The sequence below is a fragment of the Hippoglossus hippoglossus genome, chromosome 14 (genome assembly GCF_009819705.1).
Source record: "Hippoglossus hippoglossus isolate fHipHip1 chromosome 14, fHipHip1.pri, whole genome shotgun sequence".
Lineage (NCBI taxonomy): Eukaryota > Metazoa > Chordata > Actinopteri > Pleuronectiformes > Pleuronectidae > Hippoglossus > Hippoglossus hippoglossus.
Genome location: NC_047164.1, coordinates 16,625,819 through 16,697,907, shown reverse-complemented (window position 1 = coordinate 16,697,907; position 72,089 = coordinate 16,625,819). Strand labels below are relative to the sequence as shown.

The 72,089-nt window shown below is 41.4% G+C and overlaps 2 protein-coding genes across 12 annotated transcripts; both read left to right on the top strand.

The window, feature by feature from the left end:
- Positions 1-14,603: 14,603 nt before the first annotated feature.
- LOC117774481 (T-box transcription factor TBX2b-like) lies at positions 14,604-20,407 on the top strand. The gene is made up of 7 exons (XM_034606946.1): positions 14,604-15,299; positions 16,170-16,437; positions 16,605-16,751; positions 17,010-17,086; positions 17,166-17,329; positions 18,703-19,244; positions 19,812-20,407. The coding sequence occupies exons 1-7, from the start codon at positions 14,932-14,934 to the stop codon at positions 20,202-20,204; spliced, it is 1,959 nt and encodes a 652-aa protein (XP_034462837.1). The 5' UTR covers positions 14,604-14,931; the 3' UTR covers positions 20,205-20,407.
- Positions 20,408-27,623: 7,216 nt separating this feature from the next.
- acaca (acetyl-CoA carboxylase alpha) lies at positions 27,624-60,939 on the top strand. 11 transcript variants are annotated; one of them, XM_034606922.1, is made up of 54 exons: positions 27,624-27,818; positions 29,181-29,439; positions 31,287-31,413; positions 31,803-31,941; positions 32,257-32,448; positions 32,551-32,649; positions 32,891-32,997; positions 33,101-33,211; positions 33,363-33,572; positions 33,671-33,841; positions 34,847-35,008; positions 35,229-35,392; positions 35,515-35,665; positions 35,901-36,004; positions 36,095-36,322; positions 36,418-36,568; positions 36,693-36,827; positions 37,893-38,039; positions 38,137-38,307; positions 39,008-39,108; positions 39,281-39,369; positions 39,946-40,070; positions 40,451-40,564; positions 41,121-41,234; positions 41,328-41,417; positions 41,567-41,685; positions 43,423-43,446; positions 43,862-44,011; positions 44,309-44,452; positions 44,558-44,660; positions 45,358-45,465; positions 45,566-45,622; positions 45,902-45,946; positions 47,081-47,122; positions 47,771-47,986; positions 48,528-48,683; positions 48,769-48,993; positions 49,700-49,855; positions 49,955-50,101; positions 50,539-50,808; positions 51,347-51,444; positions 51,639-51,759; positions 51,878-51,988; positions 54,449-54,592; positions 54,703-54,823; positions 55,707-55,803; positions 56,393-56,489; positions 56,575-56,710; positions 56,799-56,976; positions 57,062-57,174; positions 57,761-57,915; positions 58,488-58,658; positions 60,469-60,605; positions 60,721-60,939. In XM_034606922.1, exons 2-54 carry the CDS (start codon positions 29,210-29,212, stop codon positions 60,860-60,862), a joined length of 7,215 nt encoding a protein of 2,404 aa, XP_034462813.1. In that variant the 5' UTR covers positions 27,624-27,818; positions 29,181-29,209; the 3' UTR covers positions 60,863-60,939. The 11 variants fall into 11 exon arrangements, with proteins under 11 accessions (XP_034462813.1, XP_034462814.1, XP_034462812.1 ...); XM_034606923.1 differs by having other exon boundaries at positions 31,281-31,413; positions 48,769-48,972; XM_034606921.1 differs by having other exon boundaries at positions 31,281-31,413.
- Positions 60,940-72,089: the final 11,150 nt, after the last annotated feature.

Sequence of the window (72,089 nt, the reverse complement as noted above, 5' to 3'; positions counted from 1 at the left end):
GCTCTTTTGGGATTCTCTACTTTCCAGGAATGAGTGAACAGAAAAGGTTGTCTGCTGATCACTAAATCCAATCACTAAATCCATTTAATTCTGAAACAGGAGAGCATTTTCCATCCAGGCAGTTGCACGGCCGGTCCGCAGCCAGTGCCTGTTCTGGAACCAGTTCTTTGTGTTTCATTGGCCAAATAACTGGGGGCGGGATTATCATGACCAAGAAGACCAAAAAGAGAAAATTAAACTGGTTCTTAGAAGGATTGCAGGTTGAACCAGCCCTGAACCAGCACTTAGTTCATTTAGATGGAAAGGGTATCAAAGCCACTACCCAGGGGTTGAATTACATCTTGTAATGTGGGGTGATGGGCTATGCGCTAAACAATGTTTGTGTCTGTTTAAAATTAAACAGAGCCTTTTCCTTACAGGGCAAAGACTAAGAGCTAGTTCCTTTTCATTAATTAACCTTTAAATTAACCATTTGTCTCTCTGAACCTTTCCATCCACCTCAGTCAGCCTTCTGTCTGACTGACTGACACGTATCTGACTAACATTGGCTAATGTCTGCTTTTAGGGAAACCCCTTTAAACATTACATTGAAAAACCATGTCACAGGTCCAACTTTTACATGGTCTGACACCTCATTTATATTCTTACAGTCACAAAGTAAATGTGCTTTAATAATTGTTTTAATTATTGAGTATGAGAAAAATGCAAGAAGATATACAGTTTTCTTGTTTAGCTCTCAAAAAATGTATTACTCCAGTGAATATTGGCCTCCAAGATTATATTTTGACAAACCATCATCTCTGAAAAGCTCAATTTTAAATTTTTAAAAGAAAATTCAATCATGTAAATTCAATTCACATACCAAATACGTGTCGCATCTCTGTTTATGACTTCATCTGTATGCCAAAACAATGGACTCCTCAAGTAGCATGTGTAAGAAATAATGTCCAACAACACATTATACTGATATTTTTCCCCTTCAAAACTTCCACTGTAAGAAAAAGTCTTACACAAGCTCGGAGCAGGTTGTGTGTACGTGATGTTGTGAGAATGAGCGCTTGTTGTTCGAGTGAGAGAGATCCCCCAAGATTGTATGCTCTCATTTTGGAGCTGGATTTAGAGGTTTGATGGGGTTAAGATTCTTATCTGTCTCTAAATCCTGTGGTTGTATCCGTGCAAAATCTATTTCACCTCACACACACACACACACGGGGCGTGGTCAAGGCAGATTTATGGGTCCAGGTGTAAGGATGGATCAATTAATCCGCCAACGTCTGCGAGAAACATTTGTTCGCACAAATCTCACACGTTTTTAGTGAATTGAGACAATGACCATAATGATCCATTAAAGTTCTTTATATCTGGTATGTTGGTATCCAGTTAATATTGAACAAATAATATGAAAGAATATTTAAAAAATAATGGTGTATAATAATCGTAAAAATCTTTACAAATTGCATCACAGACATAAAAACCTAAAATGTTAGATTTTTCAAGAGAGAAAAAAAGAACATTTGTCGGAATTGTAATCTTAGTTGCTATAGATGTTGTTGTTTTCTTGTTTTGTTATCTTAGAACTATGCTAATTATATGATTAATTGTTGTTTTCAAATATACAAAAATAAGCTATAAAACTAGATTTCATTTCGGATACAGAAAAAGTCAATATGTTTTGTCAGGTTTTGGGGGGAACTGCATTATAGCGTGTGATAAGCAAAGAGCACGGCATAGTTTGCAAGTGTCGGAGTAAATGGGATCACGAAAAAGACTTTTGTGAGGCGGTGATTAGTTGCCCAGAGGTGACCTACTGAGCAGTTTATGGTGTGTGAAGCCAGTACATTGTCATTGCCGTTTTGTGAGCATATGTAACTATGGCAGAAAATTGTGTTTAATCCGCCGCTAATGTGTGCTGCCGGGCCACGCTCTCTGCACCCATCTGACCTCCCATAGCTTATAAAGCTCTTACTCTGATCAAAGCTCTAAAGCCTGGATTATAATCAGAGGGTCATCATAGCGAACATTAGGTGAGAAGAACGATTCCGCCCGACACCCTTGTTGTGTGAAAGAGTATTTTAGTAATCTCAGTGCCCTGATTAAACAGTGTGCAGACCTTAATCTCATGAATCAGTGGCACCGCGTTTCATGTGTCAAGAGGAGACAACGAGCTATTGGAAATTCTGAACGCTGGCGAACTTTGACTGTGAAAATATCTCAAACAAACAGTGTGGAAGAAAAGAGACATGCGAGTGGCGCTCAAATGCAAAGGCTCAAAAACATCTAAATGAACTAGATTTTATTATATAATAGGACTCAAAACAGATAAAGCAGCAGCTTCAAGTCCAGGGCATCCAGGCAGCTCGTGTCTGTATGGGTCCTAAAAAGAATGCATTTGCCAAGATGTCGCCAAGCGGAACCCCGGTTTCGGCTCAGACGAAATACTGGGTCGACAAGGGCCTGACATTGACTCTGAAACTGTTGAAACATGTGGGTCACGTCCACAGCTGTTTCACTTGTTCAAGACACTGAGCGGCAACTTCTGTCGCCCCTCAGGCAAAAAGAAGCTCAGGACAACAAGGGGGGGTTCTCTAAGACCAGAGAAACAATGCAGTGTGCACCTGTGTGTGTGTGTGTGTGTGTGTGTGTGTGTGTGTGTGTGTGTGTGTGTGTGTGTGTGTGTGTGTGTGTGTGGGTGTGTGTGTGGGTGTGTGTGTGTGGGTGTGTCACTGTGCTCATGTAAAATACTTCAGGTAAGTCTTTTATTTCTATGATTTATTTAAAGTCATTTCAATCCAAAAAATCAACACAGTACCCTCGCACAAAAACAAATATACAAAAATCAACAAACAAGAAATGTTACATGAAGTTGTATAAATATGAATAGCAGTTAAATAAACAGAATAGAAGACAAAGAAACAGTAACATATTTTAGACAGACAGTATCGGGCATAGACATTTCTAAGGGTTAGTCAGTGATTCATTTTAATGCTTATTATTATGTTATTGATATATGCTAGACAATATGTAGATTGCAGTGAATGAGGACTGCTGGTGGTGTGTACAGTTGGTTGTGTTAGCAGTGATGCAGAAATATATTGTCGGCTGTTTATCTGTTAATGTGTTTATTGTGACGTCCAACGTTCGGGGACAGAAAGACACAATGAAGATAAATTGTGTAATGGAATCAGTTAATGTATGTTTGTTGAGGTGATACATGATTCAGCAGTATCACCATGGTCAGTGTTAAGTTGGTTGGTTGTGCTGTGGATATGTGGTTACTGGGAGACGAAAAAGGGGCTGACAAGTTTAATCAATACCAGGTTTAAATTAACCTTCTTCTTGAAACTTTTTACATGGCCATGGATCAGGTCGACTTAACCGACCATCAACCTTTTAAAAAAGTCTGGTTCAACCATCCTGCTCAGCCATATTGGGTCATAGTGATATTTAAGAACTGCCATTTTCAGATCATGTTAGCTGCGGATTATTTGCAATGGTGCCATGATTTCTACTAACAAGGTGATGCAAACATAAAATAAATAGAAATAGTTTAAAGTATAATGCTGTGTGTTGTCTTTCATTGACATCAGAGGCAACTAAATTGAATTTGCAGCACTTGGTGATCAGGAAAAAAGGGAATATTCAAAAAATTTGAAAATGTAAGCCGACTCTTCAAAGTATTAATGAACGGTGAAACATCTCTTAATGAAAAATCAAATAAGATTGTGAGTGAAGGTGAAATCATAATTATAAATCTGACAGGAAAGAGACAAATGCTCATTTTATTTCAAGTCCTACAGCATAAAGAACCCATCGGATAATACAGGAGTGTCTGATCTTCCTTGATGCTGCTGTTTGTCCTTTACAGTTTGTGTCACTGTTCCAAGTCTGGGTACGTGCACAAACACCCAGACTCTCACAGATGCAAAAAAACCCACATAGGACAGAGTGTTGAAAAGAAACAGTTGAGTCATCTCATTCCTGATTCCCTGCTGGCGATGGGGGCAGCTCTCAAGTCCCTGAAATTGTATCAATAGCATGTGTTGTCTCTTCAGTTTGGATTAAGGTGTCGATGAAGGCAGGGGGGATGCGCTGGAAGCCTGGGAGCTCCTGTGTCACCGCCAGAGCGTCTGCCGCTTTTGACGCCAACACTTTCACGTACTCGACACAACACCGAGGATGCATTCACAACACACACACACACACACACACACACACACACACACACACACACACACACACACACACACACACACACACACACACACACACACACACACACACTCAGCTAACCTCAAAGACCACGAAGCAGCCTTTTTGCAGAGTAGCCCCAGATTTAGTGGCAGGGTGCAACTGAATGTGGACTGCAGTCTGGTGCCCTCACACAAGATCTTGTTACAGTGTTGGATTATAAAAGATGACAGGGACATGGGACATGTGGATGACATAATTCTCTGATGTGCACAGAAAAAACAATTGATATCTAAAAGAACGTATTTTTATCAGGAGTAGGAACAGCCTTGAGAGTTGATAATGATACAAATAAATGTGTGCTATTTGTGGGAAATATATGGTGGCCCCTAAGGACAAAACACACAAAAGAGGGAAAAGCACAAGCATTAAGAGAGCGCACCAAAAACACAACATGTATGAGAACACACACAATACTGAATTGTTGCGTTTCACTCAGAACCACAGATGTCCTCATGTCATGGCAGCTTCTGAGCAAAAGTCATGGGATCACATTAGTCGTCAGAGTTTCTCCTGCCAGCCCCCAAGTAAAACCTGCTACAGGATTCGCAGGATGATGAGCGTGTGGGTGTGTTGATGATGTTTCTAACATGCAAATATTTCAGGATGAAAATACGGTGTCAAGACACCGATGTCAAGAGAGGTTATAGTGATAAGGGCTGATGCTGGTGTTGATGTGCTGTAAACAAAAACAAGGGATTTCTTTAGCCTCATTAATACGTTACATCATGCCTATGACCTGAACACGATGTGAACACGTGAACACACAAAAAGTCTAATACTGTATATGTGTGAAAGACAAACTCCGGAGAAAATCTGCATGGCAATCCAATAAATAAAGAAGAATTGAGATGAATCTCAATTTGACAGGTATTCAATTTGGTGGCTGGAAAAAAATAAAAAAGATAACCTCTAATTGCTTACAAATTACAGTAAATTTTTTAAACATCAACCGACAACATAGTTGCAAATTTAGTAAACAGATGGGTGTGTCTGATTTTGGCGAATCCAACCAATTATGGACAAAACAATTCAGGATTCTTTATTAGATTTGTGCATGAAAATCAGGCTCACGGACTGGACCTAAGCACGATCACATGCAGTGGGCTGGTTTAACCCCCAAAGATGACAGCAACAGATTTTAACAGAACCTTTGGGTCAGATTGGTTGATGGTTGTACGGTACTCCATTTTGAGTTAGTACTACATTTGGATTGTGTCCCTTCTGATATAATAAGGCTTTCATCAGCATGTACGAAAAGCTTGGTCCTGCTGTTCTGTTGTTGTGCTAGCGTGTTTGGGAAATCCTCCGCCTCCTCACAGGTGTTAAATAGTTATATATTGTGAGAATCTTTAGGTTAATCTTGTTGGGGGTACAGGGTCATTGGTGGTCAATCCCCCGAGCACGGGTGTCACCTGAAACGTGGAACAAAGTTAAGAAGGGTGATTGTAGGTCTCCGATTAGGTGACACGAATAATCTGATGCTGCGCTACAAGCAGTAGAGGTCACACTGGGAACATATGCGGTCAACTCCTCGTGGACAGAGGAAGATAAGTCATCGAAAACAACAAATGAGGACGAGTCCTTTGAATCTCTGAGGTCTTTTGAGTTTATTGAGCTCGTGCACTTTAGGAAGACATCTAATATTTATTACTTGTGTAAAGTGTAAAGGAATAAATCTTCTTCAATAACCCCCAAATGTAATATATGTACATACAGTGAACTTCCATGTATGGGATATAACTACATATGAAGTAAAAATAAAAATATATACATAATATGTACAAATTATATACAAATCTTTTAGAAATTGGGATAATTTAATATATTGACATATATGGGGGCCATGTTAATATGTATGTGTATCTATGTATAATACATACTTTTACAAAATGTATATATCATGTATAAATAATTTATACATATCACATAAATTATTTGTATAGATGTGCAATAACAAAGTACACATACATAGGTAGTACACCTTTACATGTATGTGTGTTATGTAAATGTTAGTTATATGTGTGTAGTACAGTCTTGACATTTCAAGAATTTAAATATTTATATCCAATATATGATTTTGCTCAATTTACATTTTCCTCAGATATGTGTTTACAACAAACATACATGTTTTACATTCAAGCGTATATTTTTATTTATACGTATATATATATATATATCTGCTTATATTATAGACATATGTATAACATACATATATCCATCCCAAGTCCTATCAAAATAGGTTCATATTAGATTGGAAAATACAAAAGATAGACATGTATGTTTCAAGAAAATCAAATCGGCAAATAGATTTTTTGTAAATGCAGTTTGAATAAACTCTATATAATTAAATATGTATAATTAACGGATGGTCATAACACGTAATACCATAAAAAATATAACGGCACAGATATTTTGAATATATGCACAAATACAATTGCTTTTGGTATTTTATATATGTTATAAACTTTAATCTTCATCTACAGGGGTGTATATATGTGATGATAATTTATCACCCTCTAGGTAACATATATGGCAGCATCACTCTTGTTATAAGGAAATTATTTTTATGTCATATATTACATTTCTCTATAGGCTAACTTCCTACTACACCTTGGTTAAGAAGATGATGGTCTAATAACCATCGTCAACTCTGGTGTTTATATAAAAAAAAGGATAAAAAAAGTTAGTTGCACTTACATGATTCTTGCCATTCTGGATTTGTACCCTCATGGTTGAATGCACTTATTGTAAGTCGCTTTGGATAAAAGTGTTATCTAAATGATATATGTAATGTAATGCTCTACTTTGTGATATCTAAACAGCTCTATTTGGTCAAATGAATGAAGGAAAGCCAATGGAGGCCCATAGTCAACCTCTAAACAACCTCTGCACTTACTTCGTTTTATCCAGCCAAACACTTAAAACACACATGCACAGATACACATCAGTCAGTTTTGCCATCTCGTACTGATACTGATACCAAAGAAACGCCATCACTTAAACATCCTCAATGATGCCAAGAGCGTAACAGTCTTAACAGAGCGTAAGCCAGAAAGAGGTATCAGAGAATTAAGCAGATCTGTTTTAATTGAAATTTAAGGAATGACTAAATTGTCTCAGGTAAACATTGACACGCTGGGATAGCGTGAAACCTTTGCTGTATGACTGTGGGTTGTATCTTAACTGTTGTTTGCTTCACGGTGGTTCGCAGTTCCGCGAGGCTCTCAGATATAGGTAAGATAAGACGGACAGGAGGCAAGAGCGGGGGGGATGAGTTGTACAAGAACTGGCTCTGGTCCAAAACATAAAGCAGACAAGCCCCCTTCTGTGAAATCCAATCCTCTAACTAATACAGTTGCGTGCCATGACTCCGATGTCAAAGTCCAATGTCCATATTCCCTCTACTGTGGTTTAATCTCTTTGTCTGATTTGACTCCTTTAGTCGGATTTGTAGGTGACGCCTGAAACATCTCCGCAGATTAAGAATTGTTACGAGATTCTGCGTAGAACAGATTTATTATATATGTATACAAACACACACACACACACTTTTATATCATCCGAGCACGTCGTCTGTGGGCCATCTTTAAAAGGCCCAGAATGCTGCAGGAGTGATGCTGACCAGATCCGGCAAGATGACCCACTTCACATCTTAAATTCCTGACAATGGCTTCCCAGTACGTTCAGGATCCAGTTCAATGTTCTTATTCTAACATACAGAGCTCCAAATGGTCAGCCACCTCTGTACATCTCTTATCCGCCTCAACTGTAAATTAACAGCAGGGCACTTAGGTCTCTTGACAAGAGCTTAAGGGGATTAAAACACTAAAGGTGAAGTATTGGCTTCAACACCGTGGAATGCCCCTATAAGCCTGCACATAAGAACTCTTGTCTCTGTTGACAAATTTAAAAAGCAGCTGAAAAGTCATGTATTCAAAGTGACTTTAACTGGTTTTCCTAAGTTTGTGCTCATGTTTTATTGTTTGGTTCTTTTCAGCCAATCAGCATCTGTCCCAAAAATCCAGTAAAAATCATCACAATAAACTTTATTTTTAAAACAAAGTTACAAGGTGCTTTACAAGTTAAAAATGAAACATTGAAGACAAACAATAGCTATTTGAAGATCACACGACATAAGAGCACAGATACAGAAATATTAAAATGCTACAGATGAGAAAAGAGTAAAAAGAAGATAAAATAAAACATAATGAAATGAGAAAAATCCAAGAATCGATTTGGTTTGACTTCGTACATGATTTATTAATGATATACATCAAATAATTACTATTGTATGAAGGAATTTGACAATTTCTGCATCATTGTTTTATAATTTTAATAAAAACAATCCATTTCATGTATTTTCTTATCTGCAAATGAGTTAATAATGTAATTGAATTAAGAAAGGATTTGAGAAAATCATCTTGAATGCGACAGCATTAAAAAGTATTTTGTCTCAAAGCGTCAGAGTTGAGCGCCACACGCGGTCGTCAGTTACCGTTCAGACGGTCCGTCTATCGGAAAGCCTGCTAAATGAATTTGTAGCAAAACACTTCTTCCTGTAAATCCAATAAATCTAAACAAACAAAGTCATAGCGGTGCGACAGTGGCTTAACGGGCAGTCAACTCTATTAAACATTAAACTCATTTCCAACATGAAAAGTCCGTCTGCCATGCCAATGAGTCAAACGCTTAACTTGTTTAGGAAGTAAAAATATTTCTTAATTCCATTAAGCGGAAAAAATATGTTTTTTTTTCATGAGCCGTTGGACATTTTGTGGGCAATGCCACTTTGCACTGGGAGTTCGCGAGGCTTTAAAATGGTTAGAATTGACTGGCGTCTTTTACAGCGTGTCTATTAGGCCCTGATTTAATTTGAGACTATATATTTATAGTCCCTGCAGCAAGAACAGTGACTTGGCCCCTCTCTTTGTAATTAGTTGTGTCTCTGCCTCTGTGTCATTAGATTAGGTCGGAATCCCAGACGCTCAGACTCTGTACTTTAAACACCACCGCAAATGGGTTAATGCAACCCAAAATTCATTACTACAGCATTAGTTTTATCTGGTAGACGAAGCGTCTCTCTCTCTCGTTCTTGTTCTCTCTGTCACACGGGTCAGTGGACACACACACACACACGCACACACAGACACACACACAGACACACACACACAGATACATACACACACACACACACACACACACACACACACACACACACACACACACACACACACACAAGACATTTGCACTACATTTCACATAAAGTCAAATGCTGTAAGAGTCATGTTGCTCTCTCCTTCTTTGTGTCTGACTAAACTTCTGGGCTCAAAGCTGTATTTTATAGGAAAATGGTAAAAACAAAAACTACTTTTGATAAGATTATGAATTGAGGTACAGTTCCTATTTTTTAAATTCAGACTATAGATGCCAATAAACACATGTGTTGGAAGTGCATGTAAAGACTGCAGTTGCCCTCACTTGACTCAACTGACTTGTGGTGTTCAACAAAGCTGCTTGGATGAATTTGATCATTTCTATCCACTATGTTTAATTGCTGTACAGAAGAATATTACACCTGTTGGGGAGCAATGAATCACTATGAATTATAACACAATAGCACTTCAACAGACATAAACTTACTAAGAGGCCACATTTTCGGATATGCGTGTTCAGTTGTTTTACCACAGATTTTGTGGAAATACTGTCGACTAATTTCTAACATTGTCCACCTAATTATGTGCCAGAGCAACAATGATAAAGCAAGATCACGAGATTGGAAGTAAATGGTAAATGTCTGTATTTATATCGTTTTTCTCTTCTTGATGACCACCTCAGCTGTCAGGGTAAGTATCAGTATCTTGCCCGAGGACACTTCGGCACACAGAATAGGGGAGACGAAAATCGAACAGCCATCCTTCTGGTTCGTGGACGACCCGCTCTACATCCTCAGCCACAGAAGCTAAGGTTCGCTAAGGTTATTTGGGTGTGTGTGAAACCGGGCCTTATGAATCAGCTGGACTTGAATGCAGAACACAGAGACAGAGGTGGGCAAAGTTTTAAGGGATTTATTGTAAAACTTGCAGAATGGGAGCAGGTTGACTGATTCCAGAAGTCGGGACAGGTGAGGGCTCCAGCCGTCAGAATCCAGATCCAATAGCCCCAGCACACAGACGGTGATGTTGTGGCAAGAACCGCTCTTTATGTACCGCAGCAGGCTGGATGAGTTGATTGTAGAGTGATGCTCAGGCGTTTAGTTGGTGGGAAAATGGGAAACACCTACATTCTAAAAACAGCAGGGGAAACGGAGTCAACACAAAAGAACACGTCAGTCTCATACTTTGTTGTATTTTCTGTATTTACTGCAGTTATTTACATTACATTTATTGCATGTAGTGTTGTATCTGTATGTAATGTGGTTTAAATTACTAGAATTGAAGGCCAATTCTATAAACGAGACTTAGAACAAGAGTAATACTGTTATCACACCAAAATTTGTGGGTATATGCATGTTTTTTAAATGCAGGTAAAGCCGCTAAAAAGGTGATTGGCATTGCCAGCCGAGGAGTTTGCCCCCACCATCATGTTTAATGTCACAAGCTCACCGGAAACCAACACGTCGTCAACCAGTGCCTGAAGCAGGAATCCATTCCCATCGCCGACAATAGCCAGATGTTAGTGGGTGTTGGTGGGTTTTTTTTGACCAATGGGAAGGGAGATTTAAAGATGTCCATGAAGACATTTATCTCATGGTGATAAATCTGAGATGGACATTTAGGACGGGTACAGGGAAAGGAAATGTCCCTATCATCTTACAATATGTCTGTCATGGACAAGTTCTGTTTTTACTCCTTATAGTTTATGTCCCCCTGTATGTTAAGAAAACATAGTTTAATTAACCATGCATTTGTCGTGATGTCATTCTACGATAAATCTTCAGAGAGAGAGTTTCTCCGTCGTGCCTTTTAATGTAAATAATAAATTATTTGTTTGTAGCCTCATTGTATACATGTTGAATACATGAAAGTGCAATGTCTGGAAATAAAAGATAGTAGACAAGTTGAATGGAAATTGCAGAAAAAGCTGCTGAAATAAAGTGTGGACATTCCCATGTTTCCACACACATGTCGAATCATCTGTCATATGTATTATTGAAAAGACACGGTTAGATATGCCTGCAGGAAATGTATCCTCGTGGATTGAGTTCACCCTTTTTGTGGTGTCTCCGCCTCCTTGTTTCCGAGCAAGGACAATCCCAGCATCTACATCTCACAGGCAAGATAAACAGATCCATATGTTGTGTCTATTAAATTACCAATATGATGTCAGGGTTAAAAAACAGGATACCACAGAGCCAAGAGCACGCTTGAGGAGCCGGGTCCTAACAGACTCTCTGCTCCGCCTTAAATCCAGAGAATCAGCTTCCTGTCCTCTTCTTCTTCTTCCTCCTTGTCATGGACAACCTTCACATGTACTTGACTTGCTTGTCCTCTGCATGACCTGTCAGGAACCCTCAGTGGCCCAACATTCTTCTGCATTTGTCCCAGGTGTGACCAGGGAGGTGAAATTCATGCACCATCACTCACATTGATCGTCTCCTTCCTGTTCTGCATCTTCTCTCGTGCTGTCTGTAGGAGAGGGAAACAAATGGTGGAGTGTGTCACATTATATCTCATATTATAGCGCTGATTGAGGAAAAGCAGACCCAACCATCACTGTCACTCTCCTCTCTGACCCCAAACCTTAAAGAGCAGCCACATGGCAACCTCATGCGTGCAAAGAAAAGGAGGGGAAGAGAAATACACTGATGCTCGCCCTTGTTCTTCTCCCCAATCATGCTTCTCTGTTCATGTCCTACGGCTCTGATTACAACTTATTACCCTTCACTATCTTGGGAAGCGTTCATCTTTATGTGAGAACTTAGATCACTTCCTGTCCTGAGGGTTCCAGATCACAAACCTTTCAGCTGTTTGCGCCTGTATTACCTGATTTATCAGGTAATTCAGGTTTATGTTTCTAATACAGTATTTACAGTATTTGTTCATATTTTATATCATTTAAAGCTGTTTATATATACATATATACATATATACAGCACTGCAAGAGCTAGTGGAGCAAGTCTAAGAGATGGATTTAATTGATAATGTATCTGTATAGCAGCGTATAGTGCTTTATTTACACACTCATTTCTCATTTGGAAACATTGCAAGTAAATTACATCACTGATTACATTACATTACAGTCCACACAAAGAAAATAAAAATCCATCTTAACGGTGCAAAGCTAAAGTAAAAAGATAACAATAAACATCTAATAATTTATAATTAGCTTAATAATGTAATATGGTTTATAATTCAGAATGCGAGAGTGCGAGAGGGTGGAGAGAGCTAAAGCCACAGTGGCGCTCAGACTTTGCATCCAATGCATCTGTGATTCTCTGTTTCAGTTTCATGAACCAGAAAAACCACCCAGATGTTTATGTACTATAGCTGTAAAGTCAGAGTTTAAATTAAACCCTAAACTCTGACTTTCCATTCATGTACAAAGTCACACGTGTGTGCCACGATTTTCCTGTTTATTACCATTCTATACGGATTTCCAGTTCAATTAAAGGAAAATAAATTTGTTTGGTAAATGTCACGTTGGGTCATAGACATATCCCATCTTATTTTAAAATAATAAAGAGAAAAGGAAAGTTACAAGAAAATAAAAAATAGCATGTTTTCTCATATTTTGCAGTTATTCCAAAATGCAATCAGGAAATGAAAGATGTGGAGGTTTTACAAACACTTATCTTTTTTATAAAAATAGATGTTTTTAATTCAACTCTGATTAAGAAAACTCAAACTTTTGTAGAATTTAAATTGTATGTGTTTATTATTTTATTCTAAAATAATAATATTTTACTCTAATTAACAGTTAATTAAACATTGAAAAACCTTGCACATTTCACCAACTCAGTTTAATGAATAATCTCATGGTCTATAACAATAAGGGAGATTTTTTTGTAATAATAATCCACTGCAAAAAACGGGGGTTATTTGTCCATGACTTTTCTCCATGTCTGCTGCTCCATCCTGTGCATTCGTGGATGTGCACCGTTCATTATTGATAAAGTCTCTCTCTCCCCTGGTCCGCAGAGCCCACAGCAGCGTGGCTCGTCGGCTGCACCGGGAGGAAAAGTGGAACAGGCAACATGAGGATTTGGAGAGTTGCTCAAATGTGAAGTGACAGGTTGGAGAGCCCCCTCGGCTCTTTGTGGGACGCCAGCAAAGCGGCGCCAAATCCGCCTCAATTAACACGCCCCTGCGCGCTCACCTCATCGAACACACATATAGGCCTATATATATATATATTTAAATGTTTTGTATATATTTACTACACAGTTTCAAATTATGTCAGTTTCTCTAAATGTAAGTGGAATCAGGCTGTTTTTTATTATTTCGATTGTAGTAAATTCAACAATCCAATCCAATTTTCTTAAAATTAGGGGGTAAATTATGATCATATATAGGATTATCACCTAATAATAATAATAACAAAAATTTGAAAAAGTTATAAAAAGATAGGCTAAAAATCTAGATTGTTGCCTGTGTTGAAAACCAAAAAAATCGTAAATGAAATACTTATAATAATAATATATATCAATATGTCTACTGTTGTGGCACAGTGATCGCTAATAATTAATTATATTGGAAGCCTGATGTTATAAATGAATGAAAAATGAAATTGGCTTATATGTATTACATTTATAACGTTGTGGTACAGTGGCAATTAATGTGTGTATTGTTAGCTCTATAAAACGTTATAAATAAACGAAATTACTTCAGATATATTTGTTAGGAGTCGCAAAGATGTTGTTTTCACCCTGGGCGTGGGTGCGTCAGGTGCGTGCACGCGTGTGGCCGTGTGTGCCATCCGGATAAACTGTGGTCCTGCAGACTTGTGGTTTTGAGTGTTTGGTTGGTGCCGGTCCGTCCGTGCAGAATCTGTCTCTAAAACTTACAGATGCAGTCACTTAACCTTACAGATGTAGGAAAAGACAATCAAGGTATAGCTATAGATGTGGCCCCCCCCGCCCATTAGAGCTCATGGTGTAGCCTGGAGACATACTGGAAGCTTCTCGTGGGTCAGAACGTCAACATGTTGACAAGTGTCGCAGGGTGGTCACCAGTTCATTCATTCATGCTGTGCTATTAGACTACTTGCGCGCCCTGTCCCCACCTGATCCTCAAATCCCTCTGTCGCCCTCTAGCCTGAGCGCTGCAAACCACGCCCAGCGCCTCTGAAATTGAAAAAAAAAGAGAGGAAAGAGCTGATGAGGGAAACTTCGTTGCTTCAGTGTGTGTCCGTGCATGTGCCGGGATGGACCGAAGTGTGACAGAGTGAACACCATCCCGTTTCCTCTCTCTCTCTGTGCGCACTCCCTGCAGCTTGGCACAAGGTTCCAAAGTGCGCATCCCTCTCCTCGGTCGTACCAGCGAATATGTTGAGGATTATTCTTGCTTTTGCTCCAGTATCTTTCCTCTCATCACCTCTTTACCATGCAAAACTCAGAAACTCCTAAAGCACTTTGGATTTAGACGCGTGCGCTCCGCAGCAGCAGCAGCAGCAGCAGCAGCAGCAGCAGCAGCAAGTGGGGCTGAGACCTGACCATGACCACCTGTCTGCTCGGATGCCCCGATGAGAGATCCAGTTGACAACCAGCGGGCTGCAATGGCGTACAATCCTTTCCAAGCTCGTCGACCCGGTGGTGCCTTGCCCCTGTCAGCCTTCCTGACCGCCGCCCAGCCCTCCTTTTTCACCGCGCTGGCTTTCCCCGACGTGTCCTCTCTGCCCGAGCCCGTCCCGGAGCAGGCTGCCTCTGACGCGGGGCTGCGCGCGGCTCTGCTCCGCCAGCATCCGAGCCTCCACCCGCGGTCCACGACGAGCCTGCAGCCAGAGGCGGCGGCGGCGCCGGATGATGACCCGAGCGTCACTCTGGATTCGAACTGTCTATGGAATGAATTTCACAAAATGGGAACTGAGATGGTCATTACGAAGTCAGGAAGGTAGGCTCAGCAAACCCCCTGTTCATTCAATCCAGAGAAAGTGCCACAATGGGACCTTGAAGTTAGATTTTTTATTTCTACGTTCAAAAGTGTCATCACCACTGGGGCTGCTCGATAAATGATATACCAATAATTATCCCAATATAGTTTTCATCAATAGCAATACAGCAAAGGTTAAATTATCCTAATGTATATATATTTAAAAGGGACAATGCACATTCATTGACATGCACACTCAAGTTCAACATGTAAATGTGCCAGATTTATCCAGGCTAGTTTTCATCTGCAGTCCCTGGCAGGGTGGTGGTAAAATCGTACCAATAACAAATTGTCATTTCTATAAAAACACAAAAGATCAGTAGAAATATATTTCTTGGCATTGTGCAAGCACATTGATGAGATACGATACATAACTGTTTTTAATACTCCACCTCTGATTTGTAGAATATTTAGCTGTTTATCAAGTGTTTGTCATTATCGGCCTTCACTCAGGAACAAAAATAATGTATTACTCATCAATGATTTATCGTGATAATTATTGATATGGACTAATATGAACATTTTTATTTATAACACTTTTTGACCAATCTAGTCGACGCATATTTTGTTTAAATCATTGTGCTGTGGGATCAGATTTCTTGCCATTATCTCCCAAATAAAACCTGTAAGACTTATTTTAAAGGGCACATGACACAAAACATATATAGGAATAGTGAAAAAAGTTACAGTACAATGTTAAATTTCCCTTTGATCCGGCCTCTTAAATCCTCCACTTTCTACAATAGGATTTATGATAAATCCCAAATTACACAAAGTCTGAATTATTTCCAACACAACCCATCAGTTTCATGGTTGATTCTCTGCCCCCAGGAGGATGTTCCCGCCTTTCAAAGTGAGGGTGCAGGGGCTCGACGAAGCAGCCAAGTACATCCTGCTGATGGACATCATCGCCGTCGACGACTGCCGCTACAAGTTCCACAACTCCCGCTGGACGGTGGCCGGGAAGGCCGACCCAGAGATGCCAAAGCGCATGTACATCCACCCAGACAGCCCGTCCAAAGGGGAGCAGTGGATGAGCAAGCCCGTCGCTTTCCATAAACTCAAACTCACCAATAATATTTCGGATAAGCACGGATTTGTAAGTTGCATGGCCTACTAATTGAAATTTGAATTGCTGCGGCTTATGGGACTTTTATTCTAGTAGAAATCTCAATGTTGATTAGCTTGTTCCCCTATTTTTTCCGGGCATTATATCACGAACCTATAATAATTTGAATCATGTGTCTTGTCTCTTTGACTTTTCAGACAATTTTGAACTCGATGCATAAATACCAGCTCAGGTTTCACATCGTCAGGGCCAACGACATAATGAAGCTTCCCTACAGCACCTTCCGGACTTATGCTTTCCCTGAGACAGAGTTCATAGCTGTCACTGCCTATCAGAATGAAAAGGTAAACCCCCGCCCTCCCCCGTGTCCTCCCCACCATCCTTTCCCCTCCCCTGCCCCTTCACACGCACGCCCGCACACAGTCACAGCCGACCTGATCTATTGTTGCACGCGGTCAGAACACACGAGTCAAGAGTCCTTTGGAGCACATTGGGAAAATGGGCCTTCACTGGCTTCACATATGTGGATACTAATGCTTCACTCAGTCTGTCAGCTTGTTTTTGCAATGACTAACTTTCAGCGTCGTCTTTTTCTCTGTTAGATTACGCAGCTGAAGATCGACCATAACCCCTTTGCCAAAGGGTTCCGAGCCACTGGGAATGGGAAGCGAGAAAAGAGGTGATTGCTTTGCCTCCACAAAGCACATACAGCACCTGCATACGAGGCCCAATTTAACATAGATGTGTGTACTCCGCAGGAATAATCAGCTGAACGCGTCTTTGCTGCATGAGAGCCAAAGCAAAGTGGACCGGGACAGTGCAGATTCCGAGGACTCGTGTGAGCCGCCCTGTACCAGTGATCCCTTCTGTTCCCCTCTGGAGCTGGTGAGCAGCCCCCTGATGTCCACCCCAACCTGCTTCGGTGGGTGAACCTACAGTATTTAATCACATTCTTAAGCCTGAATAGGAGCGTGTCTGTGATCCCAAATGACTTTATAGGAATGTGTTGCTTCAATATATTTTAAATGACACTGTAATATTATGCTTCACAAACAATTTGCAATGTTACATTTTAATAAATATATTTTTCAAGTATTTAATATTCAAGGGGTGTACATAAAAACACTGGGGGGGGGGGGGTAGGTGGGTTTAATTTAATATTTTTTTAATTGAATTAATATAAGAAATTGTTTTCAGCAACAACATTTAGTGTGATAGAAAAATCAATGAAACGCACCATTTTAATTTACCATATGCGCATTAAAAACATAATTTGTGACAATTTGATTCCTTTATCTAAATTAATCTCAAACGGGAATGCGGAAAATTTTAATTTCAGATAATAAAAATGTAAATTAAATTGTGTGTAAGCATGTGTTGCATGTATGCTTCACTTTGATTAAAACAAACATCTTTCGGTCAATGTGTTTTGATCAGCGATGGAAGAAATTAACAAATAAAAAAAAAATATATATATATGTATTACTTATAAACTATTTTAGTATGATTCAACCTGGATTTTCAAGATTGTTGTGTTTTTCTCTTCATTTATTTTGTTATATATTCATCCATCCATTTATCTCTTAGTCCATTTCACAGAAGTTATTTTAACTTAGTAGGAGATGTACAGGTTTTACTATATGATTTGATGATGATTCAGTCTTAAGCTGCTCTCAGACATGTACCAAACTCCTCCGGACATTCGTCAGAGGGGCAGTAATATCCGAGTAAGAGCCTCCTAAGCTTCTGCGGACTTTCTCCGTCTGGCTCCCTTGTAAACAGGAGATCCTCTGCAGGATTCACGATGAGCGAGTGGGTGTATTGACGTTTCTAACACGAGACAGACGCAAAACTGAAAAAAACCAAAATAATACAAATATCTCAGGATAGAAAAACGGTGCCATACACATAGAAGACATCGACAAAGATGTCGAAAGAGCTTTTTGGTGATTAGAGACAACTCCGGTGTCTTTGTGCTGTAAAAAAAAAACAACAACATATGATCTACGCATAAGAATTATTACGTGCCTCTGTCAGCTGCACGACCCCTCACCTGAACACTCCGGAGATTTCAGTGTGGTTGTGAATGTGTCTGAGTAGAGAATCTCCTGCCTGGTTGTTCGTGTGTTAAAGGCAAACTCTGGAGAAAGTCTGGTCCTCCGGAGTTCATTTCTGAAAAATCCATCACCTCTGTCACCACTGTGACCTAATGTTATACTAACTTAAGCAGGACAATGCTGCTTTTTAATTGAAAATATATACATATTTAAAATGAAGCATGTTATTTCCCTGCAGACGAGAACAACACTGGAGGTGGTTCAGATATTGAGCTCCAACACGAGGACACTGCAGAAGCCAGCTGCTCCAGGGATGAACATACTCCTACTCTGAGTCTGAGAGGCGAGGAGCTACTGCGGAACAGGTCGGCTCTCAGCAAGAGTAACGACAATCAGGACGCAACAAAAGAAAGAGCAGCGTTTGGAACCTCAGATGAGATGTACTGCGTGGAGATGGACTCTTCAAAAAAGCACCTGAGTGATACCGAAGACGGGGTCGTGCCTGTGAGTCCGTCATCATCCCTCAGCGACGGTCCCCTTCAGACTTTGGATTTTGCAGGTGCACACGGCCAACAGTTTCTTAAGCTCGGGGCACCCTTGTTGTTTCATCCGGGACAGTTGTCAGGGAAACCAGAGAGTTTCCCCGCTGCGGGTATGGGACATCTATTTTCCTCTTTGTCTGGACTAAATGAACTAGAAAACGGAGGCCTGCCTCCTCAGAGCATCTCCTCTCCATCTCCCTTCATGTACCACCTGTCACAGCACATGCTGGCATCTCAGGTACGATTCTGCACTCTAACATTACACATAGAGAAATAGATACCATACGTTTGTTTGCTCCCTATAGGATGAGTACACCTGAATTATGAAAAGCAGTTTCTCCTCTTACATTGTACTGAACAGCAGAAACCATGTCGTCATCAACCAGGGTTGTCTTCAGATCTTTGTGTTTTCATTCAGACTTTTGAGTTGAAATTATTTTTGGGAACTGTTAGAGAGAATATTGGAATCAGAAAAAAATTCTCGAATCAGAAAAATTGTCAACTGGAATAACCTAAAAAAAAGCTTGGAAAATAATATTTTTAAGTATTTGCTCATTTTCAGTAGAGAAATAAATGATCAAAGAGTTGTTGAAGAAGTTACTTTGACAAAAATATAACGAGCAAAGCCGAGAGTGCCTGATAGCGTGAACGTGCAGCGGCTATAGGTTATACTACAGGTACTTTAGGAAACTACTGTAACTAATTTAGTTTGGGCAGAAAAGGCTCACGTAGGGAGATCAGCTTGATTCCTGGTTTGTTGCTGCGTTGCAAGTCACCAAAGGTCTAATTGTATTCTTTCATACAGGGACTCTCACTGTCACCGTTTGGAGGATTGCTGTCGTACCCGTACCACTACATGGCCGCCCCGGCAGTGATCAACCCGGCTCTGCACACTTCTACCAGAAACCACTGTTTCCGCAGCTCCCGGTCGCCTTGGTTGCGTTTCAGCCCCTATCCCATCCCGACCTCTGCCACTTCGAGCCAAAGCCTGTTTGCGGACAGATCATCTGGAGGCTCGAACTCATTGTCGGAGCTGTCCAAGTCAAACAGCAGACAGTCAGGTCAACTGTGCAACAATCACAGCCACAAAACCACGGCTAAGCAGAGGACTCCTGCACATAAAGCCACTGTTAAGGGTTCAATGGATGAACTGCAGAACGTATATAATCTGGTTATTGATAAACCACATACTCCCTAAAAAAGTATTTTATCACTTGTTTTTCATTTTACACGTGATGGACTTAAATGAAGATTTCACTGACAAAAACACAGAGAATAGTTTATGAAGTTGCACATAATAATGACCTGTATGTGTTGCTGCTTTATAACATCTTATTATATAATAGATTAAACGTACTTGAAGTTCAATGAAAGCTACAATGAAAACCACGATTTTGACCTTGTTAACACATCCACATGTTTTTTTTTAATAGAATATAACACATTTTATGAGCAAAATGAGCATTCAACACCATGCCTGAGTTTTTCCACCTTGACAGCCTCAGAAGAAGGATTTGGACAGCCAGGGTTTCATGCGTCTTCTTGATCTTCGGAGTTGGTTTTTTACAATATACATGAATTACTCCTATAGCTGTAGCAATCATGTCGCGTACAGTAGGCGGATGGCTGAAGGGTGGATAGACATAGAGGTGGGTCAGTTTTCATGATAATATACATGTGAGAGAGGACACAGCTTTCCCTTGCTTTTAAAACAAAGCTTATTTTTTAACCTAGATGTAACTTGCTCAAGTAAATTTCAGACATAGCCCCGCCCCTCTGCCAGATTACCCCTTGCTGGAAATCCCGCCCCTGCACACACCTGTTCCCATCCACCTAACCACCTGTGACCTCTGTGTACATACTGCATCTCCGTGTTTCCACTCACCAGTTGTCCGATTGTCTTCGTGCTCATTGCCAAGCTCCCAAGTCTTCCTGCTCCTGACTGTTTGCCGCCCTTTTGGCACTGTTGCCTGCTTTGATTGCCTTATTTTAACAGTAAAGACTTTGTCTGCCATCATTGACTCTGTTGTGCTTTAGAGCCTCGAATTTTTGGAGTTACGTGATAAATTGACCCCACCTAGATCAATCAGTTATGGGAAGTTAAAGAATCTGTTAAAAGATGCATATCGGAAATAATTTTGGCAACCTCACCTAAACTATATAAGAACAATAATGTGCTTTAAGGAATTATTCAAATTGTTTTCTTCTATATACGATTTTCCGATTCTGTTTGAAACACGACTGATCCAAGCCTTTTGAGACTGAACAATGAACATGATCACAGTTCAACCTGCCAATTTCAACGCAGGTTTTTTTTTTTACGAGCACTAACAGAAAAATGTCTACAATAAAGGTCATCTTGCAGGTTGTCTGACAAGTTATCTGGCTAAAGCGCGTGTGTGCGTGTGTGTGTGTGTGTTTCAAAATTTTAGAAGACACTGTTCACATGTAATGTAATTGTCTTCACACACGTACGTGTATAGTGTTGTTGAAGTTAAAATGTGGGTGTCTGTTGTCAGAAATCTTTCTTTCTGCTGCCTCATGACCACAAACAATAATATTGTTGCATAATTTGGCTCCCAAAACACTTTTGATTGATTCTCCGCACAAGCAAACTCAACCAACATTGCATTGTCATGGATGCACCTGAAAAGAGAAGAAGTACATGCACTGTACAAGTGGACTGTGTTCAAAACTGTTCTGAGACTCCGGATTGTCATCACCTGCTATAAGAGCCTGGAGCAAAATAAAGGTAAATCCTTAATAACACTGAACACAGAAATAAAACTGTTACTTATCAACGGTTGCTCCTAAATGTTTTATTTAACAGACAATTTAAATATATATATTCTGTCCTTTATTTTCTGTGTTGATTTTGCTTTTAGACGTGCAGTGCATCATTTCTTCTGTCTTCTTCTCCTCCTTCATTGTTTCTCTTCACAGGCACTGGCAGTCAAATGTAAAGAAAAGACAAATATGAAGCTAATGATCATTGTTCTGATGTAATCATTTTGATACTATAATACAGCAGTAATTAAAGAATCCTGTACCTATATTCAGAGAGACACACACAGGTATGATGCACAATTATATTTACTGAATGATATGATATATGGTTTATCTAATTGATATTGCTTGCAATTTTTACATGCCGTATATATATATATATATATATATAAACATATACACTATGTATAAGAGAGAGAGTTGGGACTGGGAGGTTGATGAAGGGTAGGCAGGGGGAAGGGATGAGTGGGGAGTGGGTGAGGTAAGAAGGGGAGAGGGGAGAGGGGAGAGGGGAGAGCTCAACCAGGCAGTCCATGTAGGCCTTGCAGCGAGCACGCCGTTTCTTAGTCCCTTTTTTTATGAGACCATCTTTGTCTCTCAGCTGGTCCTGCAGCTGCTCCACCTGCTCCTTCAGAGACGAGTTTCCATCTTTGAGAGCCTTATTCTCAACTTCTTTGACTTCTTGTTGGTTGGTGGTTGTCGAGGATTCGTTCTCTCAAGAAGCTTCTGCTCTCGTCTGGATCTTGGAAGCAAATGACGTTTGTCTGCAGGTGACAACATGAAATAGTGTTTAAGATTTAGGTGAAATGGATCTATTGACAGAGATTCAAGATAAAATAATCGACACAGAGAGAGAGACACACACAGAGAGAGAGAGAGACACAGAAATAATCACAACAGCAAAACATTATAAAAACACTTCAATTAGATCATTTATATAAAAACAACATTTCTGTTTCACAAACACACACACACACACACACACACACACACACACACACACACACACACACACACACACACACACACACACACACACACTACACTCAGTTAAAAATGAGTGAACATAGTCTGATGCCTCACTGAGACTTGAAAGCTTCCAGGTTACTGGGCAGGGTGTAGAAGGCGTGTTCTACTCTCAGGTGAGCTGCTACCAAACCTTTAAAACACTTCACCACATCTGTCCAGCCTTCACCCAACATCTGGTTCTTCCTGCTCTTCCATGTGGACAGTTTAGCCATGCCAGACAGGAAGTTAATCAGGACTAGTGTTGTTCTGTTTCCTTGATAATATTTAGGCCCAAAAACAAATAACGTGGCCAAAAAGTTCTCCCCCAGAGCCTCTATCTACTGCTGCAGTACTCTAAGAGAGTGTGAGAGAGAGAGAGAGAACTTCCCTCATCAGTCACCATAGCAACCAGATGCTTCGATTTAATTTGAATCTGAATTTGATCAGCAGTGATAGCTGTTGTCTTTTTGACTTTACCATAAATACTGTAGTTAGAGTTAATATCACGCTATCACGTATCACTCATTCATTTAAATAGCAACATAAAATGAAAAGAATACCACAGGAATCAATATAAGCAGCAGAAAACACAAGACAAGTCGTCAACAATGTTCCCACATTTGTCATGAAAGCAACCACCCTCTTGAAAACCAGTTGGTGCAACTCAAGGGGTTTATCCCGTTTGAATAAATACATTCTATAAACAACCAGCACAGAAACCAGCACATTATCAACATTTAACAGCAGCAGGAAACAGCAGCAGCTTCATATTTTACAGTAGCATCATTTCAAACTTGAATTATGAGCCTGGATTGTGTAGGTTAACATGCTGGATAAATACAGAGCGAGAGTGAGACATGACTTACCTCACACAAGGTCAGAGTGCAATAACAAACTGTTTTAAACTTTAACAGTATTTAAGGTCAAAAAGACAACAGCCAATCAGAGGTCTCCTGTCGAAGGTGTCCAATCAGATTCGTCCTGTTGTCACAGCCACAGTGGAGTTATTGGTGGAATGTCACTGTCAATCAAAATCTGCTTCAAACTCAAATCTTAGCATCTGGTTGCTATGGGGATGGAAACACCAACTGATGAAGGAAGTTTTCACAATCATTTATTTTAGTAAATACTTTTTTTTACTCTAACTCATGAAGGTCATTTTGATAACTACATTTGATTTATATTTGAAATAATAATAATGTTATTTAATACAATTTAAAAAAAAAATTGTAACTCTTTAAAACACCTTTATTAGTCCTCAGTCCCACAATTTGCCAGTTAACCCTTACATAGTGTTTAGGTAAAATATGACCCTTTGACATTTGACAGCAGTAAAAATAGCCTAAATGTCATTCTTTTAGCCTGACACTTGATGGCTTTTCCTAAAGTCACACCAAATATAAACGATAATATTTAAAAATTGGATCCTTTCTGATTGTAGCTCCACTTATCCATTTGTTTCAAAATGGTTGCAACAAATCTTTGTATTATTTGTAAACAAGCGAACAACTTCAAATTGACATTGTTACACAAAAGATGCTGTGAAATCTTCAAGGTTTTCGAAACAGATGGTTGCCTAATGTCGTGATTTTTACATTTATCATCAGCAAACAGTTAAAATAAATATGAAAACTAACTGATGACAGGTTATGTATTGTTATTATTATTATTGTATTATTGTCATAATTCAAATATAAATAAAACCAATTGAAACATTGTTTGTCTTCTGTTGACTTTTCTAACCAAACAACATATAATTTCCATCAACTCTGAATCAGCTAACTTAGTTTTCACTACTTGCTAAACACTTGAGGTTAAAATCTATTAATGACTCATATTATCCATATACAATATTTCTGGGATATTTAGTGTATGACCTGACCACTGTCCAGAGATGAGCCAAAATATCCGGGATAGGAACGATGCCATCTTGCGTATTTGAAGCCAGATTCTGGGCAGTAGCGATCATGACTTGGAGCAGCTGTAGTGAGGTCGTAATGAAGTAAGCTTGACCAATTGAGAGTCAGTCTGAGCTGTCATGATGTTTCATAAGCCCCCCCCCCCAACACACACACATTGAAATCAATCTTACTGGGAAAATAAACACTTGAACATCCATCAGTGTGACCATCTTTGGGAAAAATGTATTTGACGTGTACTTTACTTTGACTGTAAAGGTTGGTCCATGTCTATTAACATGGAAAGAACCGGGTCTATTGCACAGTTTTGGAGTCAGCAGAAAACGTCCCACCTGCAGATGTGGAGAGCTCTGTGTTTGGATTGAGAGAGGCATGAAAAACTCAGATGATATTCCTCTTATTATCCTTGCATGACGAAGTGTCAAAGCAATACTGCTGGAAACTGGAGGAATGTTCAGCACGCTCTAAATTATTCGGAAGTAAATGCTGGGATACAAATGTCAACATAAAGAGAAGCGATAGTCATCTGTAACTTATCACATAAATAATTCACTTAACAGGGATATCAGCTTAAAGCCAGTGTGACCATGAATATAGCACTTGTGTGTCTTCTGAACACACATAAAGATGGTCCCCTTTTGGATACCATACAATTATCATATCAAATCAGACCTCCATCCATCCATCCATCCATAGAGTGTAAATTTCCCATTCATTTTCTCAATACAAGTTCCAGAAAATCCCTGTAAAAAAAGAGTGTTACACCTGGAACCAGGCAGAACAGCTGTGATATGAATTGTGACCATAAAACATTTGATTCGGAGGAAAAAAATATTGGAAAATGGGCAAAATGCAGAGGTACAAGACTGTATATAATTGTTTTAAGAGTGAAGGAACTACACATCCCATAAACCATTGCAAATGATCTCTTTCCAATGACTTTCAGCAAGCTATTTCTTGTTATTATCTCACAGGCCAAGTGAATTAAAAATGAAAGATGATGTCAGATTATATAAATTCAAAGGCACCACTGATGGTAAAACACCATGTCAGGGCTTGAATACCTATTCATTAATAATGTGAAGTTATGTAGCTCATATGGGATGATGTCCAGTGTGCAAGGAGAGTTCACAGGTTGCTAGCACAAACAATATTCACGTGAAATATTGAAATACTGTCATGTGACCACTGCTAAGACACACAAAGGAGAAAAATGCTTGGAAGTTAAATATATATTTTTTACTTTACTAAGTTAATAATGCAATATCAACCCATAGAATACATACTATGATCAGTTCTGGGGGGGGGGGGGGATTAATCTGCCATTCCCCAATTGCATTCAGAGATGCCAACTAAAGGCCACTGAGGCCATCTAGTGGATCAGAAATACAACTACGCTGCATTTTTTAGCAGGGCTCACTCTCAATATTTCAAAGTGGCATTGTTTAAGTCGAGGATCAGGTTTCAGCACTGACTCTGACAGCCACGAATGTCGAGACGTCTCAGAAGAAGATTGTCGAGATATCTTTCTGAGAAATACAAATCACAGCTTTCCACCTTTTACAGATGCAAGCTTTCTCAGAATCTACATTGTTATCTTAATTGTTGGTGATTTGAGAGAGACGCCTCTGCAGGCGATGTATGGCTGCACAAAATCATGGTTCATCGACACTTTAGTTATTTGTCTACACGACCTTGACCTCAGCCTCAACCAGCAGGATTATATCTGCTGCTTTGAACTTGTGACCAACTGATTTTGGTGCAATGTTTGGTTTACCCATGGCTGCAAAAATAGTTGAGAAATAAAAACACACAGATCGAAATTTTCCATTTGGATGAACTTTTATTTTTTGCAATAGATGGCACTTTTCAAGTTTTACGTCCACAAGTGCTGATCACCCTCCACTGTTTCTCTTTTTGACGAACACATTTGCTGTATTGGACAAACTGAGCGCTGCCCCTCTTCTTGTCGATTATATGAACTGTTATACATCGTGTGAGCAAACAAGCGTGTTCACAACTGCAAACAGTACTCTGTGGAAACACACGTGAAGGATTAGTCCACCGGTTCCATCCACCGGCTCTGCAGCAGACAGCACAGTACACATGCTTCTGGAAGAACCACCTCTTTCAGGTCCCCGCCCCCTGACAAACCCCCTGACAAACCCGCCCACAGATATTCTAGGAATCTCATTGGCTCTCTCCAAGGAGACCGTCCTAGAGCTATGATAAACTAGATCGAGAGAAAGAGATGCTGCCATGGAAGCATCAAAATCTTCTGACAGGGTCTTCTCTGCCATTCAAATCGCTATAAACTGTGGGGCCCACTTTAGAGGAAGAGCTAGAGAAATAATAATAACAATAAAAACTGTAATAATAATTATAATTTAAACTAACCCCAGATATTTGACCCCCTGCAGAGCATTTGAGTAATTTGCAAACATTTTGAATTATATTTAAATATGTCATAATGTTATATACTATTGATTCAAATGTGACCTTTGTATTGTTTACTTTGACAGGAAACTGGTCGAATTAAAAGCAACCAGAGTTATCTAGCAGCTCGTTTGCATTCACTTCCAGGCAAAGCAGCATTATAATAATAATTATAATGATAATACAGAAAAATAATGATTTAATTAAAAAATAATAACAACAACAATGATATATAGGATATACAATACAAAGCGGCCATCAATGTGAACTTTACATTACATAAGGAACAATACATACATGATTTTTATACAATACATTTTATTGTAGTATAATCTAATGTAATCTAATGTAATCTAATCTAATCTAATCTAATCTAATCTAATGTAATGTAATGTAATATAAACTGGTGGTGTGAAGTCTCTTCTAGCGGCTGTGGTTCTATAGCGGAAGCCGGGGGTCAGAGGTCGTTGTCCAGGAGTAACCCGCCGCAGCGTCACATCACCCCACTCTCTGCTGTTAGCGTCTGATGGAGCTGTGACCTCATCGGGATGTGACTTTCCTCCTCCTCGGCACTGGGATCGGAGATGTCTGACAGACCCAGTTAATTCCTCAGACCCTTGGACTCAACTGTGTCAGGATTACGTGTCGGTTCATCTCCACCGGTGAGTTGCTCGTCTCGGCTCGCGCCACCTGTGTGTGTCTGCGGTTCTGTGGCGTGCGGGGGGGGTACAGTACACACCGGTACCGGCAGCGGTGCTGTCCGTCCGCGGGACTCTATTAGCGCCGGTACCGTGGCTTAATAATTATATTAGCAACTGGCCGGAAAGCTAGCTAACACCTGCGTTATTAGCATGCGCGCCTCGGCTAAGCTAGCCCCGGGACTTGACAGGTAGCGTCAGCTCGCTGTACCTGTGACTCCACTGTACATTCCGCCGGGTCCGTCGGTGATAGAACGCGGTTTACGACGGAAGTTGGTTGGTCTGTTAAATGCCGTCACCGGCTTGCGATGTTGCCCTGGCTCGCGTTCGCTGTGGCTGCGGTGCTCGGCTTGTTTTTCTGGTCCCGCAAGCGGCTGCCTTTAGGTAAGGTGTGCCTGCACCGAGTCTGACAGGTGGGAGGCTCGCTGTTACTTAACCATGTGTGGGACATCCCGTGTTTATTCAACGGGGGAACCTGGAGAGGTTCAGCGCGAGAGCAGGTGATGTTCGTCTCTCCTGTTTATAACGTGCGCACTGTGCTCGAGTCCTGCAGCTTGCAGTGTGTCTCTGTGCTTTTAGCTTTCATTCACCTCCACTTCAAGTGTCGGAGTTGTAAACACACTCTATTTGCAGATGTCAGTGCGTTTTTTTTTTTAAAAGAGTGACAATATTTGCATTTTCATTCTCAAATGGGGGTTTGATGCGTCAGGGGTCGTACGCATTTAGGAGCAGTACAACCAGCATCATGACCACATGCCAAAGTGTCATTCTTCTTCTTCAATTCTGATACATATATGTGTTTGTTATTATATAATTAATTTACAGAAAAACCTTCATCTTCTACTGTTGCATATCATAAAAAAAACATGTGGCATAACAAGACACACACACACACTCTATCTATACTCGATAAATATGTTTGGCTTTGGTCTTAGATATGTTTTTTATTCAACAAATTTTAGTATTCTCTTATGCCTTTGTTGAATATTTTCTTGCCTTGTATGTGTGTTTTAAGAAACTTGATGGCCAATTTACCTTCAGGATCAAAAGTGTCTTTCTATCTAAAACATTTTTTTTTTCTATGATTATTTTGGGTATCTTCAATAACCGGGATTCTGCACACAATGTACTGATGCACCCAGTGCGGGTGCAAGTGTTGCAACGTCGGTGGCATCATGAAGACACCAGAGTTTATGAACCCACTTTTGCAATATGGCAAACATCATCCCATGCCAGCCCAGAGGGAGTCTTGCGTGTTACACTTTAGGTCACTGTTCGGACTCTGAATCTCCTTTATAACTCCCCCGCTGCTCTTCTTCTTGTCAGTTTTTGCAGCCTGTTCCTGTCGCCCAGCCATGGCACAGCAGAACAGTGCTGCCAAGAAGAACCCGGCTGTAGCGGCGCTGCACTCGCACTTCATCGTGGGGTCGGTGTCGGAGGAGAACTCGGAGGATGAGGTCCAAGGGAAGCTGGACCTGCAGCTGGAGGAGAAGGAGCCGCGCTCGTTGTCGCCGTCCTCCGGGAGCTCGGACAGCACTTGTGATATGGGCTTCGACCACATTGATGGCCCCGTGAACAATCTGAGGTGAGAATCCACCCCTGGTTAGTCTGCAGCACCTCTGGTCTGTCAGTGTTTATTTTTCCACACACTACTGCCAAAAACATTTCTACTGAATACTGTATCATGTTAAGGAAGCTGCTCAAACATCTCATTCATTTTGGAAATATTACAGGTACTTCAGGGTTTACATTTTTCATTAGTCTCTGTTGCAATTCAATTATGTTTGGATTATTTACTTTTGTTTGTCGTTATTAAACCTTTTTACTTATAATTATCATAATTATGGTTTACTTTTACATATCACGAAGACATTGTTGGCAGCCCATGATTACTTTATTCTTACTCTGTGGTCATCATGTATGGGAATTTTCAAATGCTATCTTATTAGACCTGGAGTAAATCTGGATTTCTGTGCTCCTCCTTCACTGGGTTCCTCTTTTTTTACAGCATGTGTGAAAAATGTGGTTTCACCAGCAGCACACTGCTAAAGGGTTTCTCTGTGCCCTGAATCTGCAAGGTCAGCCTGCAGTCCAGGCACAAGTTTGAGGGAAAGTTGGAAAATCTTCACACACAGAAATTCTTAGTCGAAAGGAGCTATTCAGCACGGACAGAGCTGCGGTCTTTACTACTTCGTCCAGCCCCCAGGTCTTTCACTGGTTCTTGGACCTCTCCTTTTACTGTAAAGTTACTTTTTTCTCAAAAGCATTGCACAATATTTGTCTCTCAACCTTTGAGATTAAAATAAAGTCATGCGGATGTAGGGAAAAAGTTAAAAAACAGTCTTTTTACATGTTTTCTAGTGTACATTATATTATGCAACCAGTAATGTGCACAGTGGTGTTTTTGCCCACTGACTCACTTTATGTGATTTTTCTGAAAAGCTTAACCTTTTGGCATTTTCTTAGCACTATATAAACATCTGGATCCCCTATAGAGTCCAGACAGTTTCTATGTCCAGTCTGGTTTTGAGTGGTTAGATTTACGTGGACAGAGGGGATGAGAGCCAAGGAGGGGGTTTTAACACAAAGATATTTGGATTGCAGATTTAAAACTGGAAATACTGGATGGGAAGTGCTCCCACCCCCCCATCATCTCCTCACGCATAGGCCAGAACAAACTGTCTACACTTTCACAGCTGGATTGAAATCGGAGCCCTCCATTCACTAGGAGCTCATTTGTCTCGTGCCGGTAACCCCGAACAGTGATGCAATAATGCAGAATCAGGCCATAGAATCCAGCCAGCCAAAAGAGCCTAGGCGCTGCCACACCCTCCAGTCAAAAGTCACAGTCCTCCCCCTGTGTTACCCACTCCCCCATGGGTCTCTCTGGGGTGGAGCTTGATTTAAAGACCGGTTGGAAGCACATGCTCCAGCCTGAAAGCACGTTTGAGGAGTTGTGGACAGATTTGTTCTTTCAGTTGTTCTTTTAGGAGCACGATGACAAACTGTTTTATCCTGAAATAAATCACACTTTTGATGTTTTAACACTTCTAAAACGGTTAACTCATCACCATTCCTTCATAATTCATTTTCAGGCTTTTTTTTCCTACTGCTGCTGTAAATCTCCCACAAGCCATGAAGTTCAAGATAAGAGACAGTAGTCCAATCTTCTGCTCTTAAAACCAGTTTATAGTCTGAAATTAATATGAGGTAATATCAGTGTCTTGTTATCTATGGAATGTAGAATGCATAATAGCCCAGCTGCTGCTCAAAAACTCGAGACGGGTTCCATCTTGCAAACAAAAGGTTTTCAGGGTTAAACATCAGAGGACACGTTATTTCCTTGTCATTAGCACAGTTACCCCCACCCTGTCCTTTTAAACCTGGAGGTGTTATTTAGTTATTCTTCAGTATTTCCATACACAGACCAAGCATGTCAGGGCTGCACCTTGTGAAGCAAGGCAGAGATCGCCGGCGTATTGATCTGCAGAGGGACTTCACCGTGGCTTCCCCCGCTGAATTTGTCACCCGATTCGGCGGCAACAAGGTCATCGAGAAGGTAATGATTTGTACATACCAGTCTGGAAGACATGCTAAAAGTGCTAAGCCAGTTGTGCCACATTCAAGCTGACAAGGAGTCAAAAACAAAACCCATGAAATGTAATGACTATTGCACTATCAGTATATATAGACACAGTGATGATATCTTGCAGTTGTCTTGAACACCTAAAAGCTAAATTCCTACTAATTTACTAGTCCAGGTCTCATTGTACTTAAAATCATTTAAAATGTACCCTCAGCTTTTTCTGCCGCCACATTCAAAAGACACGGTGGTTTCATTTTCATAAAATGACAAGAAGCATTTCCATGAACGTTTTATGCTCCATAACTTTTATGCTGTGACTCAATTAGACTGATTGATGGAGTATTTTGATTTCGCTTCTCTAGGTGCTTATCGCCAACAATGGCATCGCAGCAGTCAAATGCATGCGCTCCATCCGCCGCTGGGCCTACGAGATGTTTCGCAATGAAAGGGCGATCCGCTTTGTTGTCATGGTGACCCCAGAGGACCTGAAGGCCAATGCAGGTGAGCTTTAATGTGATGTAAATCACCTGAGTAAGTGTAACAGCTATGGTACCAGAATCAGCCGAGGTCTCAGGTCTCAACTCTTTGGCGGTGCATCCTAGCACTGCATTACCTATGTGACTACAGCAAGCCTATGCTTCTGAGAAAAGCAGGTTCTCTGTATCAATCATTTATTTTCATTAATGCCCCTTTATCAGGAATCGGTTTATACTTCAAGAATTGTGTAAACTACCTGGCAGGAAACTAATTGTTCAACTAACCATTTATTTTAAAGTCTTTTTATAAATTTATTTTTTGTGTTTCTGTCTTCCATAGAGTACATCAAAATGGCAGATCATTACGTACCGGTGCCCGGAGGGACTAACAACAACAACTACGCCAACGTGGAGCTCATTCTGGACATTGCAAAACGCATACCTGTACAGGCTGTGTGGGCTGGTTGGGGTCATGCATCAGAGAACCCCAAACTCCCAGAGCTGCTGCACAAGAATGGCATCGCTTTCATGGGTTAGAGAACATTCCTACTTTCTTTTTTTATGACTCCTAAGCTTTAAGTCATTTTATTTAATTAAATGCTTTATGTGGATTCATTTTCTGCTCCTTCCTCAGGTCCCCCAAGTCAGGCTATGTGGGCTTTAGGAGACAAGATTGCCTCCTCTATCGTCGCTCAGACGGCTGGCATTCCAACCCTGCCCTGGAGCGGAACAGGTAGGTCAAAGTTTGAGTGGTGTCTAAAAATAGTCTTCTATTGACACTATTTATAATAAGATTGGATGAAGAAAATAGTTTTTTATATTGTTCTAAAAAAATCTATGCTTCATGCATCCCTCAAGACCCCAAATATGTATAGTGGGTGCACAGTTCATAAAAGATAGTTACTAGCATCACACAATGTCATGGACATGTAAGAACGTGTATGCTGATTGTGTCACCTCTTTGTTATTCTCAGGCCTGACAGTAGAATGGACAGAGTCGGACCAAAAGAAGAAGACCATCAACGTTCCTCTAGACGTGTATGAGCTTGGCTGCATCGAAGATGTAGAGGATGGCCTGATAGTAAGTCACCTAACTGACGTTTATTATACCAAATCAATGTAGCATGTGCTTTATTATACAGTACAGTCTGGCATGTATGCTGAAAATGTTTTTCAATTGCCAGGCTGCTGAGAAGGTCGGCTACCCTCTGATGGTGAAGGCCTCAGAAGGCGGTGGAGGAAAAGGAATCCGTAAAGTCAATACTGCTGATGATTTCTCGAACCTCTTCAGACAGGTAAGTGAAAACCAGCATTTGATTCAAAACATCATGCGGGACTTGACACATTGTATAGGCTGGGATTCAGGGGGGGGGAGTAAGAAGATTTTGAAAAGATATCTTTTGCATTTCTTAACATCATGGATTTACTGTCTCTTTGGTTCTCCAGGTCCAGGCAGAAGTCCCAGGATCGCCCATATTCGTCATGCAGCTAGCCAAGCATGCCCGCCACTTGGAGGTCCAGATCTTGGCTGATCAGTATGGCAACGCCATTTCACTGTTTGGTAGAGACTGTTCTGTGCAGCGACGACACCAGAAAATCATAGAGGAAGCTCCTGCTACCATCGCCACTTCTGATGTGTTTGAGGATATGGAAAATGTATAAACCCTTTAACATAATAAATATATGCTAATGATGGAGCTCTAACACCAACAAATTTCAACTTTGATATGAACAGACCTGTCCTCTCCCCTCAGTGTGCTGTGAAGCTGGCTAAGATGGTGGGTTACGTCAGTGCCGGTACAGTGGAGTACCTCTACAGCCAGGACGGCAGCTTCTACTTCCTGGAGCTCAACCCTCGTCTGCAGGTGGAACACCCCTGTACTGAGATGGTCGCTGATGTTAACTTGCCTTCAGCTCAACTGCAGGTCAGTCTCGAGCCAATTTCAGACATGAACTGCATGACATGAACATGGACATAATGCAGAGTTTGCCTTTCACATATGAAGTAAGCAGCAGGAGATTGTCCAGGTCAGATGAGTTCACATTAACAGGAAAATGTCGGGAACATTGAGGCGAAGGGTGGTGCTTGGTTAGAGCATGCAGGAGGCAGGACGTAATGTATGAATTCTGCTGTGGAAATCATGTGTTCTCTCTAACAGTACGTTACCAAAAGCTCTCAAACTCTGTTGTCCTTCAAAGTTGACATCCTTATGTCCATCTTCTACGTATATATGGCGTCTCTTTTTCATCCTGAGATGTTGTTTTATTCCAGTTGCACCCGTCATGTGATAGAAACATCATCAACGTAGCTGAAGCTAGGAATTCTACGAGGGGGCTTGCAGGAAAATTTCTGGAAATATGTACAGACATTTGCCCTCTCACATACAGCCCCTCTGGGAAATTTCAGGAAAAGGTCCAGACTAGTGTGTTACATTACACATCGTGCTTTTGAGTCTGTGACAGACAAAGTTAGCACGCTTCACCGCCTTCACTGCTCTGCACTAGACCGGTCCCATGTCGCCAGGCAACCGGCTGCAAAAGAGGGAGGCAACGTGCAGAACTCGTGTAGTGGGATCCAGTAGTGGTAGCAGCAGCGTGTCATGTGGTCTGGTCTGCAGTGTTTAGGATTGTGTGTAAATAGGTCAGTGGCAGAGAGGCTGAAGGGCAGTGTTGCTGAGAATGCAGTGTAGTCAAGCTGATTGGGTGTTACAGTGGGAGTGTCACCCACTCACACACTGCTGTCTTTTAACAGGAAACAATGGGACTTGTTCTGTCTGCAAGATGTTTCTTATCAGTTGTCTAGCAAACTTAAAAACATGCTGACAACAATTTGATAGGCATGCAGGAAAGAATCTCTGTTAGTTCAGGGCCTGTGAGCCTGTGATCTGTATGAGTTTAAACTTGTTTTTGATCCCACTTTCTCCTGTCAGATTGCCATGGGTATTCCTCTTCACCGGATCAAAGACATCAGGATGCTTTATGGGGTCCAGCCCTGGGGAGACAGTCTCATTGACTTTGAGGGTCTATCCAATGCCCCCTCCCCACGGGGCCATGTCATTGCAGCACGTATCACTAGTGAAAACCCTGACGAGGTATGAATATAATACTTGTAGCTAAACGCCATGGTTTCTTCTGGTGATTCTCCTTTCCTTTTTATTTTGTCAATTTTACATTTAATAGTTCTGTTTTACCCATTATAAAAGTCCATTGTTATGACATCAATAGAATGCTACCCATGCCTAAATATCAAGTTAGCTGTTTTTGGTTTAGCTTATGAAGAAGATGAAGTGTGGTGTCCGTGTCTGATCGCAGGGTTTCAAGCCGAGCTCCGGAACGGTGCAAGAGCTGAATTTCCGCAGCAATAAGAACGTGTGGGGCTACTTCAGTGTAGCGGCTGCCGGGGGTCTGCACGAGTTTGCTGACTCCCAGTTTGGACACTGCTTCTCCTGGGGGGAGAATCGTGAAGAAGCCATCTCGTGAGTACACGTGTGTCAGAGAGCCCACCATTTATTTATAATGGGATTCTTTTTCTTTGCAGTTTTCAAATTAGATGTTTTTATATTTTGTCTAATTTGGTTATGTCTTAATTATTTTCAAGCAATATGGTGGTGGCTCTGAAGGAGTTGTCGATCAGAGGCGACTTCAGGACCACAGTGGAATACCTCATTAAGCTTCTGGAGACAGAAAGCTTCCAGCACAACACCATTGACACTGGCTGGCTGGATAGGCTCATCTCAGAGAAGATGCAGGTATGACGACATGTTCCAGCTGTGGCCACTGGATGTGAGAAAACTACAAAAACAAAAGCTCATGTTTGAAACACTCATCCATATTATTATGTCAGTGCTGACACAGCACTACATTCAAGTGCAGGGATGATTTCTAAGACCTTGTGTCTCATCTTCCTGTGACCATGACATTGTAATTTAAGATTAAATGTAAAATATTTTCCTGGCTGAGAAGTAAAGTGAACGTTTTGTGCAGGCGGAGCGCCCTGATACCATGCTGGGAATCGTGAGTGGAGCTCTTCATGTGGCAGATGTAAATCTGAGGAACAGCGTGTCCAATTTCCTACATTCTCTTGAAAGGTAATGCCCATGGCATGTCACAGTCATCAGTGTGGAGCAGCAATTTGAGGTGCGTTTTGAATATAAAATATGTGACACTACTCTGATCAGGGGCCAGGTGCTGCCAGCACACACGCTACTCAATACTGTGGATGTGGAGCTGATATATGAAGGCCTGAAGTATGTCCTGACAGTGACACGCCAGTCTCCCAACTCCTACGTGGTCATCATGAACGCCACCTCAGCTGAGGTTGACGTTCATCGGCTCAGTGATGGAGGTCTTTTGCTGTCGTATGATGGCAGCAGCTACACTACCTACATGAAGGAGGAGGTTGACAGGTAAGACAAAGAAAATTGTGACAATGACATTTCTATTACTAATTAAGTGTAGAATGAAAAATTAATTATTGGCAAAATCCTTTTTTTATTGGTAGGTATCGCATCACAATTGGGAATAAGACTTGCGTTTTTGAAAAGGAGAACGATCCTTCGCTGCTGCGTTCTCCATCAGCAGGAAAAATCATTCAGTACACAGTTGAGGACGGCGGACACGTCTTCTCTGGCCAGTGCTATGTTGAGATAGAGGTACAGGACAGCATGTTCCCGCTCATGTGTCTGTTGACCACAAGAAAGACAGAATCAGTTTAAATTTGTTTTGTGTTTGTTAATAGATGGTTTAGATGTAAACGCTGATGCTTTTAAATTCCAGGTGATGAAGATGGTGATGACTCTCACAGCTGCAGAGTCTGGTTGTATCCACTACGTGAAGAGAGCTGGAGCAGCACTGGAGCCCGGCTGTGTCATTGCCAAGCTGCAGCTGGATGACCCGAGCAGAGTGCAACAGGTACTTCACGTAGTATGACAACTGGGATGCTCCATATACCAGCTACCAAGTCAACCGTGTTGTGCATTATGTCTTGTTTCGTTCAAAAGTACAGTTTCCATATCAAGTTATGACACTGTGTAGCTTTCTGATCGCTCTGAAAAGTAACTGTCTAAATGACAGAGGTCTGCATTTTCATTCTCAAGAACTGCACTTCACTTACTCTTTGAGCCTTGAATTTTGGTTATTTGGGTGAGCATTTTTGTTTACGACTTAATGAAGTCAAAACATCAATGAGGCAAGAACTAGAGGCTGCCAAGAAAGACGAGGGCTCAGTAGCCTGAAGGGAAATGCAGACTTAACAGTTTAAAAGGAGCCCGCTTCTGGTGTATTTGTACTACTGATGAGGTTACTGCCGTTTGAGGAATGAAGTATAAACAACTTTATTTGTACTCCTTGTACAGCAGGCTTTCCACTGTCTTAAAAAGTCCTTTATCAGAATTTAAGGCCTCAAAAGTCTTCAATACATTAAAATATTTTATAGTCACGTAAACATTTAGGTAGGTGTTCATTATCTTAAAGTCCATTTAATGATACTTCCATTGGACTTTAAAATTATTATAACTGCAAACAAGACCAACATGGACTTGATAACTTAGTTTACAAACACCCTGTTTGGAATTTATCTGAGTACACTCGGCTTGGCCCTGGGAAAGACTATGGATAACTCCTGCTGAGGGTTATTCTCTACAAGGCTACTTAAACTTATCTTCAGTTATGGGGGAGTGTAGATAATTCTTGGACTCAGATATTCCTTCATATCTGTCGTACTTGACATAGGTCTGGAATTTCATTTTTAATGTTCTTAAAAATGACTTAAATTTAACTTATTGAAACCTGCAAAAACCATGTAGAGATTCACAAATCACATCTTGTCTCATTATTCAGGTTAATATCATTAAGAGGTGATAGCTTTTCGCTTTAACAATATGTCCACCACCAATACTATACCACTCAACTTGCAATGCCTGTATGTGTAACAGTTTTGCAAAGTATGTATTCATTTTTGTTGTATTTGTCTTGCAGGCAGAGCTGCACACAGGGGACCTGCCTGCTATCCAGGCAGTAGCTCTGAGAGGGGAGAAGCTGCACAGAGTCTTCCACAACACACTTGATCACCTTGTCCACATCATGAATGGCTACTGTCTTCCTGAGCCTTTCTTCAGCATTAAGGTGAGAATTCATACACAGCCGAGAACACACCAGCATCAAGACATCCAACTTCAAGCTGATTCCTAAAAATACTATGTACCTCCTGTGTCTTTCCTAGTTGAAAGAATGGGTGGAAAGGCTGATGAAAACCATGCGTGATCCCTCTCTGCCGCTGCTGGAGCTTCAAGACATCATGACCAGTGTGTCAGGTCGCATCCCGCCTGCTGTGGAGAAGGCCATCAAGAAGGAGATGGCTCACTCTGTGCTCTGCCAGTTCCCCAGCCAGCAGGTGACACATAACGCATGCACACACCATTCTAACATATGTCCACTACCTTGTGTTCTATAGTAAAAACACCTAGTCAAGTAACTCATTTCAGCAATTGCTTCTTTCTTAGGCTAAATTAGTTCGATATCATGAATTCTCACCTGTTTGGTCCTGTTTCACTTGGATTTTTCAGTCCGTCAGAAAATTACTATCAACGTGCTTCACCCTTTGCAGTTTCTTGTGCAAACAATAGATTTCAAAACATAGATCATATTAAAAGGGTAAGAAGGATTTATGTGCTTTCTCTGTCTCTCCCACTCGCTCACACACATTCAGAGAAAGTGTGTAATATTTATTCAATTTAAATCTGTAATGAGAAAAATGTCTTTCCTTAGATTACACAGGATTTGATTCGCTATTGCTTGGAAAACTCTGATAGATATATATGCATATTTTATGAATTTGATATTCCTGCCTGCTTTATGAAAAGCAAAAGCAGCCCAATGCAATAATGTGAGTAGAAGTGAAAGGTTTCGTTCACACTTAACAACATTTAACTAGTTTTTCTCACCTATTTCACACCTTGTCAGAGTTTCATATTCTCTGTGGGGTCCCTGACAATCGCAGATCAGGGTCATCTGTGCTCCGTGGATTACCTGCTTATGAGTCTCCACTGTTGGTGGGATAAAATGCTTATATGGTTTATCTCCTTTGTTTCCAGATTGCAAACATCCTAGACAGCCACGCTGCTACTCTTAACAAGAAGTCGGAGAGAGAGGTCTTCTTCATGAACACTCAAAGCATTGTTCAGCTGGTACAGAAGTGAGTATCGTAGTCAACACGTCAAAGTGATGACAGGTTTCACACATTGATCATTGTAATCTGATGACCCTCAGTGACACTATAACACTGAGATGTACTGCATTTTTGCCACATGCCTACTGAGGTCCATGGTGCATTTTTCTTTGTTTGACTTATTTCCTCTCTCCAACAGGTATCGCAGTGGTATCCGAGGACACATGAAGGCGGTGGTGATGGACCTGCTCAGGCAATACCTGAAAGTAGAGATCGAGTTTCAGAATGGTGAGGAACAGGAGCCACCCACTGACTTTATTGGTTTCAAGGTTTCATAGTGGTGACATGTTTGAACATGCAGGCGTAACGAGGTTTAATTTGTTGTGCAATACAAATTCATCAGAAGAAATGCATTTCCTTGTTCTCTCCTTTTGGTGGCGCCCCCTTTCACAATAAACACCTTCAGCATCTTCAGTTCAGTTCAATTCAATTCAATGCCTTTATTGACATTGCACAGTGTACAATTAAATTAAGTGTCCCAGTGGTACAGAAGGTTTCATACAGACAAGTAGACACAATAAAGTCTAATATATATAAAAACAAACAATTAATAGAATAAAACATAGGGTATTAAAACAGATGAGAACATGTATTTAGTTATGTTGCACATTGTAACATTTCACATGAAAGTATTGCACATTTAGGATATTGTTGCACTTGGTAAAGTTTTCTAATGGCACTTGGATGAAATCTTGTTAAGAGTCTGGAAGGATCTATAGCATTTTTTAGAGGGTAGTAATCTGTGACTCTGCACTTCAACTATACAGTATTAACCAAAGCTCTTGTGTGTTGGCTTGTTTACAGGACACTATGACAAATGTGTGTTTGCTCTGCGTGAGGAAAACAAAGGCGACATGGCCAATGTGCTTAACTACATCTTCTCCCATGCCCAAGTCACCAAGAAGAACCTGCTGGTTACAATGCTGATTGTGAGTGACACTGATGGATTTTTAACTTAAGACTTTCCTTCTATAACTTTTATAATTTTAATGATGGTTACGATGATGGTCAGGTAGATTAACCATGCTGATATATATATGTATGTATATGTTTAAGCATATGCATTAGCAACAATGTTATAGACTTATAGTACACTTGTTAAGATGCAATTACATTAATTGCTGTTCAATAAAGCAAGTCATTGATTAAAGCAATTTCTGAAAATCAATCATGTAAACTGTTAAACTGTCTTTATAGGAAACGGTGATGATATGAATTTGATATTAATGTGTAGATGTTCCTTCCTATTCTTCTTTTTCTTAAGTAGATTGTTTGGAATATCAAACTAGTTATATTCTCCTATGTGCAGGACCAGTTGTGTGGCCGTGATCCCACACTGACAGATGAACTGATGGCCATCTTGACCGAACTCACCCAGCTCAGCAAGACAACCAATGCCAAGGTGGCACTGCGTGCTCGGCAGGTCAGATGGTTGATCAATTTATTTAAACAAAAAAAGGCTCAGTCATCAACATTCAGAAACAACTAAAAAGTACAATGCATATATATTAGTTTCACCCAGATGAAACTGCAATTTTCTTTTCTCTAACAGCAATTAGTAGCATACAGCTGTTAAAACATATTAGTTGTGAATTTTTTTATAAATGAACTGGTAACTGATCAGTACTTGGTATCGGCCGACATGCCAAGTCCAGGTATTGGAATTGGTATCTGTAAGGGAAACATGGATTCTTATAAATATAAGTGCTCAAAGCCTCTGCTGAATGTTAACTGAACATGTAATATCTACTTTTAAGTCATAGTGAGAATTTCACCACTAGATGTCGCCGTTTACTCCCCTATGGCAGTTATTTGTTAGGAAGAAACCAAACGAGAGATTCGAAGATCTTTAGACATTTTAAAGGTGGAGCTGAAACTGTAAACAAAGAGACTCAAAAGTGATACATATAATAATGACTTATGTAACCTACGATTGTATACCTAATGTGGAAGGTTCTCTCCATCTTCACCCTCTACAGGTACTAATAGCTTCCCACCTTCCCTCTTATGAGCTACGACACAACCAGGTGGAGTCCATCTTCCTCTCCGCCATTGATATGTACGGACACCAATTCTGCATCGAGAACCTGCAGGTTGGTAATAAAGGACTCGACGAGCAGTTGTGGCTTGATGTCATGTTTTGATAATAGACAGTGTTGAAGATATCTCATAAATTTTCTCTCTAGAAACTGATCCTCTCAGAGACATCCATCTTTGATGTTCTGCCCAACTTCTTCTACCACAGTAATCAGGTGGTCAGGATGGCTGCCCTGGAGGTGAGACCCATAATGATTTCAATCTACAAATCAATTAGCTTTTATGTAATTTTAAGAAATAATCACTTCGCACATAGCTAACTAATATTTTCTGTGCTTTCCTCTCTGATAACTAATATTTTCTGTGCTTTCCTCTCTGATAACTTCAGGTTTACGTGCGCAGAGCGTACATCGCCTACGAGCTCAATAGCGTCCAGCATCGACAGCTGAGGGACAACACATGTATAGTAGAGTTCCAGTTCATGCTGCCTACATCGCATCCTAACAGGTATCACAATCACAAAATGCCTGCAAAGCTCATGTGCTGTGTCTCACCTCTCCTGCCCTCCTCCCCAAATGGCACTGTGGACAGGAATCAATGCTTGCAACAGGGATATATATAGAATTTGGCAGCACAGTGATTTGTTTCTTTAATTAATTGAGTATATACTTGCAGCCATCCTCTGTTGTCATCATTTGGTGGTTCCCTGTCTTTTTCCTCTTAAGCAGAGTTCACACTACACGACTTTCAAAGTCGGCTGGTCGCTGTACGGTTCACACGACTTGTCTTGTGATTGGAAGTCTTGCAGTCATTATGGGTTCACACTATTCGACTGACTGGCGACAGGGGATCACACATTACATGATCTTTTCACCAGGATAAACACCCGACTGGTCCCCAAACTATGTTTAAATATGAAAACACACACGGGAAGAGACACAGTGAATTTGACTGATCCTCTGTGTCATCCTGCTCACAGAAAGACACAATAAACATAAGACAGGTGAAACTCTGCAGTTTGAAAAGAGTGCATCTGGGTCTGCAGTCTTCTTTCCGAGCCCAACCCAAAACCTGGCAGGCAATCTGTGCCTGAACCCAACCTGAGCCCAATGCAGTGCAAATAAGCTGCGCTGAGTTTGGGTTACCCTGTGCCTTACACGTATCTGTATTGCTTATTTCCCCAATTACAGACAAGTGCAGTGTAAAAAGTCAGTGGGCACTTTAGTACTACATGTACCTTCACCCCGTCCTGCTCTCTGATTGGCTGCAGTAGTCGCCTACAGTGGTCAGATTGGAGTTTGCGGAGAGCCTCTCTAATCGTGTCTCTGAAGAGTTCACAATGACTGCTAACCGGGCACCGATCAGGGGCTTTTTGTCGGCAACTGGCTGTGCTTAGATGATTGTTGTATCACTCCAACACCTAGAAATAATTCAGTCCACAATCTTTATGTCCTCCATGGTGCCATGCTTCCTCTGCCCCCTCTCCCAGCTGTGTCATTGTTCATCCTTGTTCTCCATGTAAATGCTCCTCATGTGCAAAAGAAGGTTTTTTTGCTAAACTGAAAGTGTGAGTGACATGAGCAACAAAGCTCCCAGCATCAAGAATCCCATGTCAGTTGCTCTTCCTTTGTAAGTCCTGGAAAAAAATCTTATATCCTCTCATTAAACTTGGGAATTGGAGAGAAACCAAAGACAAACTGTTGGCACTGCTTAGCATGTTGCACTCACATCCTGCATCCTACCAGTGTGATTGTGTCTGTCTTTGCGTGAGTGTTTGTATGTTTATGTGTATGTGCCCTGTGTAGCTCTTCAGTGCTAGCATTTTTTTTTTTGCGTTTTGTTGAGTTTGTGTGGTTTGACGTCTTTTGGATGCCATCACACGCTCATTTTATAGCATGCTTGTGATTTAATGAATCTTAATTAACCTTCACGATGAGAATGATCCTGTCTTTGTTCCGAGTGAATCTCAGGACAAGGAAGCTTTACAATCTGATGATGCATGTTGTAAAGGGAGCAGTCAGTGTGTGGTTTTTTCATTCATTCATTCATTTCATCCATGTATGTACTGATGACTGCAAAACACACACACATCTCTCACACACACACACACACACACACACACACACACACACACACACACACACACACACACACACACACACACACACACTACTACACTTTGGCTGTCTCCCTCCCCTGATGCCTGCCACTAACCACTTAGTAATCAATGTTGTTTAATTGCAGAGGGAACATCCCCACTCTAAACAGGTATTGTAAACATTCTTTCTATTGCATTGACTTCTAGTGAATGTAGATTAGCTAGCTGCATGGTCAAAGAAAAAATTATGACATAAAGAATGATTCATCTGGTAATTAAGTCAACGACCTGTTACGTTACGTAATGATGTAATGGTGCTTTAAAATTTCCTCAGATCAAGCTGAATTTAGCAACTGGGCTGTAGTCTTGCTCAATTTTTCTTACTGACGACAGCTTCTTATCTGGCATTTAGCCTCTGTGTCAAACATTTGTCTGTTTGTGTGAAAGAGTGTTACATTCCTAATCATTGTTTTTGTGTGTGTGTGTGCTTCAGTATTGTAAATAAATGGAATAACTTGTGACAAAAAATACATGTTGTACACCAGTGCAGATCTCCTTAACTGAAACCTGTAACTGTCCTGGCAGGAAATTTTCTGCTCCAATCCTGGACATTGTAAAAGCCATGGAAACTAAATTAGAGGAAACTAAACCCCAGGACCTTAAAGCACAGGATAGTAAATCTAAGGATGATGATGCTGAGGGGAAAAAAGCCTCAGAATCGGAAACTGTGGAAAGGTTTGACACACAAAACCTCTTTTTTTTTTTGAGTACTTTCAGTGGGTATACCTTCAGGGAAGGCCTCCTACAATCAAAAGGACTAACACCCAACAAAGTGAAATGGGTGAATCTTTTAAAAGGGATTTCCTGGTGGATCTATGTTTCCTTGTTCCTGTGAAAGGAATATTTTCTTTGGTTTAATTTGACTAACCTGTGGTCTATCTTAAACAATCCGGTGGCCGGGGAGCATCTTTACAAAGCCAGTCTAGTGCGTTGTCAGATTTCCTTAATAACTGCTCTCTGTCGACACCCTAGGATGTCGTTCTCATCCAACCTGAACCACTACGGAATGGTGCATGTAGCCAGCGTGAGTGATGTTCTGCTTGACCACTCCTTTACACCACCTTGTCAGCGCATGGGAGCCATGGTCGCTTTCCGCTCCTTCCAGGAGTTCACCAGGTCAGTCCTTGTGTAAAATGGATCTCAACTTAAGTACATTTTGTTCATAGGTGAAGATGACATTATGTGTTATTAATGGCATGTGTGATTTCCCTTCCTTCATAGGAACGTAACAGACGTGCTTAGCTGCTTCTCTGACTCTCCTCCCTCAAGTCCAACTTTCCAAGAGGGAGGTAATCCTGTCCTGTATGGCGAAGAGGAAACCAAGGTGGTGAGAACAGACTTCTGATAGGCCCTGCTCATACCTGGCATTGAAATGTGCATTTGGAGCAGCTCCAAGTACAGGTGTGAAAATGCACCGAAGATGGATTAAGGACTCCTTGATGTCTGATCGCCCAGATATTCAAAGGGTGTCTGGGCAACTTGTAGCCACATTCTTTTATCAATATACCTATACAAATTTGCCTGGGGCCGCATTGAAGGGCCGCCGACTCAACCTACGTCCTCTCCATTACAGGAAGAATTTACTCATACGCGTTTTTTAAATGGCAGAAGGTGGCTTGTCCCAAAAATTTTAGATTTTCGAAAATCCCATAAAGATACTGTTCATCTCAGGCAATTCGGTTTGCCTGGAACAGGCCACGGAATAGACCCAGTGTGTATTATCTTCTCTTTTTCATTTCTTGCAGGCTAGGCAGAGAAAGTGTGCTGCTACCTTCCTCCGGTTAAAAACACAGAAAAAGATATATTCCTTATTTTGGCGTATAGACCAGGGAAGTGAGATCTGATCACAAGTTGTTGCTCGAGACAAATTCTTATGCCAGGAGTGAACTAAAGTACTTAGAACTGTCCACTTGTGATCAGATCCCCCAAGACGCATGTAAGCCAGGTATGAACAGGACCGTATAACTGGCCTGATGATCGTACATCTTTTAGAATGAAATGTCTTTTGCTTTTTCACCCAGAATGTCCAGGATGAACCAATCCATATCCTGAATGTGGCGATAAAGACAGACAGTGACATAGATGATGACGGCCTGGCAGCCATCTTCCGGGACTTCACTCACTCAAAGGTTGGGAGCTGTCTACAGCATTGCTGTTTTTCTTTAGATTTCTGTAGAGAGATTTAAATGTTTTGAGATGTTTCCCGAAAGATCTTATTCTGAATTTCAGAAATCCCTGCTGTTTGAACATGGCATCAGACGGCTGACTTTCCTTGTTGCTCAGAAGGTGAGTGTAATAGTTCATGTTTAGCAAATCAACTACCCGTCTTCACAATAAGTTACCATGCATGCCACCTATTCAGTATTTATGAATAGCATGTATCAAAACGATACAATTGAACTGTCCGGCATCTTTCTTTTTGCAATTACTAATACTTAGAAGAATAATGTGGGATGACATTACTGTTGTAATTGTTATGATTTGCATTTGAAATTTGGCTTATTTTCCTGTTTGTCTCTGTATCTCTTCCTGCATGCCTTGCTTTTGCTGCATTTATGATGGCAGGATTTCAGGAAGCAAGTCAACTGTGAGGTGGACCAAAGGTTTCATGTAAGTAGAGGCTGAAAAATAAGATAAGGACGGACAGCCAATTATCGATGCATTTACTCTTGTTAAAAAAAACTGTTCTGGCACTACCAAGGAAAAGCCCATTCAATATACAGCCAAGATTTAGCTTATTTTATCTATTGTGCCAACATAGATAAAGATAGTAACCTAACCCATCATTGTCCAGAATCAATACTTTTAGATCGACGGGTCATTAAAGCCAGAGAAACATACACTCATTTTTAGAATAGAGAGACGTGAAGGAATCGAACCTCCAATCTTGGCAGTTTTATGTTTGTACTGATTGTTAAAAGCGATAATGACAGGTATTGAGGACAGGATTAGATTCTGGGAAATGCTCCGTTCTTTCGTCTCTGCTTTCATTTGGACAATAGGCTTTGATTTTTTTCTTGGATGGTACCACAATCAATGATAAGCGCAAATCATGCTAACTGGTGTCACCGTCATTATGTGGCCCTTGTTGCATACATTTTTTTGTAGTGTGCGCCATCCTGTATCCTCGCCCAAATTTTTGTTCCCCCCCTCAGTTCTCTACATAGTGAATTTGATGTGTAATCAGTGTCAAATCACTGCTGCAGAGGCCTTCAGTGTGTGTGTGTACTGTTGCTGTACTCTCGTTATCATGTAGCCTGCGAGGTGACGAGAGCATCTCCAATCGGTCGGGCATTGTTTCTCGGCAAGTGTGACACTTCATCTGATAACGTCAAACAGGGCTACCGGGCATTATTCAGAGGATCAAATGTCTCTGAAAAGAAGGAAATGTTTTATTCATTAGCATAGTGAGTGGTGCTTTCTATGTGTAGCCTATTACCATTATTATGTGAGCGTGCTGTCCGAGTGAATACGCAGTGATTCCAGCAGTAACAGGAGAGGAGGGTCCGCTGCATGTAGAACAAGCTCCTGACCATCACTGCTTAATACTCCACACTTAATCGTGTTGCAAACCAAGCAGAGCTCAGAACAGCTTAATTTCACTCGCTGTGATTAGGTTTAACGTCGATGCATGTTCTAACTGATTTGGTATCCTTAAAAATTAACTGCCATATTTACAACCATGGTTTTTGCTGAAGACATATTTTTTGATTTTTATTCTTGTTATTTATATCTTCCACACAGAGAGAATTCCCCAAATTTTTCACATTCCGTGCCAGAGACAAGGTGAGTGTCCACATTTCATCAGCTTTGTGTCAAATTATCACTTTCACTCAAGACTTTCTGAAGGTTGGAATTACCACTTTCTGTTCAAAGGATGGGGGAATTAACCTTTATGTTCATATATCAAATTACTAGGATTCTTACATCAAACAACAGATACATCAAATTCCTTTTGCTGGGAAACTGTTCAAAACCATTTGTGGTCATTAGACAACAACTTTTCACCCCCTTGGCGATTCTGAATTTCACTCTATCACAATCAGCGTTACCCCTCCGTTACCCCCCGATAGTTTCACTTCAGCGATACCACCAAAACTCATTAAAGTAATGAACCTTTTTAACTATTTCTTCCATTTAAGAGAAATTACGCCCATTAGCAGCTTTCTGAGAACGAGATTGCCCGTGATTTCATTTACTTAATACAGTGTGTGGCTCACAGGCATCTCTCTACTCTTATATCAACCGAGTGCTCCTGAAATTGCCAATTTGAACTACTTTACTGCATTACTGTGTTAATGGAAAAGATGATAGCAGAGAAGCCCAACTTTAAAGGGAAAAAAAACAACAATCTTCAGGAAACAAGCTCGATTAACATACTTGAGTGTTGTATTGCAGTTTGTGATCATGTCCTTTTTTTTTCTCTCCTGATAGTTTGAAGAGGACAGGATCTACCGTCATTTGGAGCCTGCCCTAGCTTTCCAGTTGGAGCTCAACCGCATGCGCAATTTTGCCTTAACTGCCATCCCGTGTGCCAACCACAAGATGCACCTGTACCTGGGTGCAGCCCGCGTGGAGGTGGGCACAGAGGTTACGGACTACCGTTTCTTTGTTCGAGCCATTATCCGCCACTCTGATCTGGTTACAAAGGTAAGAATACAATAGTGCAAGGAATAATTTTTTTTTGCTTTATATTCTTGAACGTTTTTTCAGTATATTTGCACATAGACCCAACAGTCCCCTAAAATTATAACAAGCCTCATAACTAAAGTCACATTACGTTCCTCAGCCTTATATTTGTGTTTTTTACAGGTTTCTAGCCCTATTTGATACCTTTTTATTTAAATCCACTAGTTCCAGATTTTTATTTGGATCCGTACAAAGTTGTGCACATTCATTGATACAAAGCGTCTAAATATGTCTGAATTTGTCATCAATATTCACACATAATTCGCTGAGAAATCAACAAATGTGTAGAAAAATGCTATGTTAAAGAAAGTGATAAAAAGAATCTTGCATCTGCCCCCTGATCCACATCAAAATCAAATGGTTTCTTCTCACCCATACGACATCTTACCGGCAAGTCTCATGGTCATCCGTCCTCTAGTTTTCGCATTATACTGATAAAACTACTTCCTTAGTGGAGGTAATTATACCTACCCATTTTTCTCTCTCTCTGTTCCATCACTAGGAGGCCTCGTTTGAGTATCTCCACAATGAGGCAGAGCGTCTGCTGCTGGAGGCCATGGATGAGCTGGAGGTGGCGTTCAACAACACAACAGTGCGAACTGACTGTAATCATATCTTCCTCAACTTTGTCCCCACAGTCATCATGGACCCATCAAAGGTTTGTGGGGGGGGGAAAAAACATACACATACACTCTCATACATCTCTCATTTTTATTGATCTAATCATCCTCTGCAATCTACAGATTGAAGAGTCTGTCCGCTCCATGGTCATGCGTTACGGCAGCCGCCTGTGGAAGCTGCGCGTCCTGCAGGCCGAGCTGAAAATCAACATCCGCCTAACACCGACAGGAAAGCAAATCCCCATCCGCCTCTTTCTCACCAACGAATCAGGCTACTACCTGGACATCAGCCTTTACAAGGAGGTCACTGATTCCCGAACGGGACAGGTGGGGCCCAAAGACCGACAGGTGGGGCACTCATACATCTTCCATCTCATCTGCATATTGTCCAGTCACAGGCAAAGGGCTTCAACTCCATCCTGGAAACCTCAAATCACAGAATTCAGTTTGCCTACATCCCTTTTTAAGTTAAAGATGGAGTTTTCAATTTTTACACTGCAGAATATAAATGTCCTGGCTTTAAAATGCATTGATGTGAAGTAGACATCCAGTGTGGTGCCTTGCCCTTCGCCTGGTGGACAATCAGTTTAGTAAATGTTTAGTCTCACAGTGGATCAGGTAAGTTACATCCCATCCATCCATCCATCCATCCAAAGTGAATGTTAAATATACATTGAACATGAAAGAATGGGGGGGAACCATTCAGAACATTAGTACTCATTTCATGTATTATTTTTCCCTCTCCTTTTTAAAAAATTTGCTTTATTAGTTCCATTAAAGTGAATATTAAGAGCAAGGTGTCAGATTTGCTGAGATAGGATTGATTTTCACCAGTTCCTGTGTACATTCTTCTCCACCACTTGTGCTTCTTTGAATGTGTGTTAGGCTTTGTGTTTGTTTAGGGTCATAGTCGTCGTCATCATCCTCATAATCAGCAACATCATCATCATCATCATCATCATTATGAGGCACAAAGATTTTTGTTACCTTAATCCCAAGGTTGTTAAAAATGTCCGAATATCTGTAAAGTGACTGTTGTTTCTTCTCTGTTCAGATCATGTTCCAAGCCTACGGGGACAAGCAGGGTCCACTGCACGGCATGCTCATCAACACACCCTACGTCACCAAGGACCTGCTGCAGTCCAAGCGCTTCCAAGCACAATCTCTGGGCACCACCTACGTCTACGACTTCCCAGAAATGTTCCGACAGGTACAGTTCAAAGAGAAACTTACTTCCTGACCATCGTGCATAGATTCTGCTAATGAATACTAAATCATTTTATTTGGACTATTTCATTTCTTTCTCCAGGCTCTGAAAAAGCTGTGGCATTCAAGTCAGGCCTTTGCCTACTTACCCAAGTGCCCTCTTCCCTCTGAGCTGCTCACCTTCACTGAGCTGGTTCTAGACGCCCAAGGTCAACTGGTGCAGATGAACCGACTGCCAGGAGGCAACGAGGTCTGTATTTTTTATTTGACACATGAATACAGATATAAAAAAAATACATAATACACATGTACTTTGACATGACCTTTTTCTTTATTTCTCCACCTCCCCTTTCAAAATGTGTAATTTCCTTTTTACTCCCTAGGTGTCTCTGTGTTTCTTTGACTGTGTGCTTGAGTTTCTTTAGTCTATTATTGAATGGATTAACTTAATGCATATGTCTTGTGATTTTTTTTTTGTTTACACCAAATGATAAGATACTGTAGTCTCAGTCATAGAGCATAACATGTGGAACTTCTCACACTTGCTCTTATTCTCAGCTACAACTCTTTAGTAAACACATTGCCCTCAAATTCATAAAAAACACCAACTATTTACTGTGTATTTATGATACAGTAGATATATATGATATTTAGTCATTCTTTTGGGCCTCTGCTCTGTCTATCTAGATTGGTATGGTGGCTTGGCGGATGACCCTGCGAACTCCAGAGTATCCAGCGGGACGTGAGATCATCGTTATTAGCAATGACATCACGCACAAGATCGGCTCATTCGGGCCCCAGGAGGACATTTTGTTCCTGCGAGCCTCCGAAATGGCCAGAGAGAGCGGAATCCCTCGAATCTACATCGCAGCCAACAGCGGTGCCCGCATCGGGCTGGCAGAGGAAATAAGACACATGTTCCATGTGGCGTGGCAAGATCCAGCAGACCCGTATAAGGTCAGCCACCTTTGTCTCAATCACAGAGCACTGTAGTTGAAGGCTTCTCTAGAATATCTCAAAATGTCAAAGCATTTTAGACTTCTGCTTGTATTTATGCATGATATCGTTTTTTTGTTTTATTTTTTATATTAATATTATATATATTTTTTTATATTCCCTCTGTAAATCTTGTTAGCAGGTACAATTTGATTTTAGGATGACACTTTTGTCATTTCGTGTTTTTGCGCAATGACATTAAAGTTCTTGGATCACAAATGTCCTTACAACTTATTGACAAATTAATAATTTTACTTTTTTGAATTTTCTAACTTCATACATCCACCTGGTTGCTCTTTTGTGCATTTTTTATAGTTGTGCATTTGTGTATTTTTTCTTTATGTATCTCTTTTCCTTTTCCCTCTTTTCTCCGCTCTTATTTTTCCTTTTCTGTCCCTTTTTCCTTTCTTCTTTCTTTTCTTCCTTATAAGACTTATTGTTTTCTGCCCCTGTATCTTTGTCTGTCATAAATAAGCAGTCATTGTTTTTTCCCCTGCAGGGTTTCAAGTATCTCTACCTCACACCTCAGGATTACAAGAAGGTCTCAGCCCTGAACTCGGTGCACTGTGAGCATGTGGAGGATGAGGGAGAATCCAGGTAGGTCATAATTACAACATATGAAATCTTTGTACGTGAGGAAATTAATCTTCCAGCTGCTGTAATATCAGTCAAGTGAGCGTGACTCCGCTGATTTAAGTCCATGAGGATGTGATAGAGGTAACTGCAGGCGGAAAGCTGGTGGAAGGTCACGTCTGGCTCAGAGTGAATGCAGCTCAAGTGTTGTCCAACAGGTACAAGATCACTGACATCATTGGAAAGGATGAAGGACTGGGTGTGGAGAACCTGAGAGGGTCTGGGATGATAGCTGGAGAATCCTCTCTGGCTTATGACGAGATCATTACCATGAACCTGGTAAGACTGAAGTGGACTCACTTGTGTACAGAAAACACACGCACACATGAAGTCTCCTCGTTATCCCTGATCCCTGCTTCCATGAGATTCCTTAGAGACAAACATTATCATCCTATAGGTCACATGTCGAGCCATTGGAATCGGGGCCTATCTGGTCAGGCTTGGACAGCGAACCATCCAAGTGGACAACTCTCATATTATTCTTACTGGAGCTGGAGCTCTCAACAAGGTAAAATCATCCACAAATATTTTCTAATATAAATGTGTTTTCGGTTCAATACACAATCCTGTTGTTTGCCTGCACAGTTTCCCATAACACTGAATGAGCACCAAATTAATTGTTTCTGAATTTGCACAGCTGACATCTGCATTTTAATGAGGAATTCACTATACATTTTTTATTCATTAGCTGGCTTTAACATTTTTCTGCTGATATGAGAGGAAGGGCTAAAAGATCTGGAAAAGAGCTCTTTGTGGGCTTTGTGTTTTTTTTTATATAATCACAAACAGGGTAGAATTAACAGTATTTTCATAAATTACATTTATATCAAAGAAATAAATAAAACTGAAAATGGTGCTATTATTTTGTAGCTTGTCCCAACTCTGCTTCCTCCTGCCTTGCGCTGCTCTGCGAGTTCTCTTTCCCGATCCCAGTGACAGGCCCGCCTGCCACTCATATAGTGGAATAATTGAAAGCGAACCATGAAGTTGTATTTGCATAGAAATAGAGTGACATGCCAGAGGCTACAATGCAGGACACCCATATCATTTGTTTTTAATCAAAATGAAGTTTTGCTGAGGCAAATTGTTTTCTGAATGCTGTGTGTGTGTGTGTGTGTGTGTGTGTGTGTGTGTGTGTGTGTGTGTGTGTGTGTGTGTGTGTGTGTGTGTGTGTGTGTGTGTGTGTGTGTGTGTGTGTGTGTGTGTGTGTGTGTGTGTGTGTGTGTGTGTGTGTGTGTGTGTTTACGTCTTTACGCTTCAGTCCCTGCTTTCATCTTGCTTTTCGTTCTCTGTCCTTGTCAGTGCATTAAGATGACTCCATTTTAAATTAGATAACGGGTTGCAACATGACAAATCATGTAAATGGCCCAATAATGGCATATCTATTTGCTGGAATAGCAATTGTTTTTATATGGCACCCACTGTGGAGCTGTATTTGTGCGATTAGACTCGTAGTCATGATTACTGACAAGTGTCTACATTGTGTAGGCAATGCATTGCAGTACAGTGCATCATGTGTTTGTTTTAAAATGGTACAGATCTCACAAGCCACATGGGCAAGAAGGGTGTTTTTTCCTGCTCGTTGATCATGTGGTTTCTTGGCTATTAACTGAAACTTAATGGAGAGCAGGAGGCTGCCACCCAGAGATCATCATTTCATTATCGGCTGAAAAGCTCTCATATTTTCATGGGGACTGGATAGTAACTACTAGCGTAAATACCCCAGTGAGCTGTTACATCCAGTTGGCCTCTGCTTTCCTCCCAGTCGTCTCCCTCCGTCCCTCCTCCTATATCCCATCCTCTCCTCCCTGCTGTAGAATCTTAATGAAGCCGGCGACGGCCAGAGGCGCCGGGGTTTTGTGTATGTCAAGGTGATTGCAATGTTTCTCAGGCCCGCAGGCTTTACTGACAGCTTTAGGAGAGCGCCCTAGATTTGTAGCCAGATACATAACCATTAACGGTAATAAAGAAAGTAAATGATGGCTGAAAAGGTGAGAGTCGAGGGTAGGGTTTGAGCTTCTCCCTGATTTTTATGGAAGCAAGTCAGGACTGTGCCACCTGTTCTAAGCTGCTTATGAAAATAGGGCGGGCTGAGAGAGATTTTTATGGCTTCGGGTTGGCACTGTTCTGCACCTTCTCTATCAGTGTTACACAATAGCCTCCATCAGTTCTGATAAACTAAGAAATACAGCAACAGGGAATTTCAGCCAGTTGCTAGCATGTAGGGGAATCAAGTGTTTTTTGGGGGCGGGGTCTGCTGTGACGGAGAGTTTTCTGACAGCTGATCACCTGCATTGACAAGGGAGTGGGGCCATGCCGTGTACTTCAGGGCCCCAGCTGTTCCCTGACATGTCTGCGACTGTGTGCAAGCTCGTTGATCAGCAGCTCCACAAATGAGAAACTTAGTGACAACACCTCCTGTTGTCTGCCAAGGCTGCGCAACACATACGGTAGATTGACTGTTGCCGCCATCGGAGGCATGAGAGACAGGAAGCTTTTAAAGGCCAAATCTTCACATAATTAAACTGGGCAGAAAAGCGCTGCTCCAGATTTCCACGCCAGTTCCAAGAGCAACACTGCAATTTTTTACTCCTGTATGTGTCTAAGTGGATTGTAAACATGAAGGCCTTGTTTTTCACCAGGGTTTATGCCTTGATCATTTTTTTGTCCAATGTAAAATCCACACCTATTCGTCAGCTGTGGAATGGAGTGGGTTGTCCACTAACCAAAGGGTTGGTGGTTCGATCGCCTGTGTCCTTGGCCAAGACACTGAACTCTAAATTGCCCCAGACAGCTGTGCCGGCAATGTGTGAGTGATGTGTGATAGAGAAAGTGCTGCACATAGATTCATTGTATGAAGGGTGAATGGCAAAACCGTACTGTAAAGTGCTGTGAGTGGTCATCAAGACTAGAAAAGCACAATATTAAAACAGATCGATTACCTTTACCTTTCTTCTTCCAACTCCAGGTGCTGGGCAGAGAAGTGTACACGTCGAACAACCAGCTCGGTGGAATTCAGATCATGCACAACAATGGTGTGACCCACTCTACGGTTTGTGATGACTTTGAAGGAGTCGTCAATATTCTGGAATGGCTCGCCTACATGCCCAAGGTAATTTTTAGCAGTTGTTTTGAATAAGATGCTCAATCCTGAATTCATACAAGTCTCACAATGTGTAGAGTTATCTGTTTTTTGAAATTAAACCAAAAATCTTTCTTCAGTGTACATCCAGTCCAGTGCCCATCCTCAGTGCCAAGGATCCCATAGATCGGCCAGTAGAGTTTGTTCCAACCAAAGCTCCGTATGACCCTCGCTGGATGTTGGCAGGACGTCCCAGCCAGAGTAAGTGGTCTTATCTGTTCATCAGTCACTAAAGTCTTTTTTTCTGTGTTCATATTAATATAAATAGAATCTCTTTGCACTTAAGACTGTTGGTTGAAAAAAAAAAAAAAAAAAAACATTTGAAAGCTCAGCTTCCCTAACTTTTTACACATTTAATATTCATAATTAAATAAGGTCTGTTTATAAAACATTCAAACCTTACTGTACTCCAAAAACTGAATTTGAAATTGAGTAAAAAGAAGTTGTATAGACTCCTATAGTATCATGGATGTAACTATGACAATGGTTCATACATTGCAATTTACTCTACCAAAAAGGTTTGTCAGCAGTTGTAGAGTCCCACTATTTGTTTGTGTGCTATTTAAAAATAAATACAAAAATGTACCATTTCATCAAATTTCTAAGTTAACTTTTGAAATAGTTTGAGTGAAGCAGTTGAGAAACAGTGAAGCCAAGCATCATGCTGCTGAAGGTAGAACCGAAATGGATGCAGTGTGTTTTACACTGCAGGTCAGGACTGAGCAGGTTCCAGTGTAATTACAGCTAACGACAGTAAAGAGACCAGTAGACCGTGTGGGAGGCCAGTCAACGTCTCCGGTAGTGATGAGTGGCGAGGTTTAATTGAATGGTAACCTCCCAGGCTGGGCATGTTTCTCAGGGTGTGCAGGCAGTAAAAGAGCTGAGCAAGCTTCTTTATACAGTCATCCATCATGGTAGCTGCCAAGATTACAGATTCAGAAATACACAGCCGCCGACTGCATGAGGAATAGAAACAGGGATTTTTTTTTAAGTAGGGAAAGTGATAACGTCTTCTGAAAGTTGATTCATTCCAACTCTACTAACTTGACTTTCTTCCCTGTTTCATTCATCTCTGTGTACAAAGCTCCAAAGGGATCGTGGCAGAGTGGCTTCTTTGACCACGGCTCCTTCATGGAGATTATGCAGCCGTGGGCTCAGAGTGTCGTGGTCGGCAGAGCCAGGTAACACAACTCTAAACGAAGATTACATCTCTTTACACCTTAGATAACTAGAATGGCACTATAGAGTGCATATCTCTGCCAATAATCCCCTTATGAAACTCCATTTAAATCTGCTAGATCCAGTAATTGTTTGGACCTGCACCAAATTGAACAAACTAATAGATTTAAGCCTACTAAATACAAAATCCATCCACTTTATCCTGGGAAGTCGATGAAAAAGTGAAATAAAACACACCTTGCAATGATGAATAAAGTGATAAATAATTCCTGGATTTGCCCCTTTTTCCTAATCTGTGTCAAAAATGTAAGTTTTTTTCTCTTGGCCCATCCATTTCTCTATGTCCCATCCTTCTCCCAACTTTTGTGGAAATCTGGATTATGCCAAGACAAACTAGAATTGCTAGAGTCTAATTATTTCTTGGGAATGCAGGAAAATTATTGAAAAACACACTCTTTCGCAATGTAATAGAAAATGGAAAATAATTCGGGATGACAAGGTTACCTTCTTGGCAGAGGTAGTTCTCCTGCCATTATAAAATGTAGTGAAGGTACTTTATAGACGTGGGTGCTAAAAGTCCTGTCTCCTCAGACTGGGTGGGATACCCACTGGAGTGGTTGCTGTGGAAACCAGGTCCGTGGAGCTGTCGATCCCAGCTGATCCAGCCAATCTGGACTCGGAGGCGAAGGTGAGGGCTCCCTCGATGCATATACTCAAGATTGAACTGGTACCCAAGGGTTGATAATGCTGATGTTTCTGACTTGTGTATTCAGATCATCCAACAAGCAGGACAGGTGTGGTTCCCAGATTCTGCTTTCAAAACTGCCCAGGCCATTAAGGACCTGAACCGAGAAGGCCTACCTCTCATGGTGTTTGCCAACTGGAGGGGCTTTTCTGGAGGAATGAAAGGTACCCCCCCCCCCCCCCGTTCCTTAATAATGAGTAATCCTTGGGTTTGACTCTTTGCTGTGTCTCATCAGAAAATGTTCCTCCTTAGATATGTACGACCAGGTGTTGAAGTTCGGCGCCTACATTGTGGACGGGCTGAGGGAATACAGGCAGCCGGTACTGGTTTATATTCCCCCGCAGGCTGAGCTGAGGGGAGGCTCCTGGGTGGTGATAGATCCCACCATCAACCCTCGTCACATGGAGATGTACGCCGACAAGGACAGCCGGTGAGTTGGATGAAAAAAAGGTACGAATAAGAAACATCTTTATCACAGCACCTATGGCTCAATGAAATCCTTCTTCATCGTTCAGCGGTGGCGTGTTGGAGCCTGAAGGAACAGTGGAGATCAAGTTTAGGAGGAAGGACTTGGTGAAGACCATGAGAAGAGTCGATCCGGTCTACCTGAGTTTGGCAGAACGACTGGGTGAGTCCTGTTGAGATCGAACTAAAAGGTCTTCTTTGACCCCCCCCCCACTCGGCCTTGTTCTCATTTGTAGTCCCTCTCGCTGCCAATCCTGTTTTAGAAAGGAACCATATATCAGGTGGGAGCATGTGTGCTTTCACTCGTGTCCTTTATTTGGTGTTGATTGTATCATCTTTGATGCAGTTCCCCCGGGAGATGTGTCAATCACAGCTCACTCGGATCAATCACCAGCTCTCCTGTCACTCCTGAACAGGCTATTGATTTCACTGGAGGGGTGCACAGAGGAACTTTGGTCCAATGCTGCGTTGTGTGTGTGTGTGTGGGGTGGGGGGGGCTTGATGCTTTGGGCAAACTGTTGGAATGAAGGTGGGGGGGTTTGAGAGCTTACAGATAGAAATTGACAGAAATCAGTCCTCAGTGACAGCAACCAGGGGTTTTCTGTTAGCAGGAGTTAATTCACAGCTGCGTGTAGAAACTGGTCAAGCCGAGGACTGCAATGTTCCACAAGGTTCCTCGTCTGCATAGTCAGGCAAATGTTTGAATCTGTTGATTTAAATGATGGTTTTATTTTGAAAACCTCCAACAGGAACCCCAGAGCTGAGCCCCCCTGATCGTAAAGAGCTGGAGACCCAGCTGAAGGAGCGTGAAGAGTTCCTGCTGCCCATCTACCACCAGGTGGCTGTGCAGTTTGCAGACCTCCATGACACCCCAGGTCGCATGCAAGAGAAGGGCGTCATCACGGTGAGAACTCCTTTTTTTTTATTTTTTTTTTTTAAATGCTATCTTTAGTGCATGTATTGCTCCAGTATAAATGTGCGGTATGTGTATAAACGGAAAAGCCCACAGGGGAAGTATCAGTCTAGCTGCTGCCGCACCTGCCCAGTGAATAATGTTTGGTCTCCCCGAGCTGCTGAGACTCGTCCTCATAATTATCTTCTGATGACCCTGGTCCATCACCTTAGCAACCGCAGAGCAGCCCCCAGGCAGGTCCCACCTCATTCTGTGCCTTCCCAGTCCCATCCTTCACATACAAACACACACGTACACACACACACAATCTCGCTTTGCTCACATGACCAGAAGGGTGTTTCACGGATGGATGGCAGTCAGGGAGATCTTTTTTTTTTTATGTGGACTTGCTAAAGACTCACTAACTGAACTGATCTGTATGTTCACCTTCATTTTATCAGCAGAGAAATCTGTGTTCAAAATAATGAAGTACTCATTCGTATGTGTAGACATCGAATAATATTTAAAACGTGGGTGATAGTTGCTCTCAATAACATGAACCGCTTGTCTTCTGCATTTCTCAGGATATCCTGGAGTGGCAAACGTCCCGTCAGTTCTTCTACTGGCGTCTGCGGCGTCTGCTGCTAGAGGACACGGTGAAGAGGAAGATCCAGGCCGCCAACAGCGAGCTGACAGACGGCCAGATCCAGGCCATGCTGCGCCGCTGGTTTGTGGAGGCCGAGGGGGCCGTCAAGGTAAAACCCCCGACGTACCATCATGCTTGTTCTGTAGACTCTTGAGTGGAAGCTGTAGAAAACCATAATTAATATCTCATTGAAATGGAAGCTTATGATTTTGACATTAACCTGTAATGTTGTGCAGTCATTGTATAATTCTCGGTTCTTTTAATTTATTCATCTCGTCTACAATTTAAACATGCAATATGTGTATAAAAACTAGAAGGGCACTAATTAGAATGCAGGCCTCTGCCAAGTCCCAACAGTCCCCATTCACTAGATCCAGGTTTTATTTGGATCTGCACCACATTTCACAAACACTGATAAATCGGTCCCCTAAATACATCTGTTTTACAAAAATAAGTAAAGATTCATGAATTATTCTCTGAGAAACCAACGAAAATGTTGAAAATGCCAAATCTCACAATGTTAAAGAAAGTGGAAAATAAAAATATTCCCAGATCCACCCCCTCATTTAGATCCACACCAAAATTCATTCTGTTCTTTCCTCACCCTTTCCACATCATGCTACCGAAATTCACGGTAATCCCTCCAGCAGTTTTCATATAATCTTTCTTACAGACAAACAGACAGGGGTGAAAACATCACCTCCTAGAATTTGACACTCTTAAAGGAGCTTTGTTAAACTCAACGACAAACAGAAGTCAGTTATTTCAACTTAGGTTCAGCTAGCACAGTTCAAAAAATTCAAATTCAAATCAACATAAAATTACACCAAACTTCTTACATTATAAAAATCAGAGACTGAATGACAAGAAAGCACAGTATCGGTTGTGTATTAAACCTTTTTTTATCAGGTTTCCTGGACAAAAATAGATTTTTTTTTTTTTAAACTTCATACAGTGTATCTGCTCATATCCAAAGTCATCATTATATCCAGTCTTCTTTAATGAGTAACTGTGATGCTTTGATAAGTGCGTTTTCTCTTAATCTAGGGTTAAACGGCTCATTCCTCACTCAAATCCGAGGCTTGTTTTCAGGAATGTGTGTAGCTTCATTCAAGTAAACACCTTGTTAGCTCGTAGGATTAATTACAGAAGTGTTTTTTTTTGTTGTTTTTTTTTAATCCCTGAACTCCCATCCGTTTTCCCACAAGGTGTGCCAGTTAAAATAAAAAGTAGTCATCATTCCTTTTAAATGATCGTCGTTAATGAAAGTAAACATCCCTCAGAGATCCATAAATACTGTGGTTCCCTCTGGCCCAGTCTCGGGCTCAGAGTAGGAGCCGTGGGGGGGGGGCGACATGAGCCGGCCCCGGCATCGGAGATCTCCTAAGACGTGGCCTTCTTGTTAGCTGATATAATATCCCCAATCAGGACTGGCTGTCTTAAGCCACAATTAATCACAGCCCTGGCACGTGCAGATAGGAGAGCAACACACTGTTTCTTAATTAAAAGCAAACAGATTAAAAATGATTAATAACGGCATTAGATGTTCTCGTGGACCTCAAGCAGGACTGCTCATAAAAAAGGCAAGAGCCCATTAAACCCCTCCACCCCCAAATCTTTGCTAAGCCCTCCAGCCTGGCTTTGTTTGGAATCGGAGATGCCGGCTCTCATGAATGCTAATTTTTTCACCGTCAGGTCCAGTCAACAAAACATCAGGGCCCCATCTATTTGTGCCTGTCCAGCTCTTTTGTTGTTGTTATTTATTCATTGATTTGTAATATTTTTGTCTGCCTATACTGTACATACCATATTTATGGAGGTTTTAAATTAGTTTATACTCAAACCATGAGAAAAGGTTTGATTTCTCTGCTTTATTGATTCATCTTCCCTCCTATGATATTTCTCCCTGCATTATTTAGGCCTATCTGTGGGATAACAACGAAGAGGTGGTGGGATGGCTGGAGAGGCATTTAGCCGAAGAGGAGGGGGCCAGGTCTGTCATTGACGAGAACATCAAGTACATCCGCCGCGATCACATCCTCAAACAGATTCGCAGGTGAGGATTCTAAACAACGTGGTTAAGAGTTTTACGGCACAACTAGTTTGCACCCTTCTTCACACGTGCGAAATCCTCGCAGGATTTTAAAGTTGTTTCTCCTCTTTACTTTCAGCCTCGTTCAAGCCAACCCAGAGGTCGCCATGGATTCCATCGTGCACATGACCCAGCACATCTCGCCCACGCAGAGAGCAGAGGTGGTGCGAATCCTGTCCACCATGGAGACGTCGTCCTCCTCCTCCTCCTCCTCCTCCTAGTCGGGAGCCTGGCCTCTCCTCCCTTCTCTCGCCCGTCTGAATCACGGCTCGGGCCACGACCACAGCCAAACAGGGGGAAAAAAGAGAAGAGCCTGGCTCGGCCGCTGCTGCTCCTGACTGAGGCCTGCACTCAACCCTGTGGCTGGAGGAGCCGACGAGATGGCCTTCGCTGCCGCCAGGTCACTAATGAAGCGTTGGAGATTGATCTGACTAAATAAAAGACGACTGACATCATTGGTAACATTTTTTAGATTGTCTTACGCGTATGGTGGTGTGTAGATGAATCCATGTATTTTGTATTTTAAGTGCAATTGAAAGATGACCTAAAAAAAATATCTAGAGACTAATATAACACTTACGGAGTTTACAAAGTCGGCTCTAATGGATGTTTATGCTTCCATGATAATCAGTGGCCTCCATCCTTTTGAACAGGAGCGAGCACAACAATATATATATATAACGTTGTCATATTATAAATGCATCTTGGTTTGTGACATATGCTTGTTAAGATTTGCAAGTGTTTTGATGACCAGCTCAACAATGACAACACATTACCCAGGGGGCATTGGCAGGGAGAGAAAAAGGGGGTTTTAAACTCCACCGTAGGGAGCACTTAGTTAATGAACAAAGACAGGGAACACTGCAGCAGATTTGGACAGGAGAGCCCCACAGGGAGCAGGGGCAGGGTCCCTTTTTAGACCCTGACTGTTTCACAGTTACCCCGCAGTGAGCGATGGGCCGCTCGCCTCGCAACAAAACACACAGCTGTCCCTTCTGTTCGCCCTCACACAGTACACACATGCTGCTGCTGTACGTGCACTTTACTGAGGACTGTTCCCTTCCACTGAAAGCCAGAAATAAACCTCTAGCGTAGACTACAGGTGCACACACACACACACACACACACACACACACACACACACACACACACACACACACACACACACACACACACACACACACACACACACACACACACACACACACACACACACACACACACACATACACACATACATACATGCAAGTGATGCAAAATGTGATACACTGAGTGGATAATAGTTTAAATGGGATTTGTTAATGGTACTACGCAGTGTGGATAATAGCATGCTTGTTTTAATAGTCTTTTTTCACCTTTAGGTTATTTCTTTTTTCGGCATCTTATTTTGTTATTCCTAATACCGATAATTTTTTCTGTTTCAACTAAAACATTTTTTGAATGAGCGGACCTCTACTGTAAGTCTGAAATGTTGTCTAATTTTACTGTAATCCACAATAACTGTTCTATTTAATGTTTGTACCTTTTGTTTATATGACATATTACTTATTTTCTTAATATTTTCTTTTTTTTGAAAACAAAACTTGAATCTCATATTCTCCACTTGAGCTGGATAGACGGGGAAGTCGTGGAAAGTGAATAATAAGTGTTTTCTCTTTTTTATTTTGTTTCTTTAAGAATAGAGTATACATAACAAGCAAAACGGTACCGTCATGTTGAATTCAATCCACTCTGTCAGATGTTATGATGAGAAAAAGCAATGTTGGCAATGTGAAATGGCTTCATGGTCGATGCTGTCCCTCTAATGTGCCTCTATGTTGACATATAATCCAGTTGCTTTATAAGTAACTGGCTGTTTCTATACAAGAATGGAGAAGAATTTACAGTGACAAGCTCTATATGTGTCTAAAACTTTAATAAAGCTTATCCAACTTAGTCTGAATTGTATTTGTGTAGAAACTTGTAACTTTGAAATTTTTTTTTTTTTTTTATTCCTTGAAAAAAGAAAAATAACGTAATCGGATTTAACAAAATTCAAGTTTCCAAGAATTTGCAGTAATTTAATTTGTCATTTATTTTGTTCATGTATTGATGATCCTCAGGACTGATAATCACGTCACTGGGAAACCTCATTAATTTAAGCAGTCGGAGCAAAGTCTATTACTCCGGGGAGACGTTTTCTGATTACTCCAAAACGATAGACTTCCGATTTCCTCAATCCTCAGACGATTAAAGTGCCGTTTTCTTTCCTGGCTTTTAAACTTCAACCGTCTTAAGGAGGATGAAGAGGATCAAACAAATATTGAGGGATCTATCTCATCCTTTTTTATTTTTTTATTTTGTCTCGTTCATTCATATCATCCCCTCGGCTCTGTCAACTCTATTACCGCCCTACCAACAAATATGTAAGACAAATTGAGTTGCAAGCACCCAATACCCACCACAATTATACGAGGCCCAATAAGAAAATGAGTCATTTGGTGGTATAATTGGAAATGTGCCTTGCTTGGTCTCTGCGGTCTCCCAGAGGCTTTTGCTCATTTCTGGTGGCATGCTAGGCCGGCTAATTCTTTTAATCAGTGGCGAACTGCAGAAGTCAGGTTGGTTCTCAACCACTGAAGTGGAGAGGGAGGTTTGGTTTCGTGGAACTTGACGGACGGACGTTGGCGTGGGTCAGGAAAGATCCCTTTGCATTGTATTGCAGATCGGGATGGAGGTGATGGATCCAGGAATTTGATGGATAGGGTGTGTTTTAGGCACATTTAGGGAACTGATAACTGAGTATGAGCAATTTGGTGCAGTTCCATTAGAGTATTAACATAGGATGACATTGTAAGATGCAGTACTACAGGTAAAAGTTCCCTGTCCTTAACAAGTCATTAATGTAAAAAATATGAGCAGAATGTGATAAGTGACATTGAGATATAATGTTCAATGATCAACTGTTAAAGTTGTTAAGGAAAGTTACATGTAGTGAACATTTAATTAAATCTTTGTTTTGTACAAATCATTATTTTGGACATTTAATGCGAAAGATGAGTAACATATTTAGAATTACCACAGTGAGGTTGTGTGCCTCCACCACCCAGTGCAGTTTCAGTCTCCAGACTCATGAGGTCTGTGTGTCCTTTGACCACTGAAATCAAATCAGTTAACCCTTGAGTCCGAGTGAATATTTGTACCAAATTTCAAGAAATACCCCCAAGGCCTTCTTGAAATATAGCATTCAAGAGGATGGGATGCATGGACATATGTACAGATTGGCAGAGAGAGGGACGGACAACCCGAAAACACAATACCTCCGGCCACTGGCTGTCACCTGCATGGAGACATAAAAACTGAAAGACGCTCGATATGTCAGTAATGGATTGCTGTACTGTATACACACACAGATATGTATATTCCTTTTATAGTTCTGACCTTTGAGACTCTCTCCCTCAAAGTGGGTGACCGCTGCCTGCAGGTGATGGTGGCAGCCATAGTGGAGTTGTGCAAGAAACTGCTCTCTGTCCTTTCTCCAGTTTATGATGACCAGTGTGGATTTACAAAAAACAAATAATATTGTTGGCTTTAATCAAGCTGATGCTGCGCATTTTTTTTTATTACATACTACTGCCAAATCCCGGTGACGGCCGGCCTCAGACAGAACTGAAAGAAAAAGGACAACATCGGTTCTGTGATGAGATTGAAATGGAGGCATTAAGATGGCGCGGGGGGGGGGAGAGACTCAATCATGCATCCGGAGGAGACCGTAATTCCACATTCATGCATCTCGGTGACTTGACAGCACTTGAGAGACAATGCCCGTGACCCAGTTGCAGGATTCCAATTAGCGGGCTGTGTGCAACAGTTGAGATGAAAAGCGAACAGGGTCTTTACAGAGCCCCAGGGCTGTCTGATTACTGCCTGAAAACAAGAGTCTTTTGGCTGTGACAAAGAGTGGAGCGACACAGAGGGAGTGCCAGGCCCCAGCTGTCCTCCTCCTCCTCCTCCTTCTCCTCTCCAGGCTGAAGATTCTGAAGAGCTCATCTCGTCTCCGCTCCGTCTGCCTTCCTCTTCACGTTTCCCCCATATTGTAGAGTGTGTATGGCTGCACAGTCGCAGTCAGACACTTTTCAAACGGCGTCGTTATTAGTTCTGAAAATGTTGACCGGCTGTTGCTCCCTGTCTGTGAAGGAAACCCATCACCTCTGGGTCATGAACCTGCGTCTATTAACTCAAGACAACTTCGTTACACAACTTTGTGGCCTGAGAGCTGCCGCCAAAAGATTTTCAATCCACAGAAAACAGATCTATGATTTAGAAAAAGTAGTAAACATTTCCATACTTAGATTATCAGCCTATTAACAGCTGTTTCAATGTCTGATTTTGTAACAGTATCGTTCTAATCAAATTCACATTTTAATAGTTATCATTATGATGTAAATAAACATTTTCTTCTCCTATTAAATGGGAGCAATATAATAAAGTCGCACATTAGTTTGCGTAGCGTATAGTATATTCTTAAATACATTAGGTGAACTTAAGTATTTTTTCCATAGGTTATAAAGCAAAGTGCTACTTTGTAAATTATAATATACATTGTAATTTTAATTTTTTGTATTATGTTTTCACTCCTGTCTGTAGGTTAGTTTGGACGTTTGTTTGTTAGCAAGGATACACAAAAGCTACTGGAAATATATTTCTACAAAACTTAGTTGAATGACGGGGTATGAATCAGGAAAGAATCACTAACTTTCGGTGCGGAGCTGTATCAGGGGGGAAGAATGTTTTTTTTTTTTTCCATAAATTTCTTTTGGCAAGGGTTGAGCTGCACCTTGAAAAATAATAATTTGTCTGTCTTCTTTTCTGGTGCAGTGGTGAGAAAAAGTCCAAATGAAGCAGAGGAGGACTCACACATTCAGAGCGTAGTCTGGTTCAAATGTCTATATTACACATATTGCAGATCTATGCAGACATTGAAAAAATATGCTAAGATGCTAACGTTAAAGTCCATGTGGGACTTCAGTGCAGAATGAGCCATTCAGCCACCGTATCACCATCTGTAGACAGAATCGTCTTACAGGTGCAGGTCAGTCATCTAGAGCTTGATTGAACACACATGAAGTCGATTACACATCATTATGAACACAACAGAAGACTTTGCAATGTGTAATGTAATTCAAATACATACAATAAGTAAAATGTTGCTAACTGGTACAGAGCGACAGTCACAGGTGGAGTGTTTCAAGGTAAAAGAAATATCTGCACTCCCATTGGAGAAGAATTTGGTCTATATTACCCCCACAACAGTTGTTCAGTGCCACAGAATGATGAATCTGATTTCTATATCTCCGAAGTGTCCAATAACAGCTGATTTAGGATCAGGCAGATTGCACTTTTATGTTCTTTGATCCTAAATCTAAGTTGTCTCCTTGTTTCTCCTACATATCGGATGCCACATTTGCTTCATGTAAGAAGGCAGATAACATTGATTGAGCTCCATGTTATCGATTCTTTGATTTCAAACTCTTTTGAAGGAGTTGCAGGAGTGAACAATACAAATAAAACAGATAGAAATGTGTAAGATATAAAACAGATAAAATGCAGTCATGATATGACCTTAGATTTTGTAAAATAGTTTAGTAAACCGCACTTGTTGTATATAAGAACGTTTTCAATCTGGATTTAAAAGCTGCAATGGATGAGGTATTCCTCCAACCATCAGGCAGTTGGTTCCAGTAATAAAAAAAGGCTGCATTTCCTTGTTTAGGTGGTTATGAAAGCTGTTTAAACATTTAATTTAAGGCCCAGAACAAAGCTGCCACAGAGTTTATCTTAGATTCCATAGGGTCCCAGACTAGGTGGATTTAAGCTGAACCTCTGATGGGAATTAAAACACTGCATTCATACCATTGGCTTTGTTTGCATATAGTTTTATGGTGGCAGTGCTTTCCAATGAGATTTCCCTGTGCAGGTCAGGCTTTCGTGATTTATAATGCTCGATAGACCTAAATTATCAAGCTCAAACCCCAACTTCTGAAAGGCAATTTCCATCAATAGATCAAAAAGAATGAAAGTAAATGATGTATTGTATCTTCAATGCAAGGAGGCCATCCCTGCAGAGTTATCGCCAGGCAGTGAATCTCTCCAGGGGCACGGAGGCGGCCTGTCAGCCGGCCGCACGAGAGGCTCCATCTCCGATCTGCATCTTGAACGCGCCACAGGAGGGTCAGGGATTACAGCATCCCATCATCATCGACACATAACGCGTTCTCGATTGGTAAACACAGGCTGAGGGCTAACTGAGCATGAGATGAAAGTGGGTAAGGCTGATTCACAAGCACAAGAAGCGTCTGCTGGCAGAAGACGAGGGAGGCACCAGAAGTTATGAGCTCCTCACCTACAAAATATTTGAATCACGACTTCAGGAAACACAGTGTGCAAGTCTACGCATCTTCAAGAATAAATCAATATCATGCCGAAGCTCAGTGCACAATTGCTATTTGTCCCTGATGCCGCTGCTGCTCATGCACTTGACTCTAAATTTGTCTCAGACAGTGGAAACGTAGCTTAGCCGGAATGCAAAGCTCCTTGTAATCATGAACATTGCAGAGCAGGTGAATCTGCTCCACGTACCAAGCAGCCTTTCCTCCCATTCCCCCCCCTCCTCCCCCTGGTCCGACATTAACATTCATGGAGCCACTGGAGTGTGGCGAGCCACGTACGTCAAGCCGCCGCCGCCGCCAAGACGCGAGGAACGATAGGGGAGAGAGAGGGAGGACGGAGGAATGGGAGGGGTGGGGCCTATGGTGGTGAAGGTTGCTCATTGTTGGGATTGTGGGGAAAGGTCAGCAACCAAAGGTGTCACATGCACGAGTCATACATCACAATTATTACTGTAGGTCATTGACTGGTATGGAAATCATGAGAGGAGGTCCATAAGTAAAGCTGGAAGAGTGGACGAGGACGCGCCGGCGGGAAGCTACTGTATCTCTCAGTAAATGTCAGTAAATTCAGATTCAGATTCACGTGCTCTATAATTAACATGAATGTTATGGATCCATATTTGTTTGAGCATCTTTGTCCTCTGGTCATAATCAGCAGTTCAATGTTTCTTGTCCACCCAAGTTGCACATGTTGTTTCCTGTTGTTCTACCGTCTTGTACAGTTTAAATCCATTGCACCTAGTGGTCACGCCTATTTTGCTACTTTATGGTAGTCTGTTGTTAATTGTATGTCTATTAGTGTAAGTACACTGAGTAGAACTACACTGGAGTCAAGTTCCTAGTATGTGTACTCATACATGGCAAATAAAGCTGATTCTGATTCTAAATGTATTGCGATGATGACGGCTCGAAGGATGGAAAGGTGAATCTGTTGATCCACCTCTTTGGTCCAGACTGAAATATGTGCCAGCAACTATTGAGATTGATTTCCATGATATTTCGTGCCTACATTCATGCTCCCCAGAAGAGGAATCCCTCTGACTTTGGCGATTTATGTTATGGACTCATAATGTCCTGGTGTTTGGATTCAGTTTTGTATATTTAGTAGATCTACCTCTAATTGGACATTTCCTATTTTATTTTGAAACTTTTTTTTTTTACTTTTGTGTCTCCCCTGCTTTACTTCCTGTCTGTGTCTCTGTCTGTTGATTACTTGTCCCACCTTTATTAGTTTCACCTGCAGTGTCTTGTTGACTTGTGTATAAAGGACTTGCCCACACGACTGCAGACATTTTGAATGAACGGGTATTGGTGTACGTGTGGACAGGGCTCGTTTTCTCTGTCAGTTCATCTGTTCTTGTCAGTTAATCAACGTTCTTGCATTTTCCTGTTTTCTTCGTATTGATGGGGTTTGAGTTATTTTTCACCTCGCTTTTTCCCTTTGAGTTTTGAACGCTGCTTCTCAGACCCCTGAGCTGTTCTTCATACCTTTAATTCCTATTAACGACTGTTTGATCATCTGCATTCATGTCTTCATCAGATGTTACAGATCCCTTGATTTTTTCCTTTCTTTTTTTTTTTTTAAACATCTCAAAAACATTGGATGAGTATAATTGTGAAATTTGAGAGACGAACATGCTCTCCAGCAGATGAAAGTGTCATAACTTTGCTCCCCACACCCTTTATCTGTCACCACGATGAAGGGCTAATGACCAAATACCTGCAAAATCTTTTACAGTCCTGCCTGAGCTCCATTTGCTGCTAATCAGCAAATGATTGCTCACTACAATGCTGAACTAATATAAGCATGCCTTCTAAATATTAAACTTTGTAAACAGATTCTGTATGTGATGCAGTGTCTGTAGGCGAGGGACAGGATGTCGAGACTGACCAGACCGTTCCTGTTTCTAGTTGGACAGAAATGCATCGACTATCGGCTTTTTAATTTATCTGCATTCATGTGCAGATAGCTCTTAATAGAAACTATAGCCAAAATGTCATCCGGTCTCATATTAAACTAGTCTTACTGTAAACAGTGTACAGTGAATGGAAGATGTTTTGACCTGGGTATTTACCGTCTACACCGGGAGCCCCAAACTATTGGCTGGAGCCCCCAGAGGGTAATTCATCGTCAGTTATTGGCCAATGGGCTTCAAGATTGTGGGCATGTTCCCGAACAGCCACTGGCTGGAACCTGAGGACTAGTAGACACTTGAGGTTAAACTTGGTATTAATGTAATGTGTGGGACTCCTTTGAATCGTGTGTGGTCAGCGCCTCCTCTTTTGAGAGTAAGGATGTCGCACTCTGCAGCTAGTTGATATATAATATATTCATATTTTGGAATATTGCAACCCATTCTGTGTCAAATTATAAAGTGCATGCATGTCAAGTGAGTGGTGGCTGCGCTGAAGAGCCTGCAGTCTGCTGCGTATGCACGCGCCACATTCTAATTCTCAGTTGTAGTTTGCACGGAGCTGCTGACTAAAAGCGTTGAGCTGAATGCAAACATCGGTCCAGCAGTGGCCCGATTTGAGAGGTGCGCCACATTAAAATTCATACATTACATTGCATAGCAGTGGAGCGTTTAAAGCCAAGTCCCTGTGGAACTGTTGGTTTACTGCTTCTCATGGGGCCGGTGGAATGGCTGGATTTGTGACCAGCAGTGTCCTCTGGCTCTGAAGGACGAAGGCAACCAGCCGGGGAAATCACTGCGCTCCACAACAAGGCATAGTGGCATCGAACAGTGTTGCCGTCCAACATTTAAGACCGATAATTTAGTTGCAGGAAGCATCTACCTTCTGTGTGTCATGTGTTTTAGTATCACACTGGTTAGAGGCAGAACCCAAAGGCAGAGGCTGGATCTGGCTTCAAAAAACATCCTTTACTGCAGGAGGTTCGGTGCACAGGTACAAAGTCGGCAGAAAAAATAAGAAAAAACTCTTTGAATGTAACACATGTAAGGTCAAGACTGATTAATGCTGGCCCGCTGTACACAGAGTTACAAGATGAACCGGCAAAATAAGGAGGGAAACACTGAGACTAATACCAGAAGGGAGACGATGAGGGCGCAGGAAACGCAAGAGGATCAGAAGTGAAGACACTAAACTCAGGGATGTGAAGAAGAGATGAAGAGATTTGAGGGAATTCAATGTGGAAAATGTTTAGGATTATTAGAACCCACATCCGTCATCCAGAGTGAGGCTTGGAGCCTAAAAGAAAGATCTAAATTAGTTAGTCACTCAAATCTGAACAAACGTATTCAGTCAGAGACCAACAATTATATTTGGGGACAATTTACGTCCTTGCTTCTGACAATACACCAGAGTGCTTTACATAGCAAACAGATATAAACCCGAAAACCAACATGCACAGTGGCAGATCTACGATTTATCTCTACAGGGGCCAGAGAGGGGCAAATGATATGTCCAACATCCGTGTGCACCATTCCTGCTTCAGTAAGATGCACATTCAAGTCGTTCCTTGTTTACTGTTGGCTCTATAACTTTGAGCAAAGCCCCACATCGTTGGATATACTTTCAAAATCATTTCTTCGTTCACGCACATTGAGTTCTTCAAAAAAGTTTAGAGAATAAATATTCTTTACAAATTGTCGTTTTGTCAGCATTGATAGTCAAGACCACCGACAGTACAGGGGGACGTCAGGGGCCAATCAGATTTCAGCTGGGGCCAGTGCCCCATGCCCCGCCCCTTGATCCACCCCTGAACATGCAAAACATACATTTTTGGTTCGGACATTTCATCAGAAGTAAGGCTTCATCTACACCACTACATGTTAGTTTTCAAAATGCATTACGACTGCTATGTTTACACCTGCCATCCAAGCTAATCCCACACTCACGAGTGCCTAAGATGGATAAGTCTTGGAAATGCTGTTGGCCCCGTTTAACCTTGAAATCTCCAGGTGCTGCATAGTAGTATGGATGTGTGACATTTGATAATGATGTTGTAGTCGTCTGCATCTGCTTCCTGATTGCTTCTTACCAGTTACACCTCTACTGTCAGCGGTGGAAGCAAAACCATGCAAATATGTACTGTCGCGATGAGGTAGGAGTTCCACCTCATCGTGGGTCCACGAAAAGAAATCCCTGATCTTACTTTCACCTTCATTGTTTCTCATTTGTAGTCGTTTCTGTGACCAAGCAGCCAACTGCAGATCGGCTTCCTGTTTACACGGGCACGCACATGCCCAGTGTGCGTGAATGGTCACATGATACATGTTTTCAGGAGTGTTTTGACATGTATTGGGGATTATTACTGACCTGGATTTACAACCCTCATGTGCACAGAGATCATTTTAGTGTTAAAACAAAAACGTATTAGTTTGGGTGTTTACATGTCCTCTGTGGACTGCAACTGTCCAACAATTCCATATTATCATTATGTTGCCGAGTTACAGTACGTGTAGATACTAAATAACACAAAACAGGTTAGTATGTTCATTATATACTCGACGTGCACATCTTCTCCATGAGGGAGTGACTTGTCAATATCTATAACCAGCTGAAATCTTCTCTGCACTTGGCCTTTTACAGAAGAAGCAGTGCAGGAGAAGAGAGGAGGTGGGGAACTCGTATGATTCCGTCCTCTTCAACTTTAATCAAAAGTACACTGACATGCCGCAGCCCCCTCCTCCTCCTCTTTCATAATAATGGGCCGCTAAAAATTCAGGAGGCAGGCTCCACATCAATCACTCGCCAGATTTGAGTCCAATGCAATAAATATGTAAATGAGGAGAAACCAATGTCTCGTAGCTTTGAGATCAGCGCGAGGAGAGAGAGAAAAAAAATGAGGCGGAGGGGGGGGGTTGTATTAATTGCCCATGGCCAGAGGAATCCTATTACTGTGGGCATTGATTATAAAATTGTATGTGTGAATGATTTTCATGCAAAAAGTGGACTATAGCGAGCCTCCAGCGAAAAAAGTGAAGAAAGAGGGGAAATTAGCGAATTGGGCCAGACTGTGCACGAGAACAAAAAAGGAAACGGCAGCCGCCAAATG

What these genes read in the sequence shown, in the direction of transcription:
- LOC117774481 (XM_034606946.1), top strand. Translation starts at nt 14,932, where the DNA reads ATGAGAGATCCAGTTGACAACCAGCGGGCTGCAATGGCGTACAATCCT. An exon ending in CTGCCTATCAGAATGAAAAG is followed by an intron (nt 16,752 to 17,009) that starts GTAAACCCCCGC and finishes TTTCTCTGTTAG; the next exon opens with ATTACGCAGCTGAAGATCGA. An exon ending in AGCACATGCTGGCATCTCAG is followed by an intron (nt 19,245 to 19,811) that starts GTACGATTCTGC and finishes TCTTTCATACAG; the next exon opens with GGACTCTCACTGTCACCGTT.
- acaca (XM_034606921.1), top strand. Translation starts at nt 29,210, where the DNA reads ATGGCACAGCAGAACAGTGCTGCCAAGAAGAACCCGGCTGTAGCGGCG. An exon ending in GAATCGGAAACTGTGGAAAG is followed by an intron (nt 44,012 to 44,308) that starts GTTTGACACACA and finishes TCGACACCCTAG; the next exon opens with GATGTCGTTCTCATCCAACC. An exon ending in CATTCCGTGCCAGAGACAAG is followed by an intron (nt 47,123 to 47,770) that starts GTGAGTGTCCAC and finishes CTCTCCTGATAG; the next exon opens with TTTGAAGAGGACAGGATCTA.